The following is a 72,089-nucleotide window of genomic DNA, read 5'->3' as shown; positions in this document are numbered from 1 at the left end:
CAAAAGAGAACGCTCAACTTTTTTAACCACCTGAAGTCCAGCCCCCGAGACACCCTCCACTCCAAAGCCCTCCAAACTCAAGAGCTGGGCCCAGAAAAGAGTCCCCTATGTCAGCTGGTACTGACGCTAACTGCCCCCTCTCAGACACAGTCTGACCAGCCTCACAACAACACTGCTCTCCAAACACCAATCAGAGTAAAGCAAATTATAACACAATGTAAAGAAACCTATCTGGAACATTGGAAAGAAGAAACTAAAAGCCAAAGTAGATCAGAATGTTATCTAGCCCTAAAAAGAGATTATGAATTAGCAGAATATCTCTCTACTGTCAGAGATAGAAAGCAGAGACAGATCCTCACCAAGTACAGGCTCAGTGACCACAAACTGACAATCGAAACAGGAAGACACAAAAAATCATGGAAACCAAAAGAAAACAGAACATGTGGTCACTGCTGACAGGTGAGGTTGAGACAGAGATGCACTTTCTCCTACAATGTAAAACATTCAACGAAACCAGGAACATTTATTTTAACAAATTTAATTCGGTAATCTCAGACTTCAAAGAGCTAAACGACATATCAAAATTAAAAATACTCCTGGGAGAAGGAGACAGGGCATATCTGCTGCCCAATATGTGTCAACGTGCCACAACCTGAGGGACAGTGAGTGACCGACACACACACACACGCACACACACTGTATATACTGTATATATAATTAATGCAAATCAATCTCGGTGTTGTGTTTGTGTTGTTATTTGTTGTGTTCTGTCCAAGTGTTTGGACAGATACTTTGGCAAAATTATTGTTAAACTTTCATGCCAATAAAGCCCCTTTGAATTTGAATGAATTTGAATTTGAATTTATATATTAATATATGGACAGAATTTGAAGGTGGCTCCAAAAATGTAGGGGGCAGCCTATCACCAGAGGAACAGATAACTGCTACTCTTTGCTAGTTTTTCTTGACTATCTTTTCGCTAGTTGGCTTATGGCTCAATTAGCCATAGAGCCAGTGGCTCTAGAGTTTGGCAAGACCGGGACCTCCCCACTGAGCAGGCAACGTCTGTGGACGTCCAAAACAGGTTGATATCATGTCCGTCGGGCCAGGCCATAATCTGGACGTCCATCGACAGCCAGAATTAGTCGATAAATGACGTTGAGAAAAGACGTCCAGTCAGGCCATAATCTAGACATCCACTGACATCCAGAATTAGTTGAGAATAGACGTACATACTGGCTATGATCTGGACGTCCACGGACAGCCAGAATTAGTCGACAAATGACATATAAACGTCTATACAACATCCAGAAAAGACGTATAAAAAACTTTCATTCTGGCTCCCCAGAGGACGTCTTTTAGACGTCTTGGATGTCCATAAATGATGTCTAAAAGACGTGATCTAGACCACTTTTTGCTCACTGGGTCAAATCACAAGGGGAGTCACCGCTGGTGATTGGGCCCAGCTTAATTGGATTTAGCAGCCTGATGACTGAACAAGCCTGGATACCAAACTGTAACTTAACACGGCCTCCAACACGATCGTCAGTTTGAAGACAGGGGATACAGTACGGAGGTGATTCATAGCAGCAAAAAAAATAAAATAAAAACCTCTAATGAAAGCAATCACAGACTATTACAGGGATAACGGGAATAAAGGAGGAGTTAAAAAAGCCATCCACACACTGTTGCCTGTAAGGTATGATTAAGTTACTGAATAACTGACATATCCCTAATCATATGTTGGCTATTCTATTATTGGGTGTCAAATAATTGTGTTAATTCTGAAAGACAAACTTCTGGAGTCGCATAAGCTGTTTACAATGATCCCAGCTGTCAGTCAACAAAACTAGAATATTTTCCTATTCAAGTGTTTTTCGGACAATAACAATTCAGACTATCAGTGTGGGCGAGGTTCTTCTTGTTATTGTCCTCCAGCCGTATAATTTCACAAAACTTTCTCTCTATTAAACGTGAAAGAGCTTCATTGGGTGTAGAGTCCTGCAGAGATGTCCATCTTTCCCTGAAAGCAGCTTTCTGATCTTGTTCAGAATTATACAGGTAAGGTCCAGTCAATAGGAAAGTGTTAGTTTCCTTTCATTTCAGTGGAAACAATTCTTTTGACTTCTTTGCTTTTTTCCACACAAGCTAGGAGTTGAAATTCCATTTTTTTGAACCACATTCAAAATACAAATTATACCTTCCATGCCCTATTGGCTTGTCACTGCTATTGCAAGTTTACTTAGTGCTGTAATGTAACAGAGCAAACCCTAAGTTCTCATTCCATCTTTGACATACAGTAATGTGTTACTTTTTGAAGAGAGCAGCAAGCTCTTACTTGAATAAAGGAAAGGTTGATGTGTCTTAAGTTGAGACCTGTTTTGCACAATCATATTCCAAATGGAATATGATTGTGCAAAATATACAGGTCAATGTTTCATCAACAGGAGTGCAAAAATATATTTTCATTATACACTACAAGGAACTTTTAACTGGTTATGAAACATTCTCAATCAAACACTGAAGCCTCTATATGACCTACATAAGCAAACAAGATCAACAAGAAGATTGTCTATCTTTATATAGTTAATATAGTTACTCTTAATGCCTATCACTGGGTCTTATTCTGACTTATCTGGGTTGGATAAATCATGAAATGGAAAGTATTTTTATGGTGGAGTTCAGGAGTCTCACATCCTGAGGACAGAGGCTGCTCTGTAGCCTGGTGGTATGATACGACGTACATTTCACCATTGTCATATTGCAGTTATTAATTTTACATAACCACAAATAGATACATTATGTCAATGCCATGCATCCTGCAAACAGCCATGTTTAAAAATTATATTGGAGTCTTTTTGTCCTCTTCCCTTCACTCACTTTTAAAACAAATGCATGCCCTAGCCAGATCAATATCTTTAGAAATAAGGTGGTTGTTTACATACAGCTTTTGTCCACAGGGGCCACCAGTGTCAACAAAACATTTTTGTGAAGCAGCTTTAAATTTGAGTTTAGAAATGGGTATGAACTTAAGTTATAAATCAACATGCTTTTCAAACATGGGCCCACAGAACAGCTTCTGTACTCTTCTTATAGAATGTTTCTAGAAAGTCTCTAGAACTTTACTGAAGGGATGACCAGTTTTCTACCAAAAGAAAGAAAAGAATGACCCAATTTTGTGTTTTGATTATTGTGATGGGGAGGGTTGTTTCCCATAGGTGTTCAGTTGGTTTGAAACTGGTCACAATGAAGGCCCTCGCATATAATTCACATTATTTTCATACTCATTAAACCATTCAGTGAGTCCTTGTTTCCTTTAAAGAAGCATCTGACTTTGAAACAATGTGTTCTTCCATTGATTTTTTGAGTTTAGTCCTTTGCTTTGTCAGTCATTTGTATACAAAACCCATACTCCTACACCTTCAGCACTTACATTGTCTATATTGCCAAAATGCTAGGATTAATGGTTTGGGACTGCTGTGCAGCTACTACAACTACTTTTCTAGGCTAAGAAAGAAAAAAATGCTCCAATACTAAAAGTAGAACTTGATGTACCTCACTCAAAAATATACAGGCAGTTTCAACCATTTTCCCATTGTTGGTTATAATTTCAGCCCTGAGCTACACTGCTTAGCCTGTACGTGGTGAATGGTTAAGAAAGACATTTAGGCCAAAGCAAATGACAGTATGCCAGCAATGCTTCATTATTGCAAAAGACTCTAAGGGGAAATTTAAAGTCAAATTCACTGGTATAGTGGCAGAGGGACATACAGATACAGTGGCAAGTAGCTGCCGAAAACTTTGCTACATGCTTGTTTTGATTTGCTATTTTTTTGGCCTTTCCTTTTGAAGCACACATTGCTTATTAAAGAGATACACTCATCAAGATCAGAACGAAGTGTGGGTTAAGGATTAAGTGCAGCAGACCATGAGAGGATCTCTGTCAATGGCATCTCCTGACTGGCCAGCCAGACCAGCCAGACCAAATGTCACTAGAAGCGATGCATTCACCCCAGCAAGAGAGGATAGATAGCTGGGATCAGAGCTAAGCTGACCCAACTTGGACCTCTTCTGGCTAATGTCCCATTGTAGGAAAATAAATTGGATGAAATAAGACTTAGGAGGGAGAGAAGGCAGGCTCTGGGTCTACATTAATAATGCTTGGTGCTCATACTCGTGTGGATGAACAGTGTTCACCAGATGTCAAAGTTTCGATGTGAAGATGTCGACCATATTATCTGCCCACTTACTCCAAGCTGATCAAAAGGATCAAGCCGTCAGTAAAAACTGTCATCTGTCTACACTAAAAACTGTAAAAAGTGCAGACAGATGAAGCTACAGTAGCCTTACAGGACTGTTTTGAGTGCACAGAGTAGCAAATACTGAGAGATGTTGCCACCCAAGAAAACAACATCAATCTTGAGGGAGATACGTCTTGATACATCTGATGTGTGATCACAAGGACAATAAAATCATTCCCTAACCAGAAGGCCCGGATGAATGGAGAGGTGAGGGCTCTATCTAGAGCCAAAAAGCTGTCTATCGGTCAGGTGACAAGGAAACATACATCACCACCAGAGCAAGACTAACCCCCTGATTCCACTCAGCATGTCTCTGTTACCTGCCATGCGCACTGCTGTTTTGTTCCATCCTCCACATGCCTTCATATCCCACAGGGAGTGTTGAAGATCATCCTGCCTGCCTGATGTTGTTGAATTGTGTTTATGTCATCATTGATGTCATCCTTGATTTTTGTACTTCTACTGTGGTTGAGCAGGCTATGTAGTTAAATCATTTCATTATTTGTCTGTATTATGTGTGTTTATTGTTTCTATTTCCAGCTGTGCTTAATTAAATTAAATTAAATTTAAAAAACTTTATTTGTCCCCAGGGGGCAATTAAAGGCACGTGGAGTAGTTGTACACAGACTCAGTTACACACACAAAACAAGTCAGATAGAATAAAATAGACTTAATAAACTAAAAAGATATTTACAGTATTTACATGAGGTGCAAAGTAACATTGAGGCAGGTTGGGTTGTGCATTAAGCGGCAGCAACAAGTTAGTGCAAATGTGCAAAAGTGAAAAATGCAATAGAGAGGGAGGGGAAGTGGGAAATGCAGTGACCATCAACAGGTTACTGATTGTCTGTTTCGGTATTGTCCAGTGTGGGGGGGCTGTTAGGAGCTAAACAGCCCAACAGCCTCTGCGTTCTGCAGTCCGGGCAGTGGAGCCGGCGTCCCGAGGGGAGCCACTCAAATGCTGGGAACAGAGAGTGGGAGGGGTCCTGAAGGATCCTGCGTGCTGTCCTCAGTGTTTGCTGCTCGCACATGGTGGAAAGTGCTCTGACCGGCAGTCCAATGAATTTAGAGCAGACTTTGACCGTTTTGTAGGCTTATGGAGTGGAACCAGCAGGTGATGGAGAAAGTGATGACACTCTATGAAGGAGTAATAAAATGTCCGTAGAATGTTCTTATTTACCCCAAAATTGTTGAGCTTCCTCAGGAGATACTGCCACTGCTGGCATCTCCTGAGGATCTCCTCAGTGTTGGAGGCAAATTTAAACGTACTGTCAAAAATTGTGCCCAGGTATTTGAACTCCTCTACAAGCTCTACATTCCTCCTGTGGATTGTGCTGACAGCAGCTGCAGCCAGCTCCCTCTGCTTGCTGGAAAAGGTCACCACTATCTCTTTGGTCTTCTCTGTGTTTAACTCCAGGGCCGATTTATCACACCACTCCACAAACTAGTGCAGAACTGTGTCATCCGCATACTTTACCAGATGACAGCCTGGATGGGTGGACCTGCAGTCATCGATGTAAAGGATGAAGAGCAGAGATGAGAGGACACAGCCCTGAGGGGAGCATGTAGAGGTGACCGAGACGTCGGAGAAGGTGTTAGTGGCCAGCACCCTCTGTGATCTGTTGGTCAGGAAGTCTGTAATTCATAGGATCAGCTGGTCGTCCAGGTGGAAGTGGATGGAGAATTTCTCTGCTAGGATCAGCATGTGACAGACGAGCTCTGTACTTGGTTTTTATTATCTTGAGATGTGAGAATCCCCTCTCACAAGCCACACTGCTTAAAGGCAGTGTAAGAGACAGCTTAACCACCTTGTTGATGTTGGAGTAAGCATCTGGGTTACTTGTATTTACTATTTGGACCAAGTCATACACAGAAGAGGCTCCCAGGCGTTTTCCTGCCTGCTTTAAGCGCATCCATGCTGTCACAGTGGTGTCTTTGTCAAGTTGCAAGGTGGCCTCATATTTCTTGAGAATGCTGCAAACTGTTGTGTTTCCAAAACTGTTGAGGTCTTGCATTGCATGCATAGTCTTGCTATTTTTAACAGTGTTTCATGCCTCCATGCAGACCATCTGATATTATGAAACTTACCCAGTTTCACAAAGGAGATCCCATTTTCTTCACACAGCTTCTTCAGTGCAGCAGTTTTTTTTGCTCCACCTTTTCGTAAATAAAACTGCAGCAGCTTGACCACAGAGCGATTAAATGTCTCACAGTAAGGAAGGTTACGATTAGCTGATTATGCGCAATTCTCCAGTGTGTGTGCGGTGCACAGAATGTGCAGAAGGGAGTCTCCAACCGCAGCAAGTTGCCGGAGTTTTGGCACAACGCCATTGTACACACCAACGTTGACAGCAGCCCCATCTGTGCACACAGCGACCAACTTTATTGTCCAGTCAACCAAGCCTGTGTCCTGGAAAAGTCTCACAAGTCCGTTTGTTATGGTCTGTGCGGTTCGGTCAGCACCCAGTTCAATCAGTCCAAGAAAGTCCAAGGTAAACTCTCCATTGCTGGACACAGACACAATGTAAACGATTTCCTGCTCAGTTTTTGTGATGTCCTCAGATCCATCAAAAAGCAGCCCCCAAAATTCAGCAGACTGCAACTTGGCTCGTAACTCCCCGCTGATGGTGTAAGCGATGCTCTGCATGATCCGTGTGCCCCCTTCACGTGAATGATATGCACCTCCGACATTTACTCCTAGCCGCTTCAGTAAAGGAACATCCTCAGAATAGGAAAACATGTGCGTGGGACGTGCGTGTTTAGCTTTATGGAAGGTGAGCAGAAAAATATTAAACAGAGCTTGCCGCTGTTCTTCATTCAGCTTGTCTCACCATCTGGTAAGTGGGCGACTGGACATTTCTTCTCGGCTAGCTTGTTTATTAGCAATGGCTTGCGCCACATTTGTGTGCTCCTTGCTCTTTTCATGTTTGTCAAATAAAGCATGGTTGAAATTCTTTGAGCCTTTATAAAACGCACCTGTTTTGTCTGCTAGATGTGGATGTGAGCAGCAAATCTTGCACCACATTTCAGTGCGCTCATCATTAGCTTCAAGCCACTGCACATCTTGGAGCCACTTTTCCGAAAAAAGTCTTTTCTTTGGCTCTGGCTCCAGTTGGCGTTTCTTTATAGGTGGCGAAATGTCTGTTGCTTTTTGGACATCTGACAGTAGTTGACAAGCAACATGTGTAAGGTTAGATGAGATCGGTCAAGTACGCAAAGGCACGTAGTAACATAAGTGGCATTACTCATTCCTGATTTTTGTCGCGCATGTTTATGACCCTCTCCATAGCCTTCATCATGAGAGAGGTGAGAGCCACAGGCCTGAGGTCGTTCAGAGCTTTGAGCAACTGATCTATATGCATCTGGAACAGATCCATAGCATTTATCCAGAGTCTTCCCCAAGCGGGTGGTGCAGGAGACATATTGGTGAAATCCTTTCAGTGACTTGTCAGCTGTTGAAGTCTCCCAGGATGAATTTGGGAGGGTCAGGGGATATGAGTTCCTGTTTGTTTACAGTTTTCTTTATGTGCTCTATGTGGTAAATGTAAACCAGGATGAAACAAACTCTCTGGGAAGGTAGAAAGGGTGGAGGGAGACGGACAGAAGCTCAATGTCATTGTTGCACAACTCCTCTCTGACGATGGCTGTTGAGTACCAGAGTGTGTTTACATAGAGACACACACCACTGCCATGTTGTTTCCCAGTTAGCTCCGTGTCTCGGTCAAGCCTTATGGGGGGGGGCACAGCTCGTTTGTTTTGTGGTGCAACAAGCGCACGTTAGCTAGGATGACTGAGGGGAACGCCCGGTGTTTACATTTCTCCTTCTTAAGTCTGGCCCAAATTCCACCCTTTTTCTTTCCCCTCCTGATTACCTTCTTTTTATTGTTATTTAAGTCCCCTTTTTCTGAAGAGTGGTCCCGTTGTATTTCCTCAGGAAACGTGTCTGTGGTGATGCCTTGATGGGGGTGAAGTGAAGCGAGCCACAGCAGAAAGTCTATGGTGTAGGTGACTCACAGCCCGTCGGGAAGATTGAGATCACTGCAGTCAGCTGAGATAACCTCCACAGACAGCCAGAAAAGCAGAAAAACCAGAGTCCAGAAAGGCCCTCGGGTGTCCATGCTGAGATCGATGTAATTTTCCAGGCAGCGTGAAGTAATCTAGCAGTAGAAACAACAACCAGAGAGCCGGCGGTTTAAACACAAACAAATAACAAACAATAGCGAAGCCGGCAAAGACGCTCACGCGAGTTGAAAGATTAAAAGAAAGGGGAAAAAAAGGCAGCCAGACGCTGTTAAACCAGTCGGTTGGTGTCTAGCACGGCAGACAACATGTACGTCCACAGGTGAGCGAAATCACTCACAAATATTGCACAAAATATACAAAAAACGTACAAATCAACTACTCTACGAGCTTACCTATTGACCGCACGAGCAGCGACCCGGAAGTCCAGAAAAAATCCTGAGTCTGCACAGGGTGTTTTATTTTGAAAATTGACTGGATTCACTATGCCGTTTTGCTGTCTGACTTCCTGTCTGGCTCAATTTGCTCTGTGCAAATTGACATGACCCATTCTGATGAAGTGCTTTTAGAAACTGGTTCTACCCTAACCCTAAACACAATCTGAGCAAGTCAACAATATTAGGCAAGAACAATGCTGAATTCTGAAACACTCCTAGTGGTGTACGAAGTGGTCAACGGAACAAAACTGAGTTGCGCACACAAAGGCAAAGAGACGTGCCTGGCGGTGCTTTCATTCCACAACCAAACTATAGCCAGGGAACAGCCCAACAAGCGCTTGCACTTCAAAATGTATGTTTTATACATGCTTACCCATAGACATAACTGCAGTGCTAAGCTAATTTAATTAATTCCTTTAGTGAACTGTGAAAAAATTCTGCACCAAACCAAATGTCCTGTGTTGAATCTCTGGGACACATCTACCATGTATGATGCTCAATTGGATTGAGGACACACTGCCTCCGCCGGCTTGCCCTCTTCCCATAGTGCATCCTGGTGCCATCTCTTCCCAAGGTAAGCAACGCACACACACCCAGCCATCCACATGATGTAAAAGAAAACAAGATTTTTCAAACCAGGCCACCTTCTTCCATTGCTCGACTGTCCAGTTCTTATGATGATGTGCCAAATGTAGCTTTCGGAGGCAGACAGAGGTCAGCATGGGCTGTGTTCTGACACCTTTCAATCAGAACCAGCATTAACTTTTTCAGCTATTTGGGCTAAAGTAGCTCTTCTGTGGGATCGGACAACACAGGCTAGCCTTCACTCCCCACACGCATCAATGAGCTTTAAGCACCAATGACCCTGTTGCAGGTTCACCGGTTGTCCTTCCTTAGACCACTTTTGGTAGCCTATTAACCACTTCAGAACACTCAACAAGACCTGCAGTTTTGGAAATGCTCTGGCCGAGTCATTCAACCAACACAATTTGGCCCTTGTCAGTCATTCAGATCCTTATGCTTGCCCATTTGTCCTGCTTCCAACACATCAACTTCAAGGAAAAAATGTTGACCCACTGACAGGTGCCATTGTAACCAGATAATTAATCTTGTTCACCTTACTTGTCAGCGGTTATAAGGTTTTTGCTGATTAGTGTCAAACTAACTAAATATCAGCACCTTCAATACACTTTTTTTCAAAAAACATTGTCAGTTGAACCCTGCTTCAGCTCTGCAGAGGATTTGAAATGGAATATCGCACAAAAACAGCAGCAACTGTGGCTCAAAGCATGAAGACAAGTGGGCGTCAGAGAAGTTGAAGTTTTTGAAAGGTATCTCTGTCAGTCGGACTTCTCTCATTTATATCACACTGAAATGGTTGAAGCTTCTTTTCTGTTATTCCTCACTATGCTATAACTACAAAGTTAGAAAAGAGAAAGTACGAAGAGGCCAACGAAAAAAACAAGAAGTAGTGACAAGAAGATAAGACAGCTGAGTGGAATCACAGACTTGTTTCAAGATTCCACCAGCGGTTAAAGAAATAAATAAGTGGCAGAGGGTTAAAGGGAAGATGAGTTTACAATGGGCAGTAGAACATACAATCACAGAAGATGTGTTAGATATATAATGAGACATAAAGCAAGATGGACTGAGGGGTAACATAATGGAACAGAATGAAAGTGGTAGTACAAGAAATAGAGAGAGATGGAAAATAAATGACGGCAGGAAAATTAAGATGATGGTGCCTTCCAATATATTCCCAGCCCTCTTTTCCCTTCCTCAGTTGTGCTCCTCTTATGACTGTCTCAATTTCCTCCCTCAAACCTCTTTATTGCTCCTGTCCTGCATCACTCCTCACACCTCAGTGTCCACCTGCTTTCATCACCATGACTACAGCACAGCCAGTGCTTTATGTTGTCATGGTGATCGGGGTTGAAGCTCAAGCCATATATAACAAGGTGCAGATGGCAAAGTCCTCTGATAATTGTCAAGGGAAGCAGAGGGAAAGGACCATAAGGTAAAGGATTATATACATATAGCTCTGTGATGCCTTAATGAACCCTTTGATCTGCTGGTAAATAGATGATGTATGTAGAAATGAGTTTTCCAAAACCTTGGGGGGGGGGGGGGGGGGGGGGGGGCGGGTGTAAAAGTCAAAGACTCTGCCTGGAACTCTGCTTGGAACAGTAATATCTGTTTCATATGGTTTCTCCACAAAAAGTATAATTACCACATTAAAATGACCCTCATTAAAAAATTACATATTCCCAGAGCCCTGCTTGTTGAACCATCAGTACAAGACTCTTCTTACTATCGTAAATGACAAGAGGAACAGCAGCACAAAATTAGAAGAAGCTGGAAACAGAAAAAGTTTTTTATATTTTAGCTTGAAAAATGACTAAAATGACTTAAAACAAGTCAGCACTCTCAAAACTGAGAGCTCAAGGAGTTCATTCTGTACTTTCTGAGATGTTCCTTTAAACACAGTAGCACTCTGCAGATGTTCTTGTACTGCTGCATCTATTACGCTTTAAAATCAACTAGTCCTCTGAACCTCCTTGTTGTCTTCTGATCCCTATCCTGTAGCCCTCATCAAGCTGAGTAGCAATATTTACTCTACCAAACATGCTAAGACATATAGCATTTTCCATGTGGCTTTTAGCTTGTTCATGCTTTTTTCACTTTTTCTGCAAAGTGCTTCACAGCAACTTAACTGAACTTTCTTCCTCCATTTCGATCTATTCTCCCAACTCACTCTATCATACAAGGCTCCTCTAACTCCCTACGAACTTCAACATCATCTGCTCCTACGTTAACTCCTTTTTGCGCTGTCTATCACTGCCTTGGGGCGGTGAAAGTCAGCGCCCAGCAAGCTCCTATCTCTTGTATTACAGCGAGTGAAGTGCACATGTACAACTTATAACAAGGAGCTTTGGCCAAAGATTTTTGTTGATGCAATACATTTTGGTGCTATCGCTTCAAAGCAAGAAGGTTCTGGGGCACACTGTTTTTAACAATCTAAATCCTGCATACTGTAAATACTATGTATATATAGACATGTGTACATGCATATACTGTACTCTATCACCCACTTCATGTACTATATTAACACAATCTTTTTTAATATGCACTTTGTATGTATATATTGTTTGTTTGTATTGTTTACAATTTTCAGAAACAGTTGACTTGTACACAGACATGGTACATTGTTGGCCATTGTTGCTTCTTTATATTTATGCACTTATTTCTTTCACCTGCTTGTAATTCTATTTTTATGTTTATTATTCATGGCTACCTATCAGCTGTTCATTTCTATTGGAACAGTGTGTAATATTGAGAGCAACAAGGAATTTGACTCATGTACATACAGTACATTACCTGGGTGGCTGTGGTTTTGGAGGTAGAGCATGTTGTCTGAAGATGGGTGGTTCGACAAACTTTCAGTGCATGTTGAAGTGTCCTTGGGCAAGATACTAACCTGAAAATTGGTCCTCATCGCTATTTCATTGGCGTGAGTGTATGTGTTAGATTGGCTGGGCATTTTTAAAGCACTTTGATTAATCGGTAGACTACGAAAGTTCTCTATAAATCAGAATCAGAATCAGAAATACTTTATTGATCCCCGAGGGGAAATTGCTTGCATTACAGCTGCTCCCATTCAAAGTCCCAGAAATATGCAGAAGAATAAAAACTATATATAAGCAAGAACAACAAAAACAGAACAAAAATACAAGAAATGTACATTCTACTAGAATATATCCATGTATACAATGTAATAATAATGATAATAATAATGATAATAATAAAAATATACAGTGTAATAAATAATGCTACAGTTGAAATATGGGTTATTGCACATTGTTTGTCTTAATTATTGCACATTAGAGAGAAACAAAGCATCCAGAGTCCTCCTATTGACTCAGAGTGTCTGACACTCGAAGCGAGGGGTTGAACAGTTTGATGGCCACAGGCAGGAATGATTTCCTGTGGCGCTCTGTGGTGCATCTTGGTGGGATCAGTCTAGTACTGAATGTACTCCTGTGGCTGACCACCACGTCAGGGAGTGGATGGGAGGCATTGTCCAAGATGACATGTAACTTGGACAGCATCCTCCTCTCTGACACCATCGTCACAGAGTCCAGCTCCACCCCCACAATGTCACTGGCCTTGCGGATCAGTCTGTTCAGTCTTTTGGCATCCGCTACCCTCAGCCTGCTGCCCCAGCACACAACAGCATAGAGGATAGCGCTGACCACCACAGACTCATAAAACATCCTGAGCATAGTCCGGCAGATGTTGAAGGACCTCAGCCATCTCAGAAAATAGAGACGACTCTGTCCCTTTCTGTAGAGGGCGTAAATGTAAGTCCATTTACCATTTGCCAACAAAGTTGATTTTGATTCTGACCATTATCAGAAGCTGAAGCAGGTTGCAGTCAAGCGTAAGCAGCCATGATGAGAGTCAGCAGCTCCAAGTCCAGCCCATTGGTTCTCTGCCAGGAAATGGTGGATTGCTCTCTCTGAGTTGGAAGTGAGCTGCTGCCCCAAGTGAAGGAGAACAAGTATCTAAGGGTCTTGCTTACAAATTAGGGTAAAATGGACCAAGAGATTGACAGGGGGACTGGTTCAGCATCTGCAGTAGTGTGGGCCTTGCAACAGACTGTCACGGTGAAGAGGGAGCTGAGCTGGATGGTAAAGCTTTTGATTCCAACCCTCACCTATGGTCATGAGCTTTGGATAGTGACCAAAAGAATGAGATCACTGATACAAGGAGCCAAAATGAGTTGGTGGTATGGGTATCTTATCGGGATGCCTGCTACGCACCTCATTTTGGAGGTTATCTGGACATGTCCAACTGGTAGGAGTCTCATGGACAGACCCAAAACATGCTGGAAAGATTATATACCGATCAGACACAACATTTAAACCACTGACAATTGATGTGAATAACATTGATCATCTCATTACAGTGCAATGTTCTGCTGGGAAACCTTGTGTCCTGGCATTCATGTTGATGCCACTTGACATGCACCACTCATTCAAACACTGTTGTGGACCAAGTACACTTCTCCATGGTGACAGCACTCCCTGATGGCAGTGAATATTTTTGATATACATTTTAGGACATTGCCAATTTTTATTTTATTTTTTTTATTTGTATTGTTTTGCTTCAAACAGTGTCTCCTAGTAAGCACACATGTAAAACACTAAGGTGTGTGGTCAAACTCCAAGTATTTGAATCGTTTCAGCAAAGGTCACTGTACTTGTATTCTTAAGCAAGCATTTTTTTATCTGCCGTATTATTTATAATGTTTCTACAATGGCATTCAATTGTGTAATGCTGTGTCAAATTTTAAAACAAATGCAGTTTCCTGTACTGAATACTCATGAAATGCTGCTGAGCAGAAAAAACAAAATGTAGACCTCTTTCTCCAAAGGACTGACTCCAGTTCATGGCAAAAATTAGACATACTTGGTTGTAAGTATAAACAATGATATGTTGTCTCTTTTAATCTCTCTCTGCATTTGTACATGATGTTTACTTTTGAAGAACAATAGAATGAAAGTGCTAAATTCTGAAGATATGATAACTTTTGAAGAAGGATTCGAAAGGCAAGTGGACTGAGATGGAGAGTGATCTATTACTGTTGAATCTGAAAAAATAATCCAGTCATCCTCATCATCATCATCATCATCATCATCATCAGTAATCACACTTACAATCCAATTGTGATGATTCTTGAAAAAAAATAATTATGAAAGTAAAACTAAAACTAAATTAGGTTCATGGTGTGTACAGAAAGTTATTAGTACTTGGCTAAATGATTGTAGGGTACTGATTCAATTTCACATACAGTTATTATGTGTTCTGGAACAGCATTGCTGTGGACTTCTTCAAGGTAATTCAGCCAGTCATAAAAGTCTAATAATAGATATTTCTGAGAATTAATTCATGTGTCATAAACTCTGTCAATACTTTTTGAGTCCCTATGACAAAGCTTACCTACAACCTCATTGTATTGAAGATACTGGACCCCATCCCATCCAAACTCATTAAGGACTGCCTCCCTGTCATCTCCCCACTCATCACCGACATCATTAACACCTCCCTCAGCTCTGGTTCTGTTCCCCAAACCCTCAAACTGGCTGCCATCACACCCATCATTACAAAAATCTGGTCTCAACACTGACAATCCAAGTAACTTCCGCCCCATCTCCAATCTCCCCTTCCTATCAAAAATCCTGGAACGTTCTGTAGCCTCTCAACTCAGAACCCACCTCACCTCCAATAATCTCTTTGAATGCTTCCAATCCAGTTTCCGATCAAAACACAGCACAGAGACAGCCCTCCTCAAAATTACCAATGACCTCCTCCTCTCCTCAGACTCCGGACAACTCAACATCCTCATCCTCCTTGACCTCACAGCAGCCTTTGATACCATCAACCACTCCATCCTGCTCTCCTGACTGAAATCTTCAGCCCACATCACTGGCACAGCACTCACCTGGATCCACTCCTACCTCACCAACCGTCACCAGTTCATCAGCATTAACAACTGCACCTCCTCCACCGCTCCCCTGTCAAAAGGTGTCCCCCAGGGATCGGTGCTTGGTCCCCTCCTCTTCATCCTCTACATGCTCCCCCTTGGCAAAATCATCCATCATTACGGACTCCAGTTTCACTGCTATGCCAACGACATCCAACTGTACATCTCCATCAAAGCCATCACAACACCACCTACTCCACACTCAGCAACTGTCTCACTGAAATTAAAAAATGGATGCAAAGAAACTACCTGCAACTGAACAGCGACAAATCAGACATCATCATCATTGGTCCCACATCCCACACCAGAACCACCCAAAACTTCAGCCTCACCTTCAACAACTGCACTCTGTCCTCCTCCCCTCACATCCGGAACCTTGGAGTCATTTTTGACAGCCAACTCAAGTTCAACCACCACATTAACCACATCACCAGGACCGCCTTCTTTCACCTCAGGAACATTGCCCGTCTCCGCCCCTCACTCACCTTCTCTGCTGCTGAAACCCTGATCCATGCTTTTATAACATCCAGACTAGATTACTGCAACAGCATCCTATATGGCTCATCATCCAAAGTCCTCAATAAACTCCAATACATTCAGAACTCCGCTGCCCGCCTGCTCACCCACACCCGCTCCCGAGAACACATCACCCCTGTCCTCCAAAAACTGCACTGGCTCCCCATCTCACACCGCATACAATTCAAAATCCTCCTGCTCACCTACAAATCACTTAACAACCTGGCCCCCACCTACCTCACAGACCTGCTCCACCACTACACTCCCTCCCGTACCCTTCGATCCTCAGAGGGAAATCTCCTTGCCCTACCCCCTCGGACCGAGCACCGAACTTGGGGGGACAGAGCCTTCTCCGTTGCCGCCCCCACCCTCTGGAATTCACTCCCCAAACCCATCAGAGACTGTACAGACCACCACACCTTCAAATCACTCCTAAAAACACACCTTTTTAAATTGGCTTTTAATCTGTAAATTAAATTAAATATGTCTAATTTTCTGTTCTTTTATCCTCTTCTCATTTTATGTCTTTTTTTAACCTTCTACATTGTTTGTGTATCTTAATTGTGTGTTACTCCACATTGTTCTATATTTTAATTGTGTTGATATTTTTATGTAAGCGTCTTTGAGCACCTGTAAAAGCGTGTTATAAATAAAATGTATTATTATTATTATTATTATTATTGTGCTGAGACTGTTGGCTACTAGTACTAAAAGCATACTGCACTTGTCTTGCATGATGATTCCCTTGAACTGCAGACAGTGCTCATTTACGTGCTTAGATTTTTCAAAACCAAGATCTGAACTGGTTTAATTTTTCTGACCTAAATGCAGTATCTCCGGCTGTACCAGTCTCCTTTCAGTCGTCAGTCAAGTAGTGTTAAAAAATAAAGTTAGTAAACGTTGATTCATTTTATGTTGTTTTAGCAACCTCCAGTGGCTGTAGTAATTAATGTGGCATCAAAGGAGGAAGGCAGGTGAAGTAGTGTAAAAAGTGAAGAGGACAGGGTCAACCTATTCAGTCATTTAGGTATGAGGACATGTTGCTTAAAGGCATAGGTTTTTTGACAAGATGACATTGCTTAACTCGCACTGGCAGGGACAGTGACATGTCTCCAATGAGGTCTTTACATCTACTGTATGTAATTGACTTGACCACACTATGCATGTCTCTGGCTGTGCCTTTCCAGTTACTCAGGATGCATTTCTCTCATTTCTCTCATGCTAATTAGGGATGTAACAGAGGGGAAAGTGGAGTGTAATTAAGGTACAAATAAGACTTAATTCATTTAAAAGCGACCTTGATGCAGTCCATGTATTCAAGCTCGTGTTGGCTATATTTCAGGATATGAAGGGACTTTCTTCTGTTTTTTCTCTGTGACTTTATTTTCTTGTTTGTTTGTTTATTTCTTTTCCTTTCAATATGTCATCTCACAATGGTGTAAAAAATTTAGGCTTTTGAACATTCAAATCAGTCATTCTCCATCTCCATCCATCAAGTATTAATTCTTGTTTGCAGATTCAGAGTTCTGTGGGACTGAGTGTGTGTTTGAATGTCTGTGTGATTGTGTGGGTTGCCACCACTGAAGAATTTGGTGCACACTTTCATTGCTGTTTTATGTGTGTAAACATGTATATGCCTGAGTGTGTGGGTGATAGCTGAATGTTTAATTAAGGTGTTATTTCATGTTTCAGGTCTTCAGTTTTTTACCCCACTTCCTCTGTCTATCTGAATCTCTCTCTATCTCTCTCTCTCTGACTGACATGTTTATATTAGCCTGTGTTTTCTTTTTTAGCTTTCTCCTCTCCAGTTAGTTGCAACCATGGCTATAGCACTCTGCTAAGGACATTTTTTGCTATTTGTAGCTCATCCATGCTGTGATTAAAAGAGTACCAATATGTGTGTTTGTCATGTCTACTTGCATGCACGTGCATGTGCATGTACATCTGCCTCTGAACCATGGGCCTTGTTGATGAGATTCAGTGAACATATCCACAGGTGGTTATGAAATTTCCATGGTAACTAACTCCATCTGTCCGTATTCTTTCGAGGGGTCAGCTCACATCAGTCTAATTAGCAGGTAAGATCTCCCACCTTAAGAAAACTCAAGTTGGTTTTCCCTGTATGTGTTAGTAAAACACAGCTATTGTTACAACTAGGCTGAAAAAAGTACAACTTGTTCATAATGTCATTTGGTTCATAATTGCTTTTCTATCTGCTATGACTAAGGCCATATTCAGATCAAATCAGGCTGTGCAGGGAAAACACCAGTTATTCTGCCCTTACTAGAACATCAAGGTTAATTTTAGCTTAGCAGATAGCTAACTGGTTCCTCGATAAACACCCAGGAGACTGCAGTTAGTTAAAGCTCTGGTCTACGATCTGAGAAAGATTTGAAAAAAGCTTACCCCCCACACACACACCCCTCCCCTCTGTGCTCCTTAATCCCTCCCCTCCGAGCTCGTATCGCTCTCCCCTCGGAGCCTCCTGCGACACACCCCCTCCCGCAACAAGCACCAAGAGCGACAAGCCGGCAGAAACCAAATACAGCACCAGCTTTGAATGCGGAGTAACGATGTCGGATTCACAGGTAAAGTTACTACAATGCACGTTGAAACTAAATCTTGTAAGTCATTACAATGTCCACAGCTAAGCTCCACAGCCAAGCTAGCATAACGTCATTAGCATGTTACAGCTATGTTACGTTACAGCTAGGTAATAAGTTACTATTTATCAATAGCTAAGTTAGCCACTTCTAAAAGTTATTGAGGGCCAAGAGACTAACAGATGCTGCCGTCAGCTTTAATCACAATCGCATCCACATTATGGCTGAAAAATAAACCTACATGAGCCTCGGACCAGCTGTGTCCCAGCTGTTGTCTGAGTAGCACCAGACCGAGTCACAAACGTGCCCGTAAACTGTAATCTCTTGTTTATGACAGATAAGACAACCAAATACACACATCGTAATGCGTATATGATAATCCATCATATCGATTTAGCAAAGGCTTCGTTGAAAACAAATGGACAAGACCGGGAGGAGGGTTAGCAAAACAGTTGAGTAGTGACCGGGCGAGAGGTTTTTATGGAGAAATAAATCCGGACTGGATGAATGAAACCCCAATGTGAAGCGGAGGGTTTCATTCATCTTACTTGCGCTGCTGCTTTGTTTAGCTGCCACGAGCAAATAAATAGGCTGATTTGTTGTAAACATGATAGCAATGTTAGCTTACAAGGCTAACATAGAGGCTAACGTCTCTAAATTGTTTCGACACCGCCTAATAACACAGACAAAAATGGCAGCTTTCACAATCATAAGCCAGCATCGGCATGAAAGTTATCTTTGTCACAGCATCCACAATAAAGACGACGAAAGATTACCTGTTCAACAGAAACTCTGCTGTATCAGAATAGCTTTAGCTTGCATTACTTGCTGCTTCATTTAGCTGCCACAAGCAAATACATAGGCTGATTTGGTGTAAACATGATAGCAGTGTTAGCTTGTTGTTAGCTTACAATGCTAACATAGAGGCTAACGTCTCCGTCGAACAAATAAACAAGTGTTGACAATACTGCAGAGACAGAAATTGTCTCGACACCGTCTAGTAACACAAAAACAAACTAACGGCAGCTTTCACAGTCACAAGCCAGCATCGGCATGAAAGTTATCTGTGTCACCACATCCACAATAAAGACGAAAGATCACCTGTTCAACAGAAACTCCACTGTATCAGCATCGGGTCCATATCTTCACGGACCCTTCGCCACTGTTCAAATGATGACCCAATGTTTATTCGGGTTTGAGACCTCTTTGTTTACATCTCCGCTTTGTGTCTGCCTTTTCAGTGACAGACTTTCGCTTTCTTTCAGCCTTTGCCGGTGGGGCAAGCTCTGCTTTCCCTCCGTGCCTGAACTGCTCAGGGCAAAACAAACCTCTTGCCCGCTTGTAGTTTCAAATGCGGAAGTGGGTCCGGGGACGAGGCGTGACCAGGAGCAGGAGAGTGAGCGAGGGGAATGGGTGGGAAAATTGACCAATAGGAGCCATGCGGGCCGCATGGCTCCTATTGGTCAATTTTTACCAATTTCTTTTCAGTTTTGCAGGCGCTAGAGAGAATGGATTTATTTGGTTCCTTTGGTTCCTTTCCTTTCCTACATTGTGTAGGTCATACTATTGGGCCATAACCACCATCTAAATAATGTTAATAATAATGATCAATCTTTCAAATCGTAGACCATAGCTTTAAGGATATCAGAAGCTCTGTGAAAAGGAAATATAGAAATACTTTTTAAGAATTGTGATGAGTGATGAGGTAAGTTTTGTAGGAGCACATGGCTGTGTTCCTTTATATCTTTGATGTGAGGCCCTGTGTTTCTTATCACCTCTGTTTTTAAGTTTGAAGCAACTCTACAGGAAGAGGGGCTCCATCTTATCGCCTGGCAGAGAGGACAGTGTTTTTCTTGGTTGTAAATACTTCGTATGAAGACACTTTTAATTAATTTACAACTCAAAGCCTTTGGATGAACCTCCTCTCCCTTGCAAGCACACATATCCTCTTTCACAGGTCATGGGGAGGCCTCTGTGAAGCTTACCAGGAGGGACAACTGGCCATCGGAAGGTGTCAATACAGAGTCTTTATATATGTAAATTAACTCACATCAAATGTTTTTTCTTTCTTTGTTTTAGAGTATCTCTCTCTTTACCTGTGTCTCTCTCCTCACCTCTAACTTCTAAAGCACACATTAGCTTTTAAGAGAACACTGGAAACCTTCTGACTTGTTCTATGCAAACACTTCAGGTCTGAATTTATTACCCGTCTGGAGGCACTCTGGATCACATTCCACACCAAATGGTCTCTGTGTTCCTCCAGATTTCAGACCATTTCTAATTAACCATTAAGTCAGGATCTCATTCTCTTAATTCCAACAGATTAAGGGTCAGTAAGAGAAGCTCATAAAACTGATCTTTCTCCCGTTTCTCTGTGATGAAATTTGGCTAAAATCAAATTTAATGTTTAATTGTGTCATGTGTTTGGTGGAACCACAGTGCCCTCCAATGGTGAGTCCGGGTACAAAGAAATTAAACTTTCAAGATATCTATGTTTTAATACGTTTTCCTGATTAAAAGTCTGTAATATGTTTCTTCATTTACAGGTATTAGAACTATAAGAAATGCTTATATATGTGGTCAGATTCTATCAGTTCTACTGTATCTTTAAGTGTTTTCATGTTTGATCCAGTGTTAATTTCTTTTATTCGTTCAGCGAATTTAATCAGGTCATATTATTTCATTAAGTCCATTTATTTTGCCATGGTAAGGTCCTGAGAAAGGTGAAGCACGATCGCGAAACATTAAATTGGTTTAATTTAATTTAAGTTTCGTAAGTGTCGAGTGATATGATCCACAGTGAACTCGCCTCCGCCCCTTAGGAACCGCCTGCTGATATGGACTACAAATACCAAGAGACAACGGCTCACTCGCTCTCTTGCTGTAATCTCTTGCTGTAACCTCTTTTTAAAATTTCTCTTCTTCTAAATTTTTCTTAGCTTTACTTTAAACCTTTACCTTTTGTATTTTTGCGACACGCTCTTAGGCAGAAATCTCCGCACAATTGACCACGTGCGATTTTTACCTCAATCTTCTAATTTGAGGACGCACTAATTCTAAGTGCTTTCGTTTTGTTAAGTATCGTTATTTTACTCAGTAGAAGTTAATTTGACTTAATTCGTCTTGTTTTGAGTAATAACTGAGGACTCGCCAGGCCAGCGTTATTCTCTAGTTATTTTCGTCAAGAAAGTTGAATTAGTTCGATCAAAAGTTCAGAGTCACCACTTCAGGCAAGAAGAAGACTTTTTATTACAACAACCAGCTTTGTGCAGTAATTGCCTGCATCAACAAACCGTGTGACGGTTTGCAACAATAGACATTTGCCAAGCCAAGACCGGCTCGCCCCCAACGCTCACAAGCGGTGCCATCCCGCTGGGCAGTGGACCGGGACCTTCCTGCCGGGTACTGGACAGACTGCGCTCTCCCTCCAACACCTGGACGAGAGAAACCCACTGGGAGACCGGACGAGCTGCGACATCCATCCGGCTCGAGCGGCATCTTCAAGCCGCAGACGATCCGCGACTCAGCTCCTTCTCCTGGACCGACACCTCAAGCCGAGGTCAAGCTATCAGCTCCGGAGAGGTCCAAAGTGGTGAACATCTCCCAGTCTTCAGGCAAAGTAGGCTAAACACCCACGCACACTGCTGGAGTCACACGCATGTTCTTGAGTTGGTGGTGTCTCTTTTCTTTTGATTCATAGTAATCTTTAATTAATAAGAAATCCGGTTAGGTCTCGTTAGTGTCAAAATTACTATAGTAATCTTTGAATGCTTCCCAGACTCGTGACTTTACCATCCGCTCATCTCCATCCATTCATTACCATGATCATTTAGCCTCTACATTTTATGTTATCATTATTGTTTGTTTGAATCATCCTTTCATTTATTCACCTTGATTTATTTAGTAAATAAACAAAGTTAACCGTACGTCGTTGTCTGTGCAGGTTTGTTTTAATGTGGAGAACCGATGGATATGTGTAGAATCTCACTGCTTCATATATGAGATGAATAAATTGATCTGAAATTGATTAGAATTGATACAAGTTAAACTTGTCCAGTCGAATTTGATTAATTACCTCCGGATTATTCAAATAGACAAAATAACGGAGGTGGTGCCCCATTAACGAGTGTTTATTATTAGTGTATCTCCTACAGTTTTTAAATCAATTCAAATAACTTCTCACACCGATTAGCCACAACATTAAATCCACTGACAGGTGATGTGAATAACATTGATCATCTCATGACAATGCAGTGACCTGCTGGGAAACATTGGGTCCTGCCATTGATGTGGATACCACTTGGCCCACACCACCCATCCAAACACCGTTGTGGACCAAGTACACCCCCTCATGGCAACGGCACTCCCCCATGGCAGTGGCCTCCCAAGCAGGACAATGTGCCCCGACACACCACAAAAACTGCTCAGGAAAGGCTTGATGAAAATGTTACAGCCCTAGTGTGGTCGGTGTGTTTGTGTTGTGTTTTTGTGTTGTGCTTTCACTCAGGTGTCGCCCTCATTCTCCCCCTCCTCCTTGCCTGCGGAGGTCCACATCTGATCTTACTTGCTACTTAGGCTGGGTGATGATGCTGCTGGTTCCAGTGGGCTGGGCAGCTGTGGTGTGCAGGAGCCAGAGTGACTGAGCTACAGACTGCACATTTGCTTTTGGAGATTAATCTTCCTTTGTTGACCAGTGTTACTTTTTGTAAATAAACTATTTTCTAGCTTAAACAACTACATCCAGTTTCTTTTCCCTCCTTTACACTTGGTTTTATTTTAATATGTTACTATCATCATCCCCTGGCCTTAGGGGGACTAAACAGAAAACAACAAAGAGCCCAAGGCATTGACTGGGTCTCCAAGAACCCAATCTGATCGAGCATCTGGGACATGCTGGAACAAGTCCGATCCATGGAGGCCTCACCTCCAACATACAGGACCCAAAGGATCCACCACAAACATCCTGGTGCCAGATACCACAGGGCACCCGCAGAGGTCTTATGACTATGCCTCAATGGGTCAGAGCTGTGCAGGGGTACCTTCACAATATTAAGCAGGTGATTTTAATGTTGTGGCTGATCAGTGTACGTTCTTCTGGGTTTGCAGAACAATGAATGAGAAGGAACACAACAACAGCTGTACACGGACAAACAGCACTGCACAGTCAGTTCTGTCAGGAGGGCAGCACACCAGTCCTGCCATTCATTTAGACGAGGGTAGTGTGTTTAGCCTGTGGATGTGTGGACCACAGCAGGTGCTGCAAACAAACAAACAAAACGCAGCCTCCTGAGGTGAAAAATTGAAACAGAATCAACTTTGGAGAAATGCAACCCGACTGCACTTCTGCAGAAGGCACATATAGTGTCAGCAAATCACATTCAATTTCTTAAAATGTAATGAAAATAACTATTCAGTCTCAACCTTGTATACTGTGTTGGTTATTTTTGTGTGATGCTTACATATTTTAAACAACAAGATAAAAAAATAGAAATAAAACTCCCCTCTCAGGGGAGGCAAAAAGCCCTGTTATATGTGACAAATGCAAAATAAAACTCATCAAATACTGATGCTTTGAGACTTTAGGTTGGGTTGGGTCGTCATCCTAAACTGTGAGCATTTGACGAATTGGAAAACCCAAAGCGTCAGTATTTGATGAGCTGGAAATAGGACTCAATCTACATAAGTACTGGGAAACACAAGTTTGTATCAGACATATTCTCGATTAGAAGTGGCTTTATAAGCAAGAGTGGTGTCACAACATGCTGCTTGATAATAAAGTAGTCCGTAGTCTTTGCGGTGTGTTCAAGTGCAGCTTTTTGGCTGGGACAGAGGAGACATCAGGCGATGCAACAGTAAGCCTTCATCGACCCTAGTTATTTGATATTGTTTTGTGTGTGAGGGCCTTCAGATGTTCTCAGACATCTTCAACATTGCACTGGAGACATGCTAGTGCCAGCCTGCTCCAAAGCAGCTACCATCAACCCTGTCCCCCAAAAAACCACGGGACTACAGACCCCTCATTCTGACCTGAAGTCCTGGAACTAATATTATGATTGGCTCCCACTGGATAAAAATGTATTTTGATTTGTAACTGATTGTTGCTCTAGGGATGAGAAGATACAAGAAAGATTGCCCCCTGCATCTTTTTCCTTGGTTGTTTCTGTTGTTGTCATGGTTGCAAAGCAAGCCCTAAAAGCAAGTTCAAAATATTGCATCATTATCAACTCTGTGGCAAATAGCTGTGCGAGTTCAAGGAAATGGCGACTTCCATTTCTCTCCTTGCCGCTACTTTGCACATCTTCAATGTTTGGCCCTCCACATTGGAGAACCTTTGTTTTCCAAGCATGAGCAGACCTTACCCCAATCTGAGCCAGAGTAATTCAAATTACTTTATTCCTGCTATTGAAGGATGAGTATAATATTGTATCCTTTATTGTGGCACTAATTTGAGTTTTTAATCACTTAGAAGAAAGTAAAGTAAAAGAGAGGAAAGAAGAAAGAGTTTTGAGTCCTCATCAAATACTGACGCTTTGAGACTTTAGGTTGGGTTGGGTCGTCATCCTAAACTGTGAGCATTTGACGAATTGGAAAACCCAAAGCGTCAGTATTTGATGAGCTGGGAATAGGACTCAAAACTCTTTCTTCTTTCCTCTCTTTTACTTTACTTTCTTCTAAGTGATTAAAAACTCAAATTAGTGCCACAATAAAGGATACAATATTATACTCATCCTTCAATAGCAGGAATAAAGTAAGTTGAATTACTCTGGCTCAGATTGGGGTAAGGTCTGCTCATGCTTGGAAAACAAAGGTTCTCCAATGTGGAGGGCCAAACATTGAAGATGTGCAAAGTAGCGGCAAGGAGAGAAATGGAAGTCGCCATTTCCTTGAACTTGCACGGTGTAGGAACACATTTCCATCGCCTCTGCATTACACTGAGGCCCTGTTTTTCTTATCAACTCTGTTAATCTGGATGAAGCACCTCTACAGGAAGAGGGGCACCATCTTATCGCCTGGCAGAGAGGACAGTGTTTTTCTTTGTTCATAAATACTTCATATGAGGACACTCTTAATGAATTTACAACCCAAAGCCTTTGAATGAACTTTCTCTCCCTTTCAAACAGATAAATTCTCCCCACAGGTCATGTTGAGTCCTCTACCAGTTCACCAGGAGGGACGAACGAACTGGTCATCAGAAGGTGTCAATACAGAGTCTTTACATATGTAAATTAATTCACACATCAAATGGCTCTCTTCCCCTTTGTTTTACTGTATTTCTTTCTACCTGTGTCTCTCTCTCTTCCTCTCTAAACTTCTAATCCACACGTTAGGAGAGAGGACACTGGAAACCTTTTTACCATTTGTTATTGTGATACTCCCGTCTGTTATTTATGACATATGCCTGGTATCCTTATCTCTGGTCACATTCCACCCAAATGGTCTCTGTGTTCCTCCAGATTTCAGACTACTTACTAATTAAACCATTAAGTCAGGATCTCATTCTCTTAATTCCAACAGGTTAAGAGTCAGTAAGAGAAGTTCATAAAACTGATCTTTCTCCCGTTTCTCTGTGATGAAATTTGACTGAAATCAAATTTAATGTTTAAATGTGTCTTGTGTTTGGTGGAACCACAGTGCCCTCCAGTGGTGAGTCCGGGTACAAAGGAATTAGACTGTCGGGGGATCTTTCGTTTAATATGTTTTTCCTGATTACTAGTAAAAGTTTGTAATATGTTTCTTCATTTACAAGTATTAGGACTAGAAGAAATGCGTATATGTGGTCAAATTCTATTAGTTCTCCTGTATCTTTAAGTGTTTTCATGTTTGATCCAGTGTTAATTTCTTTTAGTTGTTCAGCGAATTTAATCAGGTCATATTATTTCATTGTTAGATAAAGTCCATTTATTTTGCCATGGTAAGGTCCTGAGAAAGGCGAAGCACGATCTCGAAACATTAAATCGGTTTAAATTTAATTCAAGTTTCGTAAGTGTAGGCGATTGATATGATACACAGTGAAAATCGTCAGCCCTCCCCTTGGGACCGCCTGCCGATTTGGACTACAAATACCAAGAGACAGCTCTTGCTCGCTCTCTTGTTGTAACTCTCTTGTTGTAACTCTCTTTTTGTAACTCTTCCTGAAAAATTTCTTAGCTCTTTTAACTTTTCAACCTTTACCTTTTGTATTTTTGCGACACGCTCTTAGGCAGAAATCTCCGCACAATTGACCACGTGCGATTTTTACCTCAATCTTCTAATTTGAGGACGCACTGATTTTAAGTGCTTTCGTTTTTGTTAAGTATTATTATTTTACTCAGTAGAAGTTAATTGACTTAATTCGTCTTGTTTTGAGTAATAACTGAGGACTCGCCCGGCCAGCGTTATTCTCTAGTTATTTTCGTCAAGAAAGTTGAATTAGTTCGATCAAAAGTCCAGAGTCACCACTCCAGGCAAGAAGAAGACTTTATTTACGACCAACAGCGTTAATAAAGTTGTACAGTAATTGCCTGCATCAACAAACCGTTTGAACGGTTTGCAACGAAAAGACATTTTGCCAAACCGAGATCGGCACTGCCCCCAACGCTCACAAGCGGTGCCATCCCGCTGGGCAGCGGACCGGGACCTTCCTGCTGAGTACTGGACGGACTGCGCTCTCCCTCCGACACCTGGACGAGAGAACCACCCGCGGGGAGACCGGACGAGCTGCGACTTCCCTCCGGCTCTTGGACCGGCACTGCAAGCCGCAGACGATCCGCGACTCAACTCCTGCTCTTGGACCGGTACCGCAAGCCGCGGTCAAGCTTTCAACTCCGGCGAGTGGTCCAAGGTGGTGAACGTCCCCGGCTCTTCAGGCAAAAGTAGGCTAAACACCCATGCACACTGCTGGAGTCACACGCATGTTTCGGAGCTGGTGTCTCTCTACTTTTGATTCATAGTAATCTTTAATTAATAAGTAATCCGGTTAGGGTCTCGTTAGTGTCCAAATTACTCCCGTAATCTTTGAATGCTTCCCAGACTCGCGACTTTACCATCCGCTCATCTCCATACATTCATTATCATGATCATTTAGTCTCCACATTTTATGTTATCATTGTTGTTTGCTTGAATCATCCTTTCATTTATTCACCCTGATTTATTTAGTAAATAAACATATTTAACCGTACGTCGTTGTCTGTGCAGGTTTGTTTTAATGTGGAGAACCGAGGGAAACTGTGTAGAAATCACTGCTTCATTTGTGAGATTGAATAAATTGATCTGAAATTGATTAGAATTGATACAAGTTAACCTTGTTTAGTCGAATTTGATTAATTACCTCCGGATTATTCAAATAGATAAAACATCGGAGGTGGTGCCCCATTAACGAGTGTTTTATTAATCGCCAGTGATTAATAAATTACATTTATTGGTAGTGTATCTCCTACAACGGCTATTTGCCACAGAGTTGATAATGATGCAATATTTTGAACTTGCTTTTAGGGCTTGCTTTGCAACCATGACAACAACAGAAACAACCAAGGAAAAAGATGCAGGGGGCAATCTTTCTTCTATCTTCTCATCCCTAGAGTAACAATCAGTTACAAATCAAAATACATTTTTATCCAGTGGCAGCCAATCATAATATTAGTTCCAGGACTTCAGGTCAGAATGAGGGGTCTGTAGTCCCGTGGTTTTTTGGGGGACAGGGTTGATGGTAGCTGCTTTGGAGCAGGCTGGCACTAGCATGTCTCCAGTGCAATGTTGAAGATGTCTGAGAACATCTGAAGGCCCTCACACACAAAACAATATCAAATAACTAGGGTCGATGAAGGCTTACTGTTGCATCGCCTGATGTCTCCTCTGTCCCGGCCAAAAAGCTGCACTTGAACACACCGCAACGACTACAGGCTACTTTATTATTAAGCAGCATGTTGTGACACCACTCTTGCTTATAAAGCCACTTCTAATTGAGAATATGTCTGATACAAACTTGTGTTTCCCAGTACTTATGTAGACTCTTGCTGCAAAATTCTAGTCTAATAATGATCCGAAAATATTTTTTACTACTCATTATAGCTCTGAATATCTCTGAATATTGAGGATTTGCGCTGTTGCTCCAGCAAAGCATCTTTCACTCCAAGTCAGTCAAGCCACCCTTACTCACACACAAACACACACACACACACACACACACACATACACACATTCATGCATTTAACTTTAAAATGTGTAAAAGGCACACAGGCCCCTAGATAGTCCATCCACAATAGTCTCATGAAATCCTGTGGGAAACACTGGCTGCAAATGGTGAAAAGGCAGAAGAGATCTAGAACTAGAACTTGAAATATTGTCCTCACAAGATTTGAGGTCACAGTGACCTTGACCTTTGACCTCCAAAATGTTCAGTTTATCCTTGACATTTGTGCCACATTTGAAGAAACTGCCTCAAGGCGTTCTTGAGATACTGCTTTCACAATACGAATCGTCAGCGTGACCTTCAAATCAATTGTATTTATAAAGCCCAAAACCACAATCACATTGCCTCATTGGGCTTTACAAACTGTACAGCGAAACGACATCCTCTGTCCTTAGACCCTCGATTCGAGTAAGGAAAAACTTGCCATAAACCTTGACGTTTGATTCAGTACATCCTTGAGTCAACGTGGACCTATATACCAAATTTGAAGATTGCGTTCATCGCATTCTAATCAGTTCATTCTTGAGTGTATACATATATTTGTGCCAAATAAAACGAAATTCAAAATGATCAAGTGCCAATGGTGCAGAACACGTGGCAACGACAAGAGCCACAGACATGACAGTGACAGCCCCAAAAACCCCTGACAGCCAGGTGTCTGCCTGGTGTTTCAGGGCCTCAAGACTGGTCAGCACAGTGCTTTAGGGTGGAACAAGAGACTCAAGGTCAGCTGCTTTGCAGGGGTTCTGTCTGGGTTCTGTCTCTTGGAGGTTAGCTTCTCTCCTGTGTCTGTGTTTGTACTTTCAGATATCTACTGTATTTCACTGTTAATACTGGTGAAAACCAAACATCATTGCTGCTTCAAAATAGAAAGCTTTTGGCTTACTTAATAACGGCAGACCTGTATTGGAAATAAATTATAATAAATTAAATGTTTAAATGTTGTTAATGGCAATTCTCTGATAATAGTGACTGAGTCAAGGGGAGGTGGAACGGATGGCTGGAGCTGGTGTCAGAAGTATCCCCCACTCTTTCACGTTGTTGGCCAGGCACAAAACGTTGATGGAGTAGGGGGGCTATAGGTTTGTATTTGGTGAGACCCTTCCAGACAGAGCCATTGGCTGAGTATTGCTGAATGCAGCAGTTTCTGCGTCAATGTAGCCGTGACATCAACACAGTTTGCATGATTGTACATTTCTTCAACTGCTCATGTCTGCAATATTGCGATATTTCTTTTCTGTTGAATCTCATCTATTTTATGCTCAGTACTAAATAATGAAATAATATAATCCTCTTTCACAAAAGAGGTAGTACACCCTCCTACAGCTGACTCTGTAACAGGAATTCATTTTCTATTATGAAACACCTTTTGTAATGTTAGCACTGACTGTAATGGTCGAGGATGGTGAGTATTTTATAACTCACAACCTCCTGGAATTTGAATCCCATTCAAACGGTGTAAAAGATACAAAAGTATAATGCAGAGCCTAAAATAAGAAGTGTGCTCTAGTTCGTTTGGAGTGCTCATGAGGGCATTAGATCCTGATATGTAAAGTTATCTCAATAACAAATCAGGTTTTTAACTGACAATCTTATTAAGCGCATCTTCACAGCACTCCACGTAGGGAGAACCATCACTTATATGTGGCAACAAAATACATAAAATCATTTACGGACTGTTTCATTCAGCCACTACCTCGGTATTATGATTTTCTCAGCATTTTTCTCATTGGTTTTTAGTTCTTCATTCATGATATGGCAGTAAGAGCAGAGTGACTCAGTCAGTTAACAGTAACCACAGTTATTCATGTCGCAGTTTTACTTCACAATTGCACCATTTACATTTGATTATAAGCCACTCTAATGTTTTAGGGGGGTGTGCCATATTTTCTTTAATAGATAAGGTTTTGAAGTCATGCTGTGGCATTTCTATTAGCCATGTTTACCTGCACACAGAGAGGAAAGCCCTAGCCTGCATGTTCTTCTGTGATTTGTCAAAGTAATTAGACCTTCAATGGAAGTGTGTTCTTCCCTTTAAAACGCACAAAGCACAGAGCTATGACAGAAGCTTTATTTAAAAGATTACCTGCACAGATGCTTGTGTGACGACTGGAGCTTGGTATAATGGAGAATGTTTTTAGAGTGGTTGCTGTCATGTGGGTGAACTCGAACTTGTGACACCGTTGTTCTGAAGCTGCCAAAGGCATGTTGCTCAAATTTAAGTGGTGCTGCAGAGGCTCAATCATTTGGGCAGAGGGATGTTGCCTTCAAATTGCTGCACACTTTTGGTGATCTTTTAATCATGTAACATTTGTAGATCCCAAGTCCAGGCTAGGCTTGAAGTGACGAATAGTTACACATTAAGTATGTGGTAGGCAAAGATGCGAGATGAATTGTCTGCATTAACAAGATGAGAACGGGATAGACAAATGTTTTAAATGTTGTGGAGAACACAACAGTGTGACCTCATTGTGTCAAAGCTTGATTGAGTACAGTGACTGCGAGTGATGTAAAGTTGGAGATGGTGGAAGGTAACAGGTAAAGAAGGAGAAAGAAAGTGACTGATAGTTATATCCAATAAAGAAGCTATGTCTTTAGAGGCACAAGATTACATGACAAGAGTATGGGAGAGGGGTTTAGGAAGAGGAGCATTATGGATATTAAGAAAACTACATATTCACATAACTATACATATAATGCACATTTACTTTGATAAAATGCTAGTTGTTGTTATTTTATTACTGTACCTACACTAAGTAGGTGAAATTTTCAGTCCACGCAATTGAAATATCTACTGGAGATGGGAGAATGACAACAATCTAGTTCTTGTCACCCCCAGCTTTAAAAGTTGAAGTTGGGGTGAATCTTATAAAAATGTGAAAAAAATGGGCACTGGACGGCCACTTGTTCATGATGACAGAATGGAGTTGATAAAAGTTTTGATGAACCCGACTGAGGTTCACTCCTTGGGACTATTGTATGATTACAGCAAATGTTAGATGCGAGTGACTAGATGCAAGTGCCCTTAGAGTACTCAGAAAGCAAACTACTCTTTGTGTGCTGCATTCACTGGTTTCCATGAAAGTCTGGCATTACCTAATTCAGTGTTGCTAACAAACCTACAATGCAAGTCCATCAGAAATCAAACAAGTTGCACTGCTCTCCAGTAGACCATGAGTTCCTGATTCGTGACTATGTGACCATTCACCAGAAGAAAACAAACAACATAAGCCTTGACTACCAGTGGTTAATTAAAAAAAACCCACTATGGTTGTTAAATTATACATTTTATTTTATTACGTTTAACCATTGCTGTTCTTCATTCATAGTATTTCCTACAGATGAGCAACCAAAAACAGAGTAATGTCACGTCTGTGTAATGTCATATCTGCTATTTGTTGCTGAGTTGCTTGAGATCTTTGACCACATTCGGTAGCTAATTATGCTGTTGATTTTAGGATTTTGGCTGCTCAGAGTGGGTGGGATCATATCATGTCACTTCATTCAGGGGTTAACAGAAAGCATTAAGGATGAGCTAGCTGCTAGGGATGAGACAGCTTATCTTGACAGTCTCATAGTGTTTATCATTCGACTTGACAACAGGTTGCATGATGAAGGCTAATAGAGGTGCTCCTCTGACCCTCGTCTCCCCCTGTTGGTGCAGGTTTCTTCTTCATGGCTAAGAAGGATGGCTCACTCCGCTGTATATTGACTATCATGGCCTAGATGCTTTCAACACCCCTCTTGGCCTTTTTGAGTATTTGATGATGCCTTTTGGTCTCACCAATGCTCCCACAGTTTTTCAAGCACTCATCAAGGTCCTTCTAAGGGACATAGTGAAGCATTTAGTTTTTGCCTACTTGGACAACATCCTCATCTTCTCCCAGAGCCTGTAGGAGAACATCCAAAACGTCAGGCTTGTACTACAGAGATTCCTTGGGAATAAACTGTTTGTCAAGGCCACTGTAAGTTTTCTGGGTTTTGTCATTGAATGGGGGCAGGTGAAGATGGATCATCCACGCCTTTTCTAGGCTCAAAGAAATGTTCTTATCTGCTCTGGTGCTCACACACCCTGACCCCAACCTGCAATTTGTGGTGGAGGTAGGTGCCTCAGATTCCAGTGTGGGAGCAGTACTCTCCAAGAGATCCCCTGTTGATCAAAAGCTCAATCCCTGTGCCTTCTTCTCACGTCACCTGTCCCGAGCGGAGAGTAACTACAACGTCTGTAACAGAGAACATAGTACTCATTCTCCAGACGTGGAGGCACTGGTTGGAGGGAGCAGCTCATCCATTTGTGGTCTATACTGACCACTAAAATCTATCCTACCTGCATTCAGCCAAGTGCCTCAACTAACGATAGGCTCAGTTCCTTGGCCGGTTCAATTGGCCCGGACCTACTGCCCTGGTTCTCGGAAAATAAAGCCCAATGCCCTCTCCAGACATTTCACCCTTCGTGAAGAAGAAGGTCCTGTGGAAATCATCATCTCGTCTACCTGTGTCGTAGCTGCAGCCGGTTGGGAGATTGAGCACGTGGTCTGGGAGTCCCAGCACACGCAACCTCCACCTCCACCTGTCCTCTCGACTGCCTGTCAAACAAAGGTTCTGGGCGTGTTAGTGGGGGCACTCGTCCAAGGTGGCCTGTCACCCAGATTTTAATAGAACTTTTTTTCTCATTCGACAATGTTTCTGGTGGCCTCTAATGGTTCCCAGCCTCCCTTATTCCCTGCACAGGAGACAGAGGTGGCGGTCCTGTCCATTAGGGAGCATCTGCAGTGCTGTCGCTGGATCTGGGAGGCTACCCGTTCTGCGCTCATACAGACTGCTGCTCAGAACCAGCGGTTGGCGGACCGTCACTGCGTTCCTGCTCCCATCTACCAGCTTGGCCAAAAGGTTTCACTGCTCTCCTGGGATCTGCTCCTCCAGACTGACTTTCTAAAGTTGTCTCCCGGATCAATTGGTCCATATGAAATTGATAAAATCATCAATCCTTCGGTTGACTGCATGAAGCCACCTCCGTGCAGGAGGTGCCTTCACGCGGCTTAAGGTGGACACAGCTTTTCATGTTTTCCTCCTGAAGCCTGTCCCCTCTTGTCCTTTGAGCTTCATCTACTCATCAACAGGCACTACATAACACTGGTTTCCACTTCACTTCTGTACCAGATTGTTCCTTTTCTACCAGTGACTCTCCAGCTTTCTTTCATTGTGTTTTTGATCTCCAGTGTGCCTTTTTTTGGATGCCTTTGTTTTACACTGTTTTTGCTTGCTTCATGTGTAGATTTCTCTGGCGTCTCTCTGTTCAGCCTTCAGCTCCATTTTCCTCTCCAGCTCACCTGTGCTGCCTGCTTTGTTCCAGAAACCTAATTGACTCAACCCTGGAACTCATCTCCTCCTGCTCACCTGCCTGCCCTCGTCTTCTTCATTCCCCTTAATTGTTGAAAAAAACCCTTGACTTTATACAACTCCTCGTCTCTCTGCTTTTGGGTCCGCCAGTACCAAAACTTAACAAGTTTACAATCTCCTTCTTGTTTACACCGGTATGTGCACATTCAGTCTACATGAATTGTCATGTGATATGGGTTTTCAGGCCTGATTGTATGAACAGAGATTATTTCTGAAACAAGCTGAATCACTTGTCTTAAAGGGATTATTTAAAATTAAAACATAGTGTGGCCGTAGCATTAGACTCTTACTGGTTACAAGTCTATGTACTCTGTGTCTAAAAAGAAGCAAAACAATGTAGCAACACTATAATAGAGCTTCCTGCAGCAGACATTTCAAACCAAATGAAGTCAAAGGAAGGAAATCCATTCAGGATATCCGCCATGTGTTTAATTTGAATTTTCTGGCTTTGGCATTCCCAATTTCAAAATTGACACAGACTGTAGTCATTTTCACTGAGATTATTCCCATGCTGTCAGAATACTATGAAAGATACTATAGTTGTATGAGAATTTAAAACATAGTGGCTGTGGCAGATCTGATGTTAAATACTTCTCCCCATTAATCCTGATGCCAAAGCTGCTCATTTTCACACTGTTCCTATAGTCATCTTTGTGTGCTCAGGAAGTACACACCATCCACACAAACATGTCTGCACTCTCGATCCACACTCTGTCTCTCTGCTGGCTCAGCAGGTGTTTATAATGTGCTTGCAGAAAGAGCTGGTGGTGATACAAGTTAATGTGGTCAGTAGTGGTGGTCAGAATTACGTCTACTTTGCTTTGTAACCAAACACACATACAGTGTTTTTAGTACAAAGTGAGGCAATATTAATCATAAAATATTTGACCAGGGGCGAGATGCATGCAAATCATATTTTTAAAGCAGAACGTATGCATTATTCTTTTTTTATAAATCTCAATCATTGTGGAACTGGGCACACATGCCAGGCCTCTTTTCCAGTCCCACAGTAAACCATAAATCAATGTAAATGCACAAATGAATGTGTTTGTTCTGCAACAGCACCAGAACATTAAAAAATATATATTTTATTTATTTTTGTATGCTTATAATCTTGAAGAAATCATCATCAGATGAATCTATAATTAAAATAATCTTTAGTTGCAGTCTTCAATGGAATAGTTTAAAATGAGCTCCACCCTTTTTATGCTTAACTAATTTTTACTTCTGGCCCCAAGAATTTTAAAAGGGATCAATGACAGGAACTCTGAGATTTTGTGTGGAGAAACAAACAAATAAACAAACAAACAAAAACCTGTGATGCAAAATTGCACCATAGACACTGCATTTCCAAGTATGTCAAAGCAGTAAAGCATTTTTTTTTAAAAATGAAGAAATGAGAGGTGTGGAATACTTTTTCTAATTCCTCTAACTCAAGTGAAGGACTGCATACTGCCTCTATTCATCTTTCAAAAATAAACTGTATTTACGACCACTACAGAGAAACACATACCTTGCTCACAACATGTGTACATCTTAAATGGTGTTGGATCTGGACAGCCAGCCACTTCGAGGAAGGCTTCTATGCATCTGAGTTATGATGGTGTATTGATTTTAGTCACCACCTAACTTCAAACCTCAAACCTGTCTATTCAGCTTGTCAAAAGAGTCTCTCTCACACAAACACTGTATGCTCTGAACCCATCAAAATGGGGCGCAGAGTTTTGCACTCGGTCGTATTTGCGAGCTTCATCCTCATGCACAAGGTATTGATTTAGCAGTGGAGACCCCAGTGTGTCCGTGAACCGGGTCTCTACAGACACACAACCTCCACCAGGGTGACACATGGGAGGAGAGTCAACACTGTGCACTAGGGAAAAGATGAGAAAGAAATAACTCTTAAAAATGTCTCCAGTCAGTTTACTGAAGACTGAAACTGAAGACCACAGATCTGAGTTTGAAGTCTCAATACATGTTACCACATAAAGGTATGGTCAATTATGAGCTCAATATGTTCTCACTGCTATGACCTCAGGGTTGTACTACTCTTATACATGTAATGAAATGTTAATGCAGAAATTTAAATTGCCGCTTTGACCTTAACTGTAATCTTGTACTTAATTATCTCTTACATAATAACAGAACACGACAAGGTAAGTTGGGGTAAAGGTTCCGTTATGGTTCCCTCTTACCATAAAAACTCTACTGGTAGCACACTATTAAACACTATTAAAGGAACAGTTATCCCAACAATAAAAATGTAGTCATTGTTTACTCACCGTCATGCTGATGGAAAGATGGAGACTTGTTTTAAAACGTGAAAGAAATAACTTGGAGACTTGGTTTCTGGTGTAATCCAAGTCTGAAGCCCAAACTGATTTGAAAAGAAGTTATTTACACCCTTGACATAGGCTCAAGCTGTTGCACCCACTTCAGATGGGTTGCAACCCTTGGCTTTCGAAAAGAAGGTGTTAATTCTTCCTTTTGAAATCATTTTCTGATCTTGGGGCTTGTGGAAACTTTAACTATGCCGGTTGAGCTGTATGGAGCCATTTTATATTATTTTTTGGTTGTTTTTCCATTTTAAAACAAGTCCCCAGCTACTTCAGTTGTTTAGGAGAATGCTGCAACACTGTTTTGTTGTGAAGCTCCAGAAATGTTTTGTGGACTGTTAGTAAACAGCTGCCTATTTACACAGATATGGAGTTACACTAGGATTAATTTTAAACTGCTAAATGTTCAACTGTGTTCACCAGCCATTCACTATCTGTCTGCTGTTTGAGCTAATTGTTTTCACCTCCACTATCTGCCCTGCACCAAAGTGCTTGAAGAACCTTGTGTGGTGAGGGGAAGTGCAGCACTGGATAAAAATTCTCTGTGGGCTCATCTCTACAAGTAACACTTTTCACATAACACATATCTTTTGATCTGTTGTTAATATGAACATATTGACTAATACAGTTTTAATATGAACATGAATTAAATTATGAGCAAGTTACTATGCTCTTCATTCGTCTTCTCTGCCCCTGTCTCCTCAAACATCAGTGAAATCCCCAAACCATGATAAATTCACATGCAACAGACCAAACAAACAAACAAACAAACAAGCAAACAACAACAAAGAAAAGAAACACAAAAAGTTTGATTATACACTTAAAAGCCTTAGATTGGTGATGTGTTGTCATTAAATAGAAAAGGCCTGCTGGCCAACATGACTGTAAAGGTTAAGTTGAAAAACCTGATGAATGTATTATCTATCACAATAAAGAGAAAACAAGAATTTTAAAAAATATATTATTCATTGTAGAGAAACAATAACAAGGATGCCATTTTCCCCACACCTTGCTGGTCATTGCTGAATCCCTAATCCACCATGATGTTGAATATAAGGCAAGTGTTCAGAGTAAAATGAACACTGAGCAAAGAACACAAGAATTAAAGCTTGTGGGTTAGGAGTTGTAATGTAATTCTAGAAAATAATTAGATCAAACAGCTCTTGCAAAAAATAAAGGCAACAATTCTCAAAGAAATGTCTACAGAAGGCCAAAACACTGAAAACAAACTGCAAAACTGAAATATAACAAGTGTGATGGAGGTGTTTAGATTTGGCAGCCTTTCAAAACTGTTTTCTCTGAGGAATAATCATTTTGACAACAGAATGAATAAAGAAAAAACATATAAGATACATAAAGGTACAAGACTACAGATTATGAATTTCACCATTGATCATTTTGTTCTTTTAGAATGTCTTAACTGTAAATGGAGTAAAGACGAAATTAATGAGAGGTCGGTCGAGCTTGTGACTTCACATGCAGTAGCACATGTTGTCATTAAACCAATGACTACATGTCTCAGTAACTAAATGAATTGATTTTTGGGTGAAGGAACCCGCTTCATCACAGCTGTTTAAGACATACTGATTGACAAGGGAACATACCTCATTTCATCTTACAGAAAATAACAAATAAAAGAAACCACCTTGCTATAGGTACTTTAGACTATCATGTAAATATTTGAGTAATTACAAGCAAACAAATAACATATTCTATGTATTAATTAAACTTTTCACTGATATTTTCTGTAAATGTTATCTGTCTACAAGATGGTCTGAATCAGGTCTATTCAACTACTTAGCTAGATCTGAAGTGCCAAGGCATCAGACTTTTATGTTGCCTATTTCTGACCTGTGAAGCTTAAAATTAAATTCATTGTTTATAAAAGGCACTTTCTTTCCCCAGTCTATTTATTCATTTTCATGTTCTAAAAAGAAACACACACAAGTTCAGGAAAAAAACAATGTACCTTTGTGATCATAGAAGGAGAGGAATAAGTACAGTTTGACTCTCTGCTTAAACAACCTCGATTAAAACCTTTTGTGATGAAACATTTTTGTGCTTAGAAACAGGCAAAAGAAATGAATGGGCTAATTAGCATAATCACAAAATGATCACAGGGACAGAATGAGGTTGTTAAGGGCTGCATTCGGCCAGTGGAATAGGTCTGGTTTAAATGTTGTTTCACTGACAGGATATCTTGGGAATTTTATCCAGTGCAATCCAATTGTCTCTTTGCATTAGATTGATATTTATACTTATTTTATGCTTATAATCTTATCTTATATTTAGACTAAAAAAATTACTTTACTCTAATAATATTGGAGTAAACTATAAAAAAATCAACATATGTAATATGTCTGGAAAAATAAAATAAATATTGTAACTTAGTAAATAAGGATGGAGGTTTTGGTAACACTAACTCACACCTGCTTGAATGCTGAACACAAATATTTTTTTCCTTGAGTGTATGTACCAACAGCCAGGAGAAAAGGACATGATCCATTATTTACACAATCAACCATTTCTTTCGTCTCTGACCCAGAAAGAATGAATTTGTCACTTTTGCTCAGTCCTCAGCCCAAGTAGTTAGTGGGACGAAAGAAGAGAGAAACAGACACCCTATAATGATGAATATTTCACTTCATTGCACAATGTTCTGGTGCCTAATGAGTTCTCGAGGAAATACTTTAAGGACTTAATATGCATGTGTTGTTAATGCTTTATATTTGTTTTTGTTTTGAAAGGCAGTTTTTGTCTAAGTCTGAAGGTGTGTATTTTTTGCAGTCTCTTTACATGTTTGTATATACACGTTAGCCAACAAGACTTTTAACAACAAACTCAACCACCACTATGTATCTGTACTTTTGCATTGTTCACACATACACAGACACACACACACACACACACACACACACAGCTATTTCCTACTACACAAACACCAACATGGTCTAACAAATTTATGTCCATTAAGACAATCTCAAACCAATTCCAAAGTCCCTCTAGAAAAAAAAACATGATTATCAAACTGAGCGAGTGAACAAACCAAAATAACACCATCATAATACTACTATTTAACTGAGGTATCACAGCACTTTCAATTACAAAGCTGCCGCATTTGTTTCCTTCTATTGTTGATGTTGAGCACAACTGAACCCGCATCGAGCCACCATTAAAAACACCAACTGATTAAAAACCATTTAATTTGATAGCTAAAACAGTGCTTCCCCATTTTCAGACGAGCCATTCATCACGACGCCAGACGCTCAAATGCAAAAAAACAATTTGACTCCAATTGTTGTAAGCGTTGAATCACGCTGCGAGACATGCTAAAGCTAATTTGCCAGACAAATTAGTTGGCTCGATTCAAACTTCATTGACGAAGTTATAAAATCTCGTATGGAGAGGAAAGTGCTCCTGCCGTACATTTATAGTAATTGTTTCAACGGAACCCTGCTGTGGGGGGCATTTTAGACGCCCACCCCACATGCCATTTTTTAAACACTGCGATTGTCAAATGGCTTGGCTCAGGATCCCAAACATTACAAAGACAGCTCCTCCATTTCTTTTCACGACTGGAGTCCATCTTCCCTGCAATGCCAACACATGCTGAACTGGTTGCAGTCCAGTATTTTTAGGCTAAAATGCTCCATTAAATCGTGCTGCAATACAAAGTAAAAGTTAGTTTTACATCAGAAATAGTTCTATTCAAAGATCCGTGGATAACTTTAGATTACTGGAAAAAACAGAACAATTTTTCAGTTTAAGTAAACAAACAGAGATAGTGACCTAGTAAAGCTGTTTAGATGCCAGATAAGCCATATTTTGAGATGGAAAAGTTACTGTTTGTGTTTTCTAGCAGATCAATTCTATTACTAAGCAGAACTGGATCGAAGGTGTTCTAAAAAGCTCATTGAGTGGCTTAGATCCAGCATTCACATCATATTTTTTTTTTATTATGTGCTTCAGATATGTTTGGGTTTCTTTTTTCGCAAGTTTTTTGGCAAGTTTGATTTAAACTCTGATGACTGAAACTGCAAGATTAACATTTTGGATTTGAATAATTGTTCGAGGACTCTACATTACTTCAAAGCTGAGGAACATTGACCACTTCCACTGTCACTACTTGTTCTTCCCCACCAAATGCATTATTATGTCAATGTTAGAAAAACCATGACATTGAGACACTACCTTCTGTACCTTTTGTGAAGTAAGTGCTGCAGTTTGTTTCAGGCAAAGACAAAATTCTCCCTGAAGACAACCTTTAAGGGACAAAAATGGACATGCTAAGGAAATAACTGTTACTAGACAGTGCCAAGAATATTAACTCTGTCCGCAATTTGCCTAAATCCCAGCACGCAGTCTTTCACTGTCTTCCATCAATCACAAGGTTTTTTAACGAATTTTAGAATCCACATTACTCCAGACCTCTTGTCTATGGATGCTACCATTTTTTTTATTGAACATTCTGAAAGATGGCTTTAGGTATGGTTCCTGTAAACAGACAAGTATGCTCTTTGGTCTTTATTGGACTCTAAACAGGTTTGGCATAGTGAAGCATTCCATGTTTCAGCTCCTCTTCCACACAACTTTAAACCAGAATTCACTGCAGTTTAGCAGTCGTCTTTCTTACTATATAGTTTGCAACCCGAGTACTTTGTATTTTGGATGTTCAGGCTGTTCAGTTGGATATTGTCTCAGTATTTGGAGAGCAGCTTGGCCCCAAACTGCTTTTTTATACATCGTTTTAAACTTGAGTCTGAGTTTGATAAGCATCTGCTACTGCTGGACAGATGTTTCCCTCATATAATTGTTTAGTCACACTGTCACTGTGATGGCAGCTTCCATGGTAACCAATCAGACTCATTTAAAATCCATGACTTCAATTCACACTCTGCACATACACACACATTCTCCTATATTTACATACCAACATACTTAAAAAAATAAAATCTTCTCTCCAAAGTAAAGAAAAGTTACTGTCATGCTGTTAAAGGTTTACATTTAAGCATTCAAGGCTGGTGGAAGCATGTTTTGTGTAGGGCGTGTGTGTGTGTGTGTGTGTGTGTGTGTGTGTGTGTGTGTGTTCATTAAACAGCCATATCACTGAAATAGTCCTGAAGCAAGGCTGTTGTATCGCCTATTGGATTAACTGAATGCATGCTAATAGACATACTCAGGCCAGGGTCTTACACTGACACACACACACTCTACCACTTTTTTTCAACATGACACACACACACACAAACACACTGCCAAAATGGCTGATTTCAAGGCTATGTGCTTGGCTAATTGAGTGCAGTCTGCTCTCTGATTATGAAATGTTATTTTGTGCTCAAGGCCACATTTCTTTCCATCAAAGGAATGCTGTTCTTCCATTGTACAATCCACATGTTTTGTCTCGATAAGTCCACATTCAAAGGACAGGAAACACACACACATAGAATATAAAAAAGGATATGAATGATGCACACTTTTATTTATTTAAAACAGGCAGTCTAATGTAATTAAACAATGTTATTCATTGTTATCATTAATATTATTGTTAGATTCACATCTATATTAACAGCCTATAGTTCACCGTCAGTTATTAGATGGCCTATTTTAATTTGGGCACAGATCAAATGCTTTCCAACTCATAGGCACGTCACTAGTTAACCGTCATTTCTAGGAGCCTAATCACCTGTACCATCCAAAAAATGTCATATTCTCACACAGCCATTTATGCTGTATATGGCATAAACATATTTAACATTCCTTTTTGTAATCTTGCACCACAAAGCAGAGCCCTACATGGATCTCATGGTGGAGTTACAATCTACATTTTCAATTAAATTAGGTTTTGGGACTAACATCTAAAATGCATCTAGATTGATTTGTAAGATCCCTTCTAGTTTGAGCATTTAAAATAATTTTCCATTTATAAGTGAACCCTAAACTACTTACATTGACTAAAGTCAGGGAGGTCATACTTCATTCTAAACCTGCATATTTCCTTGCAATAATAATAATATTTATCATTCTTCTTCTTCTTCTTCTTCTTCTTCTTCCTCTTATAATAATAATAATTATAATAATAACAATAATAACAAAACAACAGCAACAACAATAATAATAATAATAATAATAATAATAATAATTATTATTATTATTGTTATTATTATTATTACTGTTATTATAAGTCTGACACCACTAGTCAAGAAACACATTTGTTTCAAATGTTGTATATTACAAATGATAATATCAGCTCGACAGTTTGAGTTAAAAGTTCAATCTTTAAAAAATGACCATGAATTTCAGAATATCTTTTTTTTTTTTGTTTGGCCATGGGTGCAAACTGACCTACCAGTACTGAGTTCTCATGTAAGAATGTATTAATGACTACTTAAAAGTCATGCATTGGAATGTCATCATGTTGACTGGCAGCGTGGCTGTTGTGATCAGATCGCAAGATGGTCTCTAGTTATACATTGTGTATCATTTTAAAGCAAAATAATTGGGTCCTTGGTCTATTATTTCTTGCATAAGTTTGGAGGTTTGATAACATTTTATCAAATCTGGACCTAGTTTTAAATTCCTTTCAATTCCTTTGTCTACTCTGTATACTTGTAGCGAAAGTTAAAAATAAGAGAAACCCAGAGGTTTATTCGAGATCTACACTTTTATTAGCAGATAAGGCACTACAATTTTGAGTGCCAGCTTAACTTATGTAAGACTTAAAAACGACATGAGAAACAGAACATATAGGTGGTTATTTAAGTGTGTAGCTGTCATATTGAAATAAAAGTTTACCTACCACCTTGGCACATTTTATTTTTCACAAGCACCTTGCATGGTATGTCATCCTAGATCAGAGCTATTAGCTGATAAACTAGAAATATTGGTTTAATATATTTAAAGGGTCAACTGGGAGTCTCCAGGAGCTGAAGTTTAAGTTAAGCAGCAAGATTTACTTCATTAGAGAGAATTCACCGTTCTGTTGGCCTTGTTGAACTAAAACATATGGTCCACTCGAGATATAGAGTTATGCCTCTTTTACCTCACAAGTGATCTTTGGCCAAGTATAAACATGGAGAGCACATTAACCAGACAACAAACAAAGATTCAGGCTCGTGGCCTTTTGGCAAGTAACTCAAGCCATGAACATTAATACGCTTCAGCTGATATAATTTGCTGCCAGAGAAGTCTGCCATTTATAGCAGCAAAGATAAAAATGAGTAAGTATTCCTTAGGCCTCATTCCAGCATGTTAGCAGCAGGGCAACATAGTAGCTTCTACTTTTGGCAAACTGATCAGCTGGAGTTAGTTCACAACATGATGTCACACAAACAGGCCATGGCATGACACTTCCACACAGTTGCACAACCCTGAGGTCTGTCCTTGCAACACCGGATTCTGTCTGAATGCAGCCTTTTTGAATATTTTAATGCCCAAATTATCTAATGTGCTGGTGTACTGCCCAACTCTCTTTTCCCTGCTTGTGCAATGGGAGTAGGTAAATTGTCAAAAATATGAAAAGTTGAACACACTTTCTACACACAATATTAAGTCACTCCAAGTAGAGCGGTTAAAGTTCCAGTGAGGTCAAGGTCGAGTTGCAAGTCGTTTATGATTTTGTCAAGTTTAATCTAAATTAATCTAAAATCAAATTCATGACTTTTGCAAGTTGTGTGAATTGAGTCCACACCTCAGGCAGACACCAAGTTTAGAATCGGAGCTGTTGCTGCTCCGCTGCAAATGCTGCTTTCACATGCCACTCCCTCACTATCTCTGCCCTGCTTCATATCCGACAAATCAGCAGCAGCACAGCAGAAAAGAACCATGTTGGGCAAACAGCTGTGACTGTTTCTTTGAATTGTTTTTTAAGTGAGTTGAAATGAGTAGGATACACAGGTAGAGTACTGTGGCTAAGGTATCAAGTTCCCATGGACTCCTTTCAGTTTTAAATGATCTAGCTAGTGTTACCTGTGTGGCTAATTAAGCAACATCAGATCAAGCTGTAGAGCTAGTACAGACTGAGGTAAACGAGCCAATTAAGTGAAGTAGGAGGACCTTCAGACTCAAACAAAAATATCGAAGTAGCCCTGCTGTGTTTCCTCTGGAATGTGGAGTTCTCTGGTGTGGGTGTGTGAGTTGTTTACTTTGTTTCACTCACTAACATTCAGCAACCCCTGCCGAGTCTTATTATGTGTCTGACACATAGAGCCTTGAAGAATCACACTGGCTTCTCTGTCCTCATGTACCCTGTTTCATTCACTTTTGAATTGATATTATGTGTTTGTTCAATGCCCAAAATAAATCAGAGCTAGAAATGGAAAGATGGTAGAGAGTATGAGACAGCAAGCATGACAAGATGGGAAAGAATGAAAGTAAAGGCCAAAGACAGACAGAACAAAACTACTGGAGATTTTTCTGACATTTTCTACGAGACAGAGGCTCTTAGGTTTAACTAGTACATGGTAAATGGTAGGGGTGTCACCATTCTCTAAATTCACACTTCAACTTGTCTTGACTTTAAGGTCACAATTCGATTCGATTTTCAATTTATTTATTTAATTATTTTTATTCAGCACTGACAGCAATGCTATTAGACTATAATGTCTGGATTTGTAAAGATCAACAGATCATTGGAATCTTTATTTTTGAACTTGAACTCACCCCACCCCAGAATTTGAAAATGTGAATGCAGTTGTCAGGGCATTAAACCAGAGTTCAACAAAGAATTATGTGAATTCAGTGATTCAACAATAAAAAAGAAAAAGATAGAAATTCAGTTTGTTACAAAATTCGGCTTCTCAAATCTGTCATGCGTAAACCCTGTTATTCACTCTGTGTGTGTGTGGGCCGAGGGGCTGCATTTCACTGACCTACACACTCAAAACAAGTAACTAAAGCCATTTCAGGCAGAGATTCCACAAGAACGCGGCAATGAAGGCTCACCACAACAGCTGTTTTTAGGACATGAGCCAACAAACTTTTAACCTATATTAATTTAATATGTGACATGTCCAGGCTTCAAGTCAATTAGGAGGTTCTTTTTCATTGGCAAAAATATTCACAGTGGGTAAAACATTATGACAAAAATTACAGTGCACATCAGCGGCTGTGAATAAATCAGCCTACCTTGTTGCGCAGACGCTGTCTGTTATCACCTACTCAAAAAGTGTCCCGTGCCAGGCTTTACTAGAGGTCCGCAGTGATAAATACGGAAGCTCTTTTTCGCAAGTAAAAGAAAAGGATACGATGAAAACTAAGCTTTATGAAAAAACATTCCCATTGTTAGTCAAAATAATGAGATAAAAAGCCATAATCATGAAATTAAAGATTAAAAAGTCATTATTATGAGTTAGAAAGTCAAAATTATGAGATTAAAAAGTTGAAGCTATGAGATGAACGTCATAAGTGTTAATGCCAGTATTATGAGATTAAAATGTCAAAATTATACAAAAGTCATAATTATGAATTTTTATCTCATAAATAAGACTTACCTACCTCATAATTATATCTTACAATGAGAATATATAGATACATATTTTCATTTGATATTTTATCAAGATTTTTTACTCTCATATGAAGGGTCATATCAGGGCAATACTCATGTATGCATAAGAGAGAGGTCAGTCTCTTCTGGGTCATTGCTTTTATTCCTTCTTAAAGGTCCCATATTATGAAAAACACGTTTTCTCTGGTCTAGATAGCAGTGTTTCGCAATGTCGTCGCTCAGAGCTAGACACGCAAATTGCTCTGTTGTTGGTTGTAAAAATCAACATAAGTGCCTATATTCTGTCCCAGCTACAGAAGAACAGAAGAGACAGTGGTTGCGTTTCATTTTTAACAACAACGTGCCGGCTACGGTTCCTGTAAGTCTGTTTGTGTGTGCTAACCACTTCACATCGGACTGCTTCAGTAACGAGGGTCAGTACAAAGCTGGCTTTGCCTCGACACTGACCCTCATAAAAGGATCAGTCCCAACCATACGGGACCCAGCAACTGCACCGAGCCACAGGTAAGTGTCGCCACGTTTTGATAGTATTTACAGTTGCCTACGAGTATGGTGAAGTCAGCTTGAAATTGGCTAACTAGTTAGCTCTGCTTCAGTCCGCTATGCAATGGCGTTTGAAGCAAGTTTAATGTTAATAATATTATGAGGGAGCTTGGTTGTCACAGTAAAAAGTCTGGAAACATGTGCAGACTGGAGACAGAGACTATGCGAATAGTGTCCGAGAGTTGGAGACAAACACAGCTTTCGCTAGCTGTTTTTAGATATTACCTGTTGCAGGTCAGTGGGGGATGGGAGCCGGGCAGGGCCGGTTTTTGCTATGGGCAATGTGGGCGACCGCCCAGGGAGCAATCTATGTGAGGGCGCACGAGCGCCCTCAAAAAAAAGAAAAAAAAAAAAAAAAAGACAAAACAAAACTCGCCAGTTTTATAGACTACCGCTCATTTCCATGTCAAGTTAGTGGAGTGGGCGCTGGGGCGCCCTCATTGTCACGTCAACTTGCTGCTGAGAGTCACACAGGTTGTGTGTGTCAGAAGAGGTAAGGGGGAGGGGGGCGGGGGATCAACCTGCGACTGCAGAGGTTGGATCAAAGCAAGGGGGAGGGGGAGAGGGATAGACTGATGATCCCAGGCCACACAACACAAACTGCTTCCAAATAAATTGTATTTCATTCCTAAAATTAATATAGACCCATATACCTACATGTAATTAATTGGGTTATGTGAAAAATGTAAAAAAAAAAAATAAAAAAAAAATCTGTGCATGCATCTACGTGAATTTGTTTACATCACGTGACTCCGGTTGTTTGACGGGCGAACGGACGGTGTTGGCAAAAGGTAATGCAAAAGGTAATGATGTCGAGTCTTCATCTTCATCATGGATCAAAGTAAAAGAGCAAAGAAGCCATCAGGTGCCCAGTTCAGAAAAAGAAGAAAAGAAGAAGAGAAGAAACGGGCAAAAGATAAAGGTATGCAGATTTCTATGAGTGACGTTAGTGACAGTAGCCTATAGGCTATTTATTAGCCTCTTGCTAATATGTTGCTACTTAGCCACAGAAGGTTTTTAGTTTTGCTGAACTAGCAACTATTAGAATTGAGGCATCATGCCATGCAACTAATTTCACCCATATGCAAACTAGGCTAGTTTGTGTTTGCAACACCAGAACAGCGCAAATTCACACAGACGTCCTGACTGTGGAATTTTTAATGCTATACGCTATATGCTAACTTAAATAACTTCTAATATACATTGACATGGCATTTTGTAAGCTACATGTGATATAGCTTTTTGAATAATTTGTAGTGTGTTATGCTTAGTTAATAGGATGTTAACAAATGTTAATAAAATGTGCATTATGGTCATTTTAATTGGGTAACTGATGCATGTGTGATGTAAGTGTGATCTAACTTACGTATTGTATCTTAATTGTAAATTCAGGGGCACTGAAATATTTTGGAGCTGGAGCACCCACTGGCCAAAATGAGGAGTCAGATACTTCCACAGCAGCCACAGACATGGTCCTGGAGTCTGATGAGGAGCCATTTACTTTTGTAAATGCTATAAATGCTGTGAATAACATATATACTAATGACAATACAATATATTTTTTAGCTTTCTTCAGGGATGTTTCAAGCATGGTTATTAGATCCTGTGATGAAGGATTTGTGCAATTTACATTGGTGTTTATAAACTGTATTTCATTTATTTATCTTGTTTTTTTCTCTGTTCTTGTTACCTTTTGTATTTAAGATTATATATAATAAAATAATACAAATAATATATAGGTTTGCTGTGGGGGGGGGTTCAAGGGATGGTTCGCCCAGGGCGTAAATCTAGCCAGGACCGCCCCTGGAGCCGGGTGGTTGTGTTGGGGAGTGGGGAGTCTCTTATGTAATGGTGGACAACACACAAATTCCTGAGTGTTGGCTTATTAAACTTATACAACCAGTTGAATGACAGCATCTTGGTGAGCCATAGCGATACATCCACCGTAAACATTAGCACATGCTACCGCTAGCGTAAGCGGCATCCTCTCCCTGAGAGGGGCGTGTAGCAGGCAGGGCAGGCGTTGACAGACGGAGCTCATTAGCATTAAAAGGTGCAGCCACAGAAACAGCCTGCTCTCAGTAGAGCTCATTTGAGCAACTTTTAGACAGCTGAAATTCAGGACCATGGATGGGTTTGGGGCATTACATTTCGAATACAGTGTTGTTGGACCTCTGACAGCTGTGTGAAATTGATGAAAAACAGTATAATATGGGACCTTTAATGCTGCTCCTTCTAGTAGGCCTACGCATGACCTCAGTATTTATAAAACCCTGGTCACAGCCCTGCATCCAAGAAAATATTCCACCTTTAAAGATAGCCGTAGTCTTTGTGAACTAATTGTTAATTGTTAAGAACAATGTGACCGTGTGCGTGCACACCAGCCCATCACATCAGACGTGTGCGTTTATGCTACAATAGCACTGTTCTACCTGAAGGGACAAAGCACTTTACAATACTGCTTGTCATTTACTCATCCACACTTGCATTCACACACCGATAGTGGCAGGGCTCCAATGAATGGCACTGGCCTGCCCTATCAGGTGCAACCTGTGCTTCAGTGTCTTGCTCAAGGTCTCACATCGACAGGAGGAGCTCAGGGGCTCGAACTGCCAATCCTGGGATTAATGGACAACATGTTGTAATTCCTCAGCGATCCTGTACAAAAAACACCTTTGGCTCTGTTTTTCAAAACCCAGATATAAATGAAATGCAGTGTCAGCATTAGATATGTAGAAATAATTTTACTGGTCACAAATCACTTCTATCAGAGTTCTTCCTCTACTGCTGTCCTTGTTCATTTACAGATTATGAACTCAGCCCGAACACATTGGAAACTCATTTCCTGTCTCCACATGCTGTCTGCTCCTTGGGAAGACCCTCACTGCTCCCACAACGTACAACAACCTCAGTGATTGACAATGAGAGACCACTGTGTCCCTGTTGAGAAGGTACATCATATTCAACCCGTGAAGGAATAAATGAAAGCGAGCCATTTTGCCCTGCCCATTGCCAAAATCCTACAAATAAGTAAATTTCCACTACGTTTGAAATGTGTGTAAAGTTTCATGTGTTTCTGAGCATGTATAGGCCCTCAAAAAAGCGATTTACTTTAGGCGTAGTAAGAAAGAATTATAAATCCTTGCATTTCAAGAGGGGCTTTGCACCTTTCAGTGCTCAGGCCCTAATAATGTATAATGTCACAAAGTGGATTGTATGTCAGGTTACATTTAGGTGTCTGACCATACAGTATTCCATATAGCCAATTGGGACACTTGGCTGCAAACTTGGTTGGGTTCTAGCACCAAAAGACCATGTACCATTGCCCTGGGATAAGCATGGCTGCCAGATTTGGCTAGGTTTTAAGGCGGGTGACCTATGGTGGTGGCACGAATAATCACTGTCCTCTCCAAGCAGACGTAGCATGAAATTCTAATACCACCTCAACATCTCTGTGGAGCAGATGGATGTTGTAGAAAGCATGTGACTTTGACCCCCATGATGTCAGTTCACATCATGTCTATAACACTAAGAATAGCATGGCATAGGTTTATTTTATCCATGAAGTTGTTCATTATATTCTGAATTTATCGGTGATAACAAGCAGTTTAATATCACAGCACTTAAGACATTTGTGCTTTTACTCTGTAAAAAAAACACTGGTGTATATGTAGCGAGAGCAAGAAGACGAACTAATGTTATTTTAAAAAAGGCACCAGTCAAAGAGTATTGCAACCACAATCTGATTTTGCTGGGCATGGTGAAAATCGCTTTCCACATAACAGCAGGACACAGTAAAGTTTGTTACCTAGCTGAGGAGATGAAGGTGAGCAGCCTCCTGTGGCTTTTCATTTACGTTGTTACTTGTTGTGCCTTTTCTCTCTTTCAAAAATTAAGAATGATCCACTGATGAAAAAATGCAAAAAGTGACTTTTGCCTGTTAGATGCAGTTATGATGCAGATGTTGTCAACACTAGCTCGACATTTAAAGCTGCTGAAATCCACTGTGTTGTTCTGTAATTCTTTCTTATTTGTCTGCAGAATGGAGGGGTAATGTGCTTTGCTTCAGGAAAGTACAGAGAAGAGATGGGATAAAGAAAAGACACCTGAGGATAACATAAAGACCAGGAGTTTCTGGTGAGAGCTGACAGCAGTTAGAGGATAAATACATACACACTGCATCGGTGTCTGCTGTTGCTTTACCTTACAGCTAATGTACAGAAAGACATTTTGGCTGTTTGGAGCGAATAAACAGTCAAAATCATGCAAGTGACTTGAATAAACAGATGATTCTGTGATCAAACTCACATGAATGATGCAAGGCGAAATTTGCTTCTCTTTCCCTGTCAACACAGCTAGCTTGTTAGCATTAGCTAGGTTGGTGTCTTCCAGCCAGGCGGGTGTGTTTCAGTAACCAGGCTTCATTCAGGCTTCATTCAGCTTGCCTCACTTCAAGCCATGCGCCACCTCTTTGATCACTTTTGGATTAGCCAGAGTTACCCCCTGTTTCCACCAAGCACATCACGGCCACAGCCACACTGATACGGTCGACGGAGCTAAACGCTGATTGTTCTAGACAATGCTTGTGTTTTCACTGGCTCTGCCACGGCACGTCCCGGAAGCTGCTCTCCAGAATACACGCCAAGTCTATTTTTGATGAAAGCAGACTGCAGTCACGTCAATTTGATAGAGCAGATCGAGCCAGACACGAAGTCAGACAGCAGAACGGTATAGAGCATCTGGTCAGTTTTCTCTGGTTGCCTACTTGGCCTCCACAGCACAAAAAAAGCCCTGAAGCCCTCTGAAAGCCCTCCAGTGGGATACGAAGTTGCATTGAGGACGGAATAAAACAGTGACGCACATGCCAGGTAAAAGAGATGTGGCCAGTGGCGTGTAGGGGTTAGGTCGAGTCAGGTACTGCCAAGATGGCGGTGGCTGGTACCACCACTTTGAGCTTCACACTTGTCCTTCAGCAAACTATGGATGACGTCAGACCACTATTTTATACAGTCAGTGGTTTCAGCTAGCATTTCATGAGCAGAAATCAAAATATCAGAAATGGCAGTTAATATAAACAAGTGAGGTTCAAACACCAATCAGCTAAGAGAATACATAATTGCATGATTGGATCCAACCCTGAATAAACCACCCACAAATGGCCTCTCCTAATAAAGGAGGTGTGACCAAAATAATCAGAAGTGTCAATGACTCGTGTCACATGCTGAAAGGTAATGAATATATCAAACTAAATGTCTCAAGACCGTGGAAACATATAGAAAGACCAAGGATAGGTGGATAACAGCAACTCATTCAGACTGTATACATTACAAATTAAATAAAGTTTTTAAATTTCTCTAGATAAAAAATATGCACCTGTATAAGTCACCAAACTTGCAATTTATAGACATGATGTGCGTCTTAAAAATATTTGGAGTGAGAAAGATGTGTAAGCATAAATGGTAAAAATACAAGAGATGTAAGAGAAAGTCTACCTCTGAAAAAAAAGAAAAGGGAGATTAGAGGTGGCGAGGGGAGAAAGGATATCCTCATATTTGCTTAGCAAACAGGTGAGAGAGTGACAGAAAGAAAATGAACGAGAAAAATAAAGAGTCAGAGAAGAGTACTGCTATGCTGCCTTTGCTGAGCAAACAGAAAGGAGCTCAGGGGTTTTAGGAAGAGAGGGCTGAGAGACAGAGAATGAAAGAGAGAGAGATGAATGGAGGAGAGCAACAGAAAACAATGAAGCACAAGTGAACAGGAAGAGTGAGACGTCAAAGGACGGTATGAGAAATCAGTGTGTAAGGGGAGACAGAAAGTGACAGTGCCGAGGGCTTGTTGAACAGGCTCCTTTTATGCACAGGCACGACTGCCTGACAGACAGCTCTGATATGGAGCATTAATACTCAAACACACGCGCGCACGCACGCACGCACACACACACACACACACACACACACACATACACATGCTGGTTATTATCTACAGTATATGTGTAACATGTATTCAGCATGCATGTGTTATAGTGGGAGGCAGATGAGGAATCACTGCTTTGTTCTACATTAGCTGTAGGTAATAGAATTTCTTGTTTTAAGTGGTTAGCACCAGGTTAGCTCAAATTATTTTGAACTTAAAAAGAAGTCAAACCTAAAACAGTGCCCCTGACTCGTCTATACATCTGTCACAGTTTAACTTCATCCTACTCTACATGCAATAGTTCTGTTCATGCAGTTTTTCTTGTGCACTGAGAGATTGTACCAACATTGCTAGTGCACTCACCTTCAGTTTTATCGCCAAATGAAGTGGTTTTAAATTAGGGCTGCATATTATATATATTTTTATATTTTTTACTTTGCGATGACAAAAGAACTCAAAACATATCCTACTACAACTTTTTGTTAATTGATAATAATTGATGGTGGTACAAGTACCCTGCCTGTGTCTTAAGATCTTGATCTAGTAGATGCATTTGTTCTCGAAGTGAGAGAAAGAAAGAGGTAATGCATTTTCTTTTCCAATCTTTTGTTTTTTAAACAAAGCTGTCTGCAGGATGCATGGCGATTACTAACTGTAATATGACAACGATGAAACAAAGAAATTCATCCACAGCACATCCACATTTAATTTAATGACTTATCCAACCTAGATAATTCAAAATCTGGGCCGTTGACAGACACTGAGAATAACTGTAATAACTATTTAGAAATAGCCAGTCTTTTTGCTGACGTCTTACTTATGTCGCTCATGTAGAGGCATCATTATTGTATTGTGGTAAACTGAGAATGTTTCATAACCAATTAGATATTCCATGTAGTTTGTTTAAATATGACTAAATATTGTTCCATGTATACAACCAGTGAGTCCTTCCTCCTGTCCTCCTACCTCCTCCCTCTGCCTTGCAGGTACCGCTTGTAGAGAGACAAGGGGCTGCTGTCTCAGGAGCCAAATTTACAAGAATTTGCCAAATTTTAGGATTTAAGTTAAACTTAGATAACAGACTGGGTTGTACCAACAGAGATTAATTTAATGTAATATTAGTTCTTGTCAATTCAGAGTTCTGTTGAACAATTAAAAATGTACCTCTGTTTAGTAGAATCATTTATCACTCTGCTGACAGTTCAGAAGACAGTGGAGCGGAGTTGCGAGTTGTGAGTTAGGGTTGGGTACCGAACTTGGTACTTTAAAGGTAATGACAGAATTACATTGGCACTATCGAGTACAGACTCACGTTAAATGAGAGTAAAAACTGAGAGTACATCTTTTGAGTAACGTTATAGAGAGAAGAGAGAGAGAGCTACAAAGCGGACCAGGGCTACATGTCTAAACTGAGGACATCCCTGGTCAAACATCAAATCTATCTAAAAGCTGAAGAGTTTACCATGTTTGATAGCCTGATAGCCAGGACCCAGCAGCAGCTGCAGCTGACATTAGCATGCCTGGAGCCAATGCCGTGCTTGTTCTTGGAGAGTTTAGTGCACAGAGTCACAGTTTTTCCAGCTGCTTCCAGGTCTTTGAACAGCTGTTTTGGGTGACTTTTTTTTTTTTTTGACTAAAATTATATTTTTGTTATTACAGAGAGAGTAAAGTACCAAAAAAAGGCACAACAAGGTAGCAGTACTGCAATCCAGGTACCGGTATGGTTATCTGTTGAAATGTCAACGGTATCCAATCCTGGGCCAAACAGCTCCCCATCCATCCTCTGAAAACATCTGTGGCATAAAATCTTGCAGCCACCAGGAGTTGGAGCACCGGAGGTACATCTGCATTTTTTTCACTGCAATGTTTGACAGTTGGTCCAATCTTACTGCTCAGCTCCATAACAGTTCCCTTGCTGAACTGGTATCTTGATAAAAATTCAGCATGATTACCAGTTACTCAAAAACGTACAGCTGTAATTCTAGTATTTTATTTACTGATTGTGGTTGCTGAGTTTGTCTATTTCTATTCTATTCTATTCCACTCTGTAGTTGACAGGCACCTTGTTTGGTGACCTGACAGTGGTACTCACTAATGGACCCTCTCTCTGAGTGTCAGCGCGCGCGCACACACACACACACACACACACACACACACACACACACACACACACACACACACGCACGCACGCACATACACACAGTCCTGCAGAGAGGACAAGACTTCTGATTGCACTTCAGTGCTTTGCTGGTATTGCCAAATTGCCACCTTTACCCCCCTCCCCACTAGTCTCTGCCTCTCTTTCTCCTCCTCTCTGTTTGTGTCATCCAAAACAAAACATGGGCAAAGGACAGACAAGGACACAGCAGAAAGCAAAAGGGTCAAAACATGACAGCATTTCAGAACCTGACAATTATTTTGTGCTAAAGCTCACTGAAAACATGAGACCATGCCAAGATGACTGATTGAATCTCTATTTAAATCATCAACTCAAGTGCATTCCTAGTGTTTTCCATCAATTTCCTATCAAATATTGCTAATTTCTGAATTTGAACATGAATTTTGTTCCACTTTAGATGCTTCTTACTTTTCATTCAAAATCAATAAATAAAGAAACCAATAGACAAACTGTAATTTGCATTAAAAAAACACTGTTATTTGTCACAGTCTGCACTTCCAGTACCTTTCCACTCACCTCACCTCTGCTCCTACCTGCCAGCCAGCCACACCCACCTCATCACCTGACTCCCCTCACCTGACTCACCTCACTTGGACTCTCAGCTGCAGCTCATCTGCAATCAGCCAGTATAAAGGCTCCTCTGGCTTATTAACACTAGAAGGGCCGGAATTCAAAAACTACTAGAACGGCCGTAAGTTGTCATTTTGACAGCTAGATTTTAAACTCTATAATCTCTCATGTAAATACCCAATTGAGCGATGAATGCATTCATTTTGTCATGATATTTTTAAAAAAAACAAAATAACACCGAAATGTACATTTTATTACGTTTTTAAGATTTTAATAGATAAAACTCAGAACAAGAAAATTAACAATTAAAGGTATCTTATTTGATTATGAAACATTTTATTTTAACACTTAATAATATTATTCCCCTTCATGTATTCTGCCCTCAGCTTCTCTGCCAGTTGCTGCAGGAATGTCCTCCGAGCTATCCTGCTGCTGGTGCACTCCTTGTAAGATGTGGGCATTGATCCCCGCCAGGTTGAGGATGTTATAGAAGACCGCCACTGGCCATCTTCGCCTACCACCTTTGATGGAGTACACCCTCGCCATCTGGTCCAGGACGTCCACGCCGTACTTCATGTTGTTGTAGTACATCACAGACTCTGGCTTTGCCTTCGCCCCACTAAAGGTGCCCACACCTGTGTGCACGATGCTCAGGATGCAGACATTCTTCCTGGGCTTTCCCTGGTACACAGTCAGAGTTGCATCACCACACTTCAGCACCTTTGTGTTGAACAGCTCCGCTTGCTTTTTCACAGAGGGGGGCAACTCCCATTTTTGTTTGCCCATGGTGCCAACCAGGCTGGTCTTCTTTGCCTGTAAGGCGGTGGCCAGTTTTAGGGACGTGAAGAAATTGTCTGTGGTAATGTTTCTTCCCTTCCCCAGGAATGGCTCCACCAGTCTCAACACCACACTCTCTCCCACGAACCGACCTGCGCTCCACGTCTCCTCCTTCCCCAGATATGGAGACCCGTTCACCATGTATTTGGAGTCGACATCTGCAGCCAACCAAAATTTGATGCCGAATTTATCGGGCTTATTCCCCATATATTGAGTGAACTTGCAGCGGGCCTTTGTGGGGAACAGCTGCTCATCAATCGTGATGTTGGCGCCGGGTTTGTAGCAGGCTACACTGTTCTGGATGAACCGGTCCCAAGTGGCCCACACCAGGGCAAACTTGTCGTCCTGCAGACGCACACGTCGAGTCTCCTTCCTGTCAAAGTGCAGGAACCTCATTCTGTCCCTGAAGCAATTTCTTGCCATCGTTTGTCTGAAAAATAGGAAGCCCCATTCCTCAGACCACAGACTGTCGAGTTCGATGTTTTTGGCGCACTGTGCGCCACGGACATACAACAGCGCTTTGAACGCTTTGAGTTCAGCCACTGTCGCCGTGGTCCCAATGAGTCTCAGCCATAGTGTAGTCCCTGATGTGCTTCAGCATGCCATCATCAAACACACACAGAAAGGCAGTGAGCGCATCCTCGACATTGCGATTTGCGTGCGCTGCCGGGCCAGCAGCTTCCGTCAGGACATTTTGGCTCTGCCTTCTCCCTGGACGTCCATCTGGCTGAAGGACCATCCGCACCGTCCCATCCTTCCCCTTTTCCACAGCCACCTCCAGCTGAGATGACACCAATGGCTGGCTGAGCACTCCAGTGGGCTCAAGAGCTGGTTCGGGGAGGCGTAGAACAACAATAATAGCCTAATAATAATAGCCTAATGATAACAACAACAACAACAACAATAATGATAATAATAATAATAAGAAGAAGAAGAAGAAGAAGAAGAAGAAGAAGAAGAAGAAGAAGAAGAATATGAGCAGCAGAATAAGTGAATAGCCCAGGCTATAATTTAGCGCAGGGCAGTGCAAGGCAGCAGAGCTCACCTTGAGCGTTGTACGCCGTAGCTGCCGGGGAAAGCCGTCTCTTTTTCCTCGGTACAGACTCTGAGTCACTCTCTGAGGAGGTGTTCTCGTGTACCCAGGAAAGATTGCTTTCATTTCCGAGCTCTGATGGATCCCCTCCATCAGAATCACCACTGTCCAAGTTATGAAACATCTTCAGGGCTTCGGCAGTATTCAAATTCCTCTTCATCCTTTCCTTCTTTGGACATGTTGTGTACAAGCAAATTCACAAAGAAGCACAGCTGGAGACCACTAACAAAGTTGGAGACAAGAGAGACAATGAAAGCAGCAAACCACGCGAAAAATGTAACAATGAAACCCTGCGAAATGATGTGCGGTCAATATGACCGCTTATGGCCTAAATAGGTAAAACACATCATATTTTCTTTGTCTTTTGTGTAATTTGTATAAAAACTATTTTAAATTAAAATACAGACACTTTTAGGAAAAGTCAGGTAACAGCAGTATTGCATTTTTTCATTCAACAAAGTTATTGCACATATAAATTTGAAAACGGTCAAAATGACCTTGGCTGTTCTAGTGCTAATGCATTGCCAGATTGTTCTTTGCCTTCATTACAGACTTTCCAGCAATTTCCCGGCTTCAACTCTGCTTTGTCCTGACCTCCCCGCCTCGTCTCTGCCCTGATAAAGATCTGCGCCTTCTGTTTCCGGCTGAACTACAGGAGTCTCCAGCCATAACTCTGGTGGGTTTCATTTCCCCTAAGACTCCAAATGTTCCTCCCTCCCCCTGGATCTGCTCAGGAGTATCTGCTCGCTCGACTGGATTTCCTGCTAGCTGTATATCTCCTAAGTTTCCTGCCTACCTGCTGGTCTCGGGGAAATAAGACTCATTACTAATTCCTCCCGGTGTGTCTTGCAATTGGGTCCAAACCCGACCCGTTACAGTACAATCTGGCCAGTCATGGACCCAGCAGACACCTCGGCGCCTGCTAACCACTTCGAGAGGATCAAAAGCGCTCTTCAAGGGCATGAAGCAGCAGCTTACCACCAAGCACAGACGCTTGTTGGTAAGCTAGCTAACTGCTCCGATACCCTCAGCGCCGCTGGCTCCAGCACCCTCTCCACCCAGGTACACTCCTGAGCCCTGTGTGGGGACCCTTGAATGCTATGCTGGTGATCCTGAAACCTGTGGCCCGTTTCTGACTAACTGTACCCTGCTGTTTCACCTGCAACCCCACACCTTTGCTTCAGAGGATGCTAAGGTAGCATTTTCTATCAATCACCTGATGGGGAGGGCTCGCCTCTGGGGAACCGCCGAGTGGGAGAGACAGACTCCCGCCTGCGCCTCCTTCTAGACATTCGCCCAGGAGCTCCGCAAGGTTTTTGGTCTGGGAGATTCTGAATCAGAGACAGCACGAGGTCTGATGAGTCTACGCCAGGAAGATCAGTCGGTGGCTGATTTCTCCATAGATTTTCACACCAAGGCCCGTCGGAGTGACTGGAACTCCTCGGCCATCTGCAACACCTACCACCTGGTCTGGATCCAGGAGGGGGACGAGTGGAAAACCACCTTCAACACCCCCTCAGGACATTATGAGTATCTGCTGATGCCTTTCGGTCAGACAATGCACCACCAGTGTTCCAAGCTTTGGTCAACGACGTTTTGAGGGACATGCTGAATTGTCACATGTTCGTTTACCTGGACGACATCCTAATCTTCTCAAAATCCCTTGATGAGCATGTTCACCATGTCCAAGCCGTTCTCCAACACCTCTTGGAGAACTCCCTCTTCATCAAGGCCGAGAAGTGTGAGTTTCACGCCCCATCTGTCTCCTTCTTGGGATATCGTGACCCAGGGCAGCGTACAGACGGACCCAGCAAAAGTATTAGCGTTCAGCTCTTGGCCCGACTCCCGCAAGCAGCTACAAAGGTTCCTGGGATTCATCAACTTCTATCACCACTTCATCCACAACTACAACTCACTCCTCACTGCTCTCACCTCCTCCAAAGTTCCCTTCCTCTGGACTCAGGCCGCGGAAGAGGTCTTGCTGACCCTCAAGTCCCGGTTCACCTCCACTGCCATCCTCCAAGTTCCAAATCCTGATCATTAGTTCGTGGTGGAGGTCTGACGTCGGAGTGGGGGCGGTCCTATCGCAATGAATGACCAATGACCAGAAACTACACCCCTGCACCTTTTTCTCACGACGCCTGTCCCCCACAGAAAGGAACTATGATATCGGCAACAGGGAACTGTTGGCTGTCAAGTTGGCCTTGGAGGAGTCACGTCACTGGCTCGAGGGGACCAAAGAACCTTTTCTGGTTTGGACGGACCATGAGAACCTGAAATACATCCACACTGCCAAAAGACTGAACTCTCGCCAGGCCCAGTGGTCCCTGTTTTTTACCCGATTCAACTTCTTCCTCTCCTACCGTCCTGGTTCCCGCAATATCAAGCCCGACGCCATATCCCGCCAATTCTAAGGAGAGGAGAAGACCACCACCAGGTCAGACTCCATCCTCCCGATTCCCTGTGGAGTTGTCGTCTTGACGTGGAGGTTGAAGAGCAGGAGAGATCGGCCACCGAGGGTCAACCAGGACCTACTGCTTGCCCCCCTAACCGTTTATTCGTTCCCCCAACCCTGAGGTCCCGACGTCATCCAGTGGGCCCACACCTCCAAGCTCACCTGTCACCCGGGGATCCAAGGACTCCACTCAACCCTGGAGGAAGGCACTAGGGAGTTTGTGAATGCCTGCCCGGTCTGCAACCAGCACAAGCCATCCCACCAGGCTCCTGCTGGTTTCCTACAGACACTCTCCATACCACATCATCCTTGGTCCCACATCTCCCTGGACTTCATCACTGGCCTGCCCCTGTCTGACTGCAACACAACCATTCTCACCATTGTGGACTGTTTCAGCAAAATGGCCCACTTCGTGCCCCTACCCAAGCTCCCCTCTGCCAAGGAAACCACCAGATTGGTCCTGCTCCATGTCTTCCAGCTTCATGGTCTCCCTGTCGATGTGGTGTCGGACCGAGGACCCCAGTTCGCCTCTGTCTTCCGGAGGGAGTTCTGTGAGCAGCTTGGGGTTACGGTCAGTCTAACCTCCGTTTTCCACCCCCAGTCCAACGGCCAGACTGAACGGAAGAACCAGGAGATGGAGACGGCGCTTTGCTGCATGGTCTCGAGAAACCCATCGTCCTAGTCCCAGCATCTGTTGTGGGTCGAATATGCCCACAACACGCTGACCAGCTCTGCCATGGGCCTATCTCCATTCCAGTGTGCACATGGGTACCAATCGTGTCTCTTCCCGGCCCTGGAGAAAGAGTTTTCCTGCCGGTCTGTCCAGACCTTCATCCGTGGCTGTTGCCGCACCTGGTCCCAAGCACGGGTGTCCCTCCTCCATGCGGCTCAACACTATGCCACCTCTGCCAACCGCCATTGTTTCCAGGCACCCACGTACCAGGTTGGACAGAGGGTGTGGCTTTCCACCCGTGACCTTCCCCTACGAGTGGAATCCAAGAAGCTGGCACCGAGGTTCATAGGTCCATTTGCCATCGAAAGGATCATCAATCCGGTGGCGGTGAGACTCAAAGACTCATTGCTAACTCTTCCTGGTGTGTCTTGCAATTAGGTCCAAACCCGATCAGTTATATCATTAGACACTTATGAAACTCACTGCAGATTCAGACTGTGCAAAGCAATAAGTAATGTTGTAGATGTGTTTCTCGCTGATGATATGCAACCTCAGGGATACCAGAGTCTTAAGGAAACTTACTGATATTTGTGTTATCTGGTATGATGTCCATATGACTGTCGTTTTCAGGTTGATTTTTGCCGAGATCTGTGCGTCGCGGTAGAAATAGGCAAGACTGCAAATCTGTAAATGATGCAATGCAGCAGCCACGCTTGACACGCTTGACAAGCGTGTCTCAGGCATCCAGTATAAACGGTCTAACCTATTAACATGGACATCAAAATGAAAAGCGAGAGGTAACGCAACACAGCAGTGCCGCACAAGCATTCAGTGTGTCCAGCCTGTTAGCTGCCCTTATAGAGGCTGTAATGTTAACGTAACAATACGGAAGTGTTGAATGTGACAAACAGCACACTGATGATTTTTCTTGGAGTCGAGCAGCCAAGAGCTTAAAAGACTGTACATATCGGAATTATATGTGCTGCACAACCAGACGCACAACGCTGGATAAATGATAATGTTTACATCTTTTAGTGGTGCCCCATTTGGCAAAAAGGGCAAAGGGTATTTGTAATATTTAAGCATCATGTTACAGGGACATTGACTATGCATACCAAATTGTATAGCAATGGGGAAAAGAGTTGGTCCCTTGCTCTGGACTAAAGTGATTGTGAAGTTTGACAGAGTAGAGATGTGATTTTAGTATACTAAATCCATCTGCTGGGTTAATGTTAAGCAATCTGTGTTGGCAGCATATATACAGTATTTGTGGAATATCTGGTAACCATGGCAACACATAGGTGCATCAGCATGTGAGAGTGAAGATTTTCCCTGATACATCAGAGAGTGAAGAAGTGTGAGAGAAAACAGGGGTGTGGAGCTTGAATGCTGTGTTTTGTCAGTTAATGACTTCTAGATTCATTTTGAATGATTTGGCAGAATGCTAGGAGGGATGCAGGCAGTACACAACAGGAAATGTGTGGGGATTTGTGCTCCATATCATTTCATGGGCAGCAAGTTATGCATATTCTTGTCCTCTAGCGACAGAGAACATAGGCTGAATGACTTCCCCATAAAATGAAAGCTTTTTTTGTCTGCTCCTAGAAACGCGAATAGTGCAAAAGGCCTCTCATCTTCTTTTGTAAACATGGTTGTCATAAATTCATTCAGAGGTTTAAGTTTTGTTTTTGCTCACGACCAACCACTCCACAGTCTTGGCAAATCCATTCACATACGCTTGCAATATAAATAGAATATAATAAAGTAAATGAAATATTAGAGCAAATATACATAATATGAAGTTGCTTTTCTCTCTCTAGAGAACTAAGCTTGATGTATAGATCTTCTGATGGTGTGCTCACTTTGGCTCTGCCTGATTGTGCTTTGGATACAACTGATCCAGTTTCTGTATATGTTTTAGAGTTGCATAACACTTTCATTCACTTCTGAATCCTTGAATTTTATCATGATTTACAGATTTACATGAAACTATAATAAATTGTCAGTGTGGTCTCAGACTTTTGGATCTCATTTTCTGGTTTCTAAAGGGTGATGTGAAACAAGGTGAGTGGATAAATTAATGACACAGGTTTCTTATTAGATTAGAAGCATATATAGAGAGCAAAAAGAAATTGAATAACTGAGTTATTAGATGGCTCAAACCATGAAGATGTTGACCTATTAGATAAAGAGGAGAAGAAACAAGAGTCTCAGTTAATAAGATATGGTAACTAGAACTGTAAACTTAAAATAAGGCAACAATTTGGCCTTTGCCAAGTCCAATATCAATGTCTCCATGTCTTTCCAAGTGGAATACAGTGCAACTCAGTGAGACATACTTTAGGTTGTTACCAGCCAACAGATAATTGACAGCTGTTATACTGGTCACTCACTACGTAATTTTTGTTAATGCCCACTGAACGTACCCCTGATTCAAGCAAATGCTAAGTAAGCCCAGTCACTTAATCGGTTCTAGTCATTTTTTAAGTGATTTTGGAGTCATTATTTAAAGAAAAACAAATTTAAATAATCTGATAAAATGTTTGTCAAATGTAAACATTTTTTGGTGTCTTTCCTCCTCTACGACAGTAAACTGAAGATCTTTGGGTTGTGGACAAGACATTTGCGGATGTAATCTTGGGCTTTGGGAAACTTTGATCGACATTTTTCAGCCTTTTAAGTCAGCATTTGAGAGTTGGACAGAATTAAATATATGCTATTTAAAACTGGAATTACAAAATCCGCATAATTTTCAAATAGAAAGCTGTTCTTCAGTATCTCATTGCCTTCACAATAATGGAGCCCCTTTGCCATTTTGGTTAGCAGTTTAAATCTATTATTGAGGATAGAGATTTGCTCTGAGTGATTTGCTCAGATGGAAGTGTGGAGTCAGCAAAACTCCTTTATCACATCAGCAGTGAAAAGTATCGAATACAGACCTTCAAAATGATGGAGACAGGAGGAGAAAGACAGGAACAGCAAAAGGAATAGGATATCAGAGGGTTTGGGGAGTAGAGAAACAATGGTGAGAGGTATGGATTACAGATTTCCAAAAGAGGGAAAACAATGAAATATTACTGAAGCCCAGCTGTGCTGTGACAACAACTTGCTGAGTTGACACATAGATAATTTAAAATTCATCTATCATCTTCATCTAAGCAGTCAGTTGATTTCAGTCCTATACTGCATATCATCTAGAACCTTTCCTCTTTCTATCTCTCTAGATTTGTCTAAATGTTGTTTCATTTGTTATATTATGTGGATTTGGAATATTGGAATGTCTTTATTTCTCTGCTTCATCTTGACAGCAGAGAAAAATGTTGTCAACATGTGCCCTACTGAGAACGTGTACATACTTATATATATATATATATATACATATAGCAGTATATCAGTGCTTGTGATTTAATAGGTTACTTTTGGGGACATATTACAGACTCAAGACCAGTTAACTTGAGACAGCTGGTGCAACTGGAGATGAAAGCTGTGTCTCTTTTTGGAAAACAGCTGATTTTTGGGTCAGTGGTGAAGGTTATGGCAAGGTCAAGGGGAGAGTAAGGGTAAGTTTCCAGGATATGAATGACAATGAGAATTTTGCTCCAAGAGCTGGAAACACAGACCAGTCATTAGTTATATCTCAGAAGTGCCTCTGCATCAGCTGTCCTGCCATGGCAGAGATTTGCAAAGGCCTGCGGTGATTTAAAATTTTGTGTGAAGTATTGTCTATGTGCCTTAGTAGCTATACAGCCTTCCACCGACCAGCAGTAGCACATAGTGTTAGCTAGTAAAACGACAGCTTCCAATACTGCATGTTAACATTTGTCATCTGATTTCAATTAGATGTTTTTTGCTCAACATGCAAGAGATTATAATCTAAATCCTTTTGTGTCTTACCACACCAAATCGCATGTTAAACATTTTTGAGGAAAGATTCTACAAAATAACTCATTTGGAAATACCAGCGTCAATTCCTTTAGAAATCATTGTAAAGAGCTGTCCACACAAAGAACAATCACTATAATTATAACTACAATGACAACAATGTGAGCATTCATATTAATGAATGATAAATTAGGAGACCCCATCAGCACCAAAGACTGTTTGTCAGTATGTCTCAGGTAAAATTATGTTTTTTAAGTATAACATGCTTAATTTAAGTATTTAACAAGTTGTGTTAATAAAACAGAGTTATTAGAGTAGATCATCTAAAAAATGTTCCCTAAATTTAAAGTCACATCAATTTTATTTACAATGCTAATTCACAATAAATGTTATTTCATGACACTTTTCAATTGGAGCAGATCTAGACCATACTCATATATTTCATTAATGTACAGAGACCCAGCATTCGCCCATGAACAAGCACTTGGTGTCAGTGGTGAGAAAAAACTGCCTTTTAACAGGCAGAAGCCTCAGCAAAAACTTGGATTCAAGGTAGGTGGCCACCTGCCTTGACTGGTTATCAATTGTCATCAATTAGCTCACATAAAAGAGGTAGGCTGCAGTTAAAAAACTATATTATAAGCACTCCAGCAACATAATTTTGTAGAAAAATGTACCCATGAAGCTGATTGATGCTCCTGTAAATCCAGATGGATTTTGATTGGCTGTCAGTGTTTCTATCATTTATGAAATTGTTCTAATCGTGATCACAAAGATATTGTTTGCCACTGCTTTAACTGTTATAGTTGCGGTGTGGACTCTTGAGTTAGAACAATTTTTAAAACAATACATTTATATTCACATTATATATACATTTAGTTATAGCTATAGTTATAGTTCCAGGTGTGGACAGCCCTTAACGCTTATGATGTACAAACATCCAACTGTTACATTATTAGTGTCAATTGAAACCTCTTTTATAATTGGTCTGGAAAAACTGAAAAGTTTTTAGTACTGAACCAAATCTTAAATTTATGATGTCTTCCTCTAGTTTATCATGTTAATAGGTAACGCTTTATATCAGAGATGGGCAACTGGTGGCCCACAGGCCGCATGCAGCCCTCGTCCTCGCTCAATGCGGCCCGCGAGTCAATTTCCAAATATCAAGCGTTGTGATCAAGCGGCCTATTTGACCACATTAGAACCAGATCCTAATTGTAATTATACTGTTCACCGGTAGAGGGCGCTCACTCGAAATGCAAGAGTTGCTTTGGCAACCAGAGACTCATCTGGTCTTGTCCGCAAAACCTCATCCGAGACACCACTGGACGAAGAGAAACATGAGCGGGCAAAAAAGAAAACTGGACCAAGAGAATTGCGTTTTCCAGGCAAGATGGGAAACAGACTTTTTTCGGAATTCAAAGGCAAACCTATGTACTTAGTGTGCCTGGACATAAAATCAGCCATAAAGGATTTCAACTTGAGTCGGCACTATAACACCACGCACAAAGACAAGTACAACAAGTACACCGGCGTGGCCAGAGCCCCCATCATCGCGGACCTCAAAGGAAAAATTCACCGACAGCAGAGGCCTTTTTACCAAAGCTACGACCACACAGGAGTCCTCTCTCAAGGCATCTTATGCTGTTTCCCTTGAGCTTGCTAAAGCAAAGAAGCCGTTGTCAGATGGTGAAACAGTGAAGCGATGTGTTGTAGAGATGGCTAAAGCTTTTGGAGATGATAACATGGTTTAAAACTTTGAAACAGTCTCTCTGTCCCATCGCACATTGACGCAAAGGATTTTTGATATTCAAAATCATGTTGAGGGAAAGCTAAAACAAGTCATGCATGACAGTAAGTACTTCTCCTTAGCCTTAGATGAGAGTACAGATGTGATGGATGTTAGCCAGCTTCTCATTTTCACAAGAACCATTGACAGTTTATTTGAAGTGCACGAGGAGTTATTGAAACTGGTATCTTTGCATGATATTACCAAGGGCAAGGATGTTTTCGATGCCGTTAACAGTGTTGTAAGTGAGCATGGTGGCTTTGACAAGCTTTCAGTGGTTGTTACCGACGGCGCGCCATCAATGCAGGGAAGATGCACTGGATTTGCCAGACTCCTCCAACAGAGCGGCACTGACTGTCCGACACTTCACTGCATCATACATCAGGTGGGTAATGTTATCGCTAGCTAACTATTAAATATATCAGAAAAACTGAAGAAGAAAAAATTGAAACTCGCAATGTAGATTAACATTCAATTGTAATGTGCAAAGGTAAACTGAATGAAAAGTGTAATGTGGGTCAACAGTAAGTTATCAGCAGTTTAACAGCAGACTACTTATGGAGATGTGGCAGTAGATTGTGGAACTAGTAAAAATGAAAAAATATGGTTATGAATGTGGGTATTCTTTGTGAGAATTTTTATCATAGGCTAAAATCCTATTTCATTTTGTTATTACAGGAAGCCCTCTGTGCCAAGACAATGAACTTTTAACTATAAATATTCCTGGCTCCTACATCCTCACTTTGGCCTATCAGACCACACAACACAAGGGTTTAAAAAACAAAAGGATGTTTGAGTCCTGACAGAGTGTTGATGATGAATTGAGGAGCATCGCAGCCTGAGGAATAAAGCTGCTCTGTAGTCCGGTGGTACGGCATCATCTGTATCTTTTGTCAGATGGCAGCATTGTGAACAGACTGTGGCTGGGGTGGGTGTTGTCTTTTAGTATCCTTTGGGCTCTGTGCAGACATCTCACTTTACTGACTTATCATTTTTAATTTTAAGTTTGCTTTTTCAATTCACTTTTTCTTTTTGAGTGTATTTATGACCTGATTATTCCTCTGAGCTCTCTGAAAGTGGAACTTCTGAACAATCATTTCTGACTGAATGTATGACTGCAAGCATTTCTCCACCTGTATGTAGGCCTCGATCTTGGGAAAGATGTCTTGTGTTTCCACATGCACTTGTGGCCAGGAGCTTGTCCGCACTGGCAAATTAGGTGTTTGGGCTTTTTTGACCTGTCTATGTTATTAACAGATGTATTTGAACATGCTGTCTGTCTCAACTAAGCATTGAACTAGTAACAGCAACATACCCAGACCCCCTTAAAAAATCAATCAGTTTTGTGAGTTGAGAAACTTTATAACCTAAATAAACCTTTATAACACTTTCTTACTTTCTTAACTATTTGGACCTTCTTGTTAATTCTGCAAACATTATACATGAAGATATTCTGTTCTTTGTGCAAAAAATGTTTTTGTCGTTCTTCAGTTTATATATATATTAATATATATATATACACACACACACACACACACACACACACACAGATATAGATGGATGGATGGATGGATGGATGGATGGATAGATGACCATCACATTACTTCCAATCATCAGTGGCAGCTCTTTCAAACCTTGTCCAACATTTCAGCTATTCAAGATTATATCCACCACTAAATATTTGGCTGCCCCACACTGTGGCCTTTACTTAGCTCATCACAGTGTGTGTAGACATATCTGTAAACATATCTCTCTCTCTCTCTCTCTTTTATTCTATCTCTGTTTGTGTCTTGCGCTTGCTCTCCCGCTCTCTTCTCCTTTCTAGCTGAGAGCAGGCCATAGTGGATTTCTACACCACACTGTTCAAACAAAGCACTAAAAGAAGCCGAGCACTACGAGGAATGCTAGATATTAAAACCTGTTTCAAAGGAGCACTGATATGCAGGTCTGCACACATGCAGAAATAAACTCGCTCAGTCCATCACTAAGGAGATTTTTTTTTCTTGTATTAAAAATGACAAATTATGACAAACTGCACACACAGCCCTCAGTGCAAATTGACAATGTTGGCTCAAAATCTGATGCTCTTTGTCAATTTCCATTGATCATGAGTTAAGAGCTATTAAGACATTTAAATGCTGCACTAGTGACCGCTCTTCACAAATAGCTTTCCTCTCTGTTATTTCTCTAACATCTGTCTTTTGTCTTTAATGGGAATGGGTACAATCAGCATTCATTCCTGTGCTTCACCCTTAGGTGCAAAGACTGCCAAGAGACCCAGCTTTGAGCTACTATTGGTCAGTGTGACAGACCACCCACTCTGTGTAGTCAGGTTATTGGTAGTTTGCTTTGCTACATGGCTAATTTGACGTTATTTGAATTATGCTTCACACAGACTCAGGGTCTTTGCAGGCGACTAACCATCTTCTCTAACCTGGCATCACGTCACACCCACGCACACATACGCACATACACACACACACACACACACACACACACACACTCCTTCAGCCTGGACCATATCATACCTACGTGCAGGGGCGGGCTGGCCATAGGGAGGTTCGGGAGTATTCCCGAACGGCCGGTCTGTTCCAGGCCGAACCGGCCGGTGGTCGGAGCGTTTTTTTACCCCATAAAACGTCAGACTGGGTCAATCTAATATTTTGCATATTAAGGGGGGATACGAGTGGCCCCTCCCAACTTGAGCTGATCCTTGTTTCTATTAAAATGTGATTGGCTCAGCCGCTCAGTCAGTCATTAAACAGTTATTTTCCTGTTTAAAAAAAAGAAAAAAAAGAAAGAGGAGCGGGATAAATTCAAATTAGCAAACATGCTAAAAAGAAAGAAGCCGGAGAAAGAGATGGGTGGAGCAGAAAAATCAAGGGCAAAAAAGAAAAAAAGGTTAATACAGGATGCAGCTAAATGCGCCAAATTAACAGAGCCTTTCCGTGGTGGAGGGGCGAAGGTCAGCGCGGCTAGTGTCAGCCAGGCCAGTGACGACACGGGACCCAGCAGCTTCGGGCAGACAATTAATGGCGGTATGTCGGGCTGTGTCGGGTCGGGTTGTAATTTTCAGGCCCATTGAGAACTCTAGTTTGTGTTTTTGGATGTGTTCAGGGCACACAGCTTTCCGCCAATCTGATCAGCTATATCGGATAAGCCGATATTTTGCATTTTATGCAATTTGTGATATCGGCCGTAATGTTTTTTTTTGTTGTTTTTTTTTTCTTTATTGACAATAGATCGACCGTAATGTCTAAATTCACCAATCCGATCAATGACGTCATTGTCGTGTTGAAACTTTTTGCAGATGCTCCCGTTGCATAGATTGCAGATGGCTTGTGTTTTATCTGTCTCATTTACTCCGAAGAAGTTCCACGACACCGACATGTTTGTTTGCTAGTGATGATGTTGCTAGCTAATGATTCAAGATTCAAAAAACGTTATTGTCCGTCACATAGTGACAGAGCTCAAAACATAAACGCCACAAAGACATAAAAAACACATTTAAACCAATGAGACGTGTTTGTTTTGCTTTAAACAAACAAACAAAGGGCTTTCTTGACGGTTTGACACTGTCAAGATTACAGTATGACATTTTTTATGAGTAAGTTTTCTTTTGTGATTTTATTATCAGAATTGTTGGTAGATATCAAGGATTTTAAAACATTTTTTTTCCTATAATCCCTTAATTATAGCTCTGGGCAAAATGCTAAGATTTTGCATCCAATTCTTTCATTGTATTTTAGTTTATATCCTATCCTTTTTTTAAAAGCTTACATTGATTTTGGAAAAAAAATTATGATCTTGGAATAGGTCGGCTCTCCAACTTTTTTTGCAAAGTCTAGAATAATTAACAAAATATTGGTTATGCAATGAACAAGAATGTGCTAATATTACTACAACAAATACAAACTACATTGGGTGTAATTAACAAAGAAGAACTTTTTTGTTTAAATTATCAATGACGGCTCTGTTAAAGACTGTCTGCCTTTTCTGACCATACTTTCATCTGTCTGGCTGTTTTTTTCAGATTGTGGAGACGAAAGGTGAGAGCAATGGAATGTGTGAGCGTTTTCTTTTTCTGTTTATTACCACATTTCACCTTGAAATTGCACTTAGACTGTCCTTGAACATGGCTTCATCCCTGTTGAAACCTCATATGTCATCCACAACTGAAGACAAAGAGGCTGTGGCAAAGGTTGTATGGAGTATTTTTCAAAATGGACTACCTAGAAAATCCCTTTTGATAGAGAAAGTTTCTCCAAAACCCTAGGTTAATAGTGCCACAGCCTTGAAAAAAACACATTCTCTGGATGGAGATATGACTTTTTCAATTACAGAGAAACATGGTCTGAATCTAAAGCAATCAATGAAGGTTGATCAAAAACTGTGACTTTAATATCCAAATGAAGGCTGACCAAAGGCGAACTCACTGCCACTGCCTGACCATGGCCTCTGGTGGCCAAGTTTACTTCCACATTAACAGTGTCTTGCAAAAACTTCAGAGGTCTGACAGTACCACCTAATCAAGTTCCCGTTAATGTACCTACATTTCCAACAGGAAATGACATTTGATGATGACATTTTTATCGAGAAATATGCACTTTATTTTCATAATTCTCGCTCAGTGAATGTATGTGGTCTTTAGTTTGTTAGTTTTTACGAAAAAGATTATTGCAGGTTTCGCCAGAAAATTGTGGGGCTGTTATGTGTTGCTATGGTGGTTGCTATAGACACTGCTACATTGCTATGGTAGTTGCTATAGACACTGCTACAGCAGAAACCACGGCTTGCACGTTGTTTGTATAATTTTTTGCTTTGTGTAGTTATCTGGGCTGTTCCATTTTTTGTGTTCTTTTATGTAGCTTTCAATAAAAAACAGCGATTTTACAGCACCCCACAGATGACGTATTTTTTCTTCTTCTGTGGATTTCCGACGGCTAGGGTAACCCGAACATTAATTGTTTCGCCAATTTTAAATTTATACATTTCAAACCTTACCTACCACTATGTGAGAGAGAAATGGGCACTTTAATTCAATTTAAATATATATTTATAATTTAATCAGTACAATAAATGTTTGCGTCAGTCCTATGGGTGTACTGGAGGACCCGCTACCCGGAAGTATGCTCCTTACTGCTGAGTTAAATGATATCTAAACATTTCTCAACCCAAAAACACCAAAGTGTTCTTGATTAATCAACAATACGAATAGGTTAATAATCAAGTGTGTGTGTCTGCGCCCCCAAACACACACATACGCACACACAAACTGTTAGATGACGTATCTCATGGGTGGGCGGACTTGGCCCGTTCAACTCCTGTTTTAGCTAAAACATCATAAATAAACCGAGGTCTTTACCTTTTCTTAATACAGATCATCTACATGCACTATAATTACTATTTCGGTTGTACCAGATATGATATATTGCGTGGCTATATCTTTTTGTGACCCTAATTAGAATCATACACCAAAAAAACTACCACGGTCCTGAGTTATAACAAGCCGCATAGCGCGACCAATTGCATGCACTGTAAATCATCTCACATGACGCTACTTAGCCGATCAAACCTGTGCATTCAGACAAGCGTTGGCTGCTCGAGTCAGTGAGTGAGATACACACACAGATGAGAGACAATGGTCGGAAAACTGAGTGAGTCAGAGAAGAGGTATTTCACAAGGCGAGATTTAAAAAGAGAAAAGGGGACAATAAAAACAGCTTTTAATCATGAATAGAAAGACTCTTACATGTTCATTTTTCACACTGCAGTTTAAAACCAGTGTGTCTCATTTGTTCTGAGACCGTGGCGAATATTAAAAGCTCCACTATGAGACCAAGCAGCAAAGTCTTATATCAGCAAACAAACCCCCTCAAATCCAAACTAAGGGCGGGGAAAATAAAAGCAGCTTTCTCCACTATGAACATTTTGAAAACAAATTATCATTCCAGGCTCACCATTGAGCACCTTTATGTGTGTGAGAATGGCTCTGACACCATTCCAGCCCATATTTAAAATCCAAGCAGGACAAGCTGCTGCTCACTTCTCTCACCAAACCAGAGAAAGTGGGGGAGAGGGATAAAAGAGGGAAAGAACAACTGTTCAGTTGTTGTGTTGACATTGTGTATTATAAAGTTGGTTGAGACAGTGAAGATGTGAAATGGAGAAGAAGATAACATTTTTCTAAAATCAAGAACTTTATTTAAGAGGCACATTTGACATTGATTTATCATTAGAGTATTTATTTACAATCTCTCCAGTTCTCCAAGTTAGACATTATGATTTTCTGGACCTTTGCTTGAGGAAATGTTCCTTTAATGGACCT

At 41.2% G+C, this 72,089-nt stretch overlaps 1 pseudogene; it reads left to right on the top strand.

Moving 5' to 3' along the window:
- The first annotated feature begins 13,353 nt into the window (after positions 1–13,353).
- LOC141004128 (uncharacterized) lies at positions 13,354–32,318 on the top strand (annotated as a pseudogene).
- Positions 32,319–72,089: the final 39,771 nt, after the last annotated feature.

The sequence above is a fragment of the Pagrus major genome, chromosome 1, assembly GCF_040436345.1.
Source record: "Pagrus major chromosome 1, Pma_NU_1.0".
In the NCBI taxonomy this organism is placed as follows: Eukaryota; Metazoa; Chordata; class Actinopteri; order Spariformes; family Sparidae; genus Pagrus; species Pagrus major.
This window is presented reverse-complemented; position numbering and strand designations above follow the sequence as displayed.